This window comes from Equus quagga, chromosome 2, assembly GCF_021613505.1.
Source record: "Equus quagga isolate Etosha38 chromosome 2, UCLA_HA_Equagga_1.0, whole genome shotgun sequence".
In the NCBI taxonomy this organism is placed as follows: Eukaryota; Metazoa; Chordata; class Mammalia; order Perissodactyla; family Equidae; genus Equus; species Equus quagga.
Window position 1 is genome coordinate 85,856,550 of NC_060268.1, and position 72,089 is coordinate 85,928,638.

The window sequence follows — 72,089 nt, forward strand, 5'->3', positions numbered from 1 at the left end:
TACTACTGGGTATTTATCCAAAGAACTTGACATCAATGATCCAAAGAGATTTATGCACCCCTATGTTCATTGCAGCATTATTCACAATAGCCAAGATGTGGAAGCAACCCAAGTGCCCTTCTACAGATGAATGGACAAAGAAGATGTGGAATATATATACAATGGAATACTACTCAGCCATAAAAAGACAAAATCATCCCATTTGAAACGACATGGATGGACCTTGAAGGCATGATGTTAAGTGAATAAGCCAGACAGAGAAAGACAAATACTGCATGATTTCACTCATATGTGGAAGAAAACAAATATATGGATAAAGAGAACAGATTTTGGTTACCAGAGGGGAAAAGGGTTGGTGGGAGGGCAAAAGGGATAAAAGGACACATATATATGGTGATGGTTAAAAATTAGACTGCTGGGGCTGAGCACAATGAAGTGTATTCAGGAATTGATAAATAATAATGTACACCCCAAATTACACAATGTTATAAACCATTATGATCTCAATAAAATTACTTATAAAAATGACCTACAACAGTGTCCCCAAACAGGAATTTATTTAGCTAAATTGTAACACAACAATGTAATGGAATATGTCCTTAAAAAATAGTGATATAAGGGGCCGGCCTGGTGGCACAGCAGTTAAGTGCCCATGTTCCGATTCTGTGGCCCAGGGTTCGCCGGTTCGGATCCTGGGTCCGGACCTATGCACTGCTTGGCAAGCCATGCTGTGGTAGGCATCCCACATATAAAGTAGAGGAAGATAGGCATAGATGTTAGCTCAGGGCCAGTCTTCCTCAGCAAAAAGTGGAGGATTGGCGGCAGATGTTAGCTCAGGGCTAATCTTCACCCCGCCCCCAAAAAGTGATATAGAAGATTATGCAATAATGTAAAAAGATGTTCAAAATACACACTGCTGGGTAGAAAGGGGTTAGGGTACATCATACCCAGGTTTGGGTGAATATAAAATGATGAGATACAAGGAGAGAAGCAGGGACTAGAAGGAGAAATAATGCTAAATTACCTTGATGTGTTGGGATTATGAGTGAGTTATGAATTTATTTGTTGCTTTACATTTTATTGTTTTCTAAACTTCTAAATAGACATGGTTCTTTTTAAAGAAGAGAACAAAATTATGTAAAAATTAAATTAGAGCCTACCATGTACATGTGCATGAGAAAATAAACTCGTGGTTTTATTCACAGCATTTCTAATACCTAGAATAACCCAGCAAAGTAGATGTCATCCTTCTAGCCTTATATGTGAGAAAAAGAGCCCCAGAGGAGCTTTGTGACTTGTCTCAGAACATGTGGATGGCGAGTCCTGAAGCTGCCAACCCCATACTCTCTCCCTCACACCCCTGTTGGGAGTTTCTGTGTGTGCTTCCAATGGTTTTCCCCTCTCTTCCCTTTTCATCACACTGATGACCTCATGTTCTTCTTCCCTCCCTCTGTAGCAGCCTCATTTACTCTCTCACTCAGCAAATACTCATTGAACACATGCTAATCTATGTATGCAAGAGATGGAGTTATGTGAGTGATGTAGAGATAAACTAGACATACACCCAAGCCTCAATGGGTCCACAACCCACTTTACAGCACAGAGGGATGGTTAAAACCGGCTCTACATTGCCAAGTGCTCAGGGATGGACCAAAGGCTTTGGGAACAGGGGAAGGGGCTGGGTTTGTGTTATGAAGTAGGACTCAGATGGCTCAGTTTATTAGAATGGTGCCTAAAAATAAAAAGGAACACATGCTGGGTCCTCTTAGGCTGGGATAGAGACAATGGGGTATCTATGTATCAACCTCAGAGACAGTTTTTTAGTAACTTTGGCACGGTTCAATTTTTTGCATAATTAACATCTTGATACTGTTGGGCACTACTATTGTTTTGTTGTGTGGTCCTCCTGCCAATTTTTGCCTTTTTTGGGAGGAAGGGCTGTTTTCACCAAATTAAAGGGAATTAAATATGTGGATAGAAATGACCCCCGGAAGGGAATTTGTGAATTCTTACTTTTAGAAATAAGTACTTTTTATTATAAAGTTAGTAGAAACAAAAAAAAGTGAATCCTTTTAATTTTAAACTGTCAAAATCATTTCCTGTACTCTAAAACACAAAATTAACCCTTTAAAATCTTATGAGATAGAATACAGTCGATTTTAGACTTAATTAAAAGTATGCAGTCATATTCCCTTTTGATAATGCTACAATTTGCATTTCCCCACAATAGCTACTCCTTTCTGGTTTTTAATTTTCTGACCTGGCTAATTTAATGAATCCCTAAAACGTCCACTCTATTTTCCACAGTTTGAGTTGACTTAAAATGTTTGGCAAATGCTCCTTTTTTGTCGCTGGTTTTCCTGTGAAACCAACCTTGAAGAAAATATAGATCTTGCTATGAAAGTGGCTGATATGGGCTCAGCACCTTTATACAATCACTCAATCATTTTGCTTTAATACCCTATGTAGAGTATTATTAAAAGATATTAATAAATTTGGGGGTTGCTGATGTATTTTCTGGTTGATACGAAAAATAACACTGTTAAGGAATTGTTAATGTTCAATCAATACGTATTGATCAAGGTCTCAGTTATGTCAAACTTTCAGCTTAAGAAGTCAATCCTGGTAGCAAAAGTTGAGGAAAATCCAATTTATTTAGAGCTACCAGCATTTTGTTATTGTTTCAGTATAATATATTCTAGGAGACTGGCATAACCACATGACAAGCAGTGTTTTGTGCTTTAAAATTTTCTGATTTATATTTTTCTTATTTTCATCCTTTTCCTTTGATTTCTAGAAAAATCTGCAAGTGTGCTTTCCCTGGAATCTTGAAGTGTGTTGAACTAAACTATCTTCCTAATGATAGAAAATGGCCTTTTTCTTTCATTTAGTGTTCAAAGTATATAAACAGTTTCCTGAATTGTTAACCTTCAAAATGTTACACTTGACAGAAGCCAAAAGAATGCGTTTTGGAAATAATATCAGAGTAACCGGGTGTTTTCATTTGAAATACATGATTCTGCTGCAACAATGGTTCTGGTGAGACAGGACAGCATGACAATAGAGAATGCAAGCATTGAAGTCATACCTGGGTTCAAATCCCACTTCTGCCACCATGGGCTTTGTGCTTTGGGACAAATCTCTTAACCTCTCTATGACTCAGGTTTATCATCAGTAAAATAGAGAGTTCAATACTTTTGGCTGTGACTATGAAGATTAAATGACATGCTGTATATCATGCTTGTAGCTGGGCACGTTGTCAACAGCTTTAATCAAAATCAGCAAGTACTGCTTTATAAAGGCAAGGGAGTCCTCATTCTGCTGCTCCATCTTGTTTTATCCTGCTTTTGTCCCCTACCAGTTGTATTGTTTAGGGGCATGTCACTTCATCTTATTGATCTTTAACTTTTTTATTGGAAAGATGCAGTTACTTAAAACCTGACCTGCCTATCTCAATATCTGTGTTTGACAGATTTGACACAATTCTGTCAAATCTCGGTGAAACATGACTTTCTAGAAAGAGAGCACTTAGCACTTATCAAGAGGCTAGGAGCTAAGGCAGACATGCAGGTGTGCGGCCGAGATCCTGCTCAGGCTGCCCTGCTGTGAGGAGTGCGGTTACCTGACAGCTGATGTCTTGCTGTTCTCAGGGTGGTCCCCGGCCAGTTATGGAGCAAGGCAGGGGTGTAGCCAAGGGCAGACCCTTCTTTGGTGGCCCCCAGCCAATGAGTGAGCAAGCAGTAGGACGAGGGGCTGGCCATTTCCACCCCACAAGGAACCCCTAGAGTGGGCATTCCTTGCTTGGAGATGCCCCGAAGGGGGTGCTGGCAGAGACAGCAGATCTGCAATGTGCTGTGACAGCACCTGCTGCCCAGTCCTTCTGCCCTTTTCCTTTCCTAGCTGTCTTTCTACAATCAACCTTTCTCACACCTGACTCTGTCTACCTGTCTGTGCCTGGAGAGCCCCACCTGAGACAGGAACCAAGGGTGAAAACTTAAGAGAATCCAAAACAATCATCAGGATTGCGCGGGTTGCTGAGAATCAGATCAGGCAAGGAGGTAAAGCGAGACTGAAACGGAGTGGCTCAGCACCAAGGACCAGCAAAGGCCGTGTATGAGGGGTGAGGGAGAGGGGTGGGGGAAGAAAGCCTCAGAGGGGTTCCCCAGAGTGGTGCTTGCAGGGAGCATCAAATCACCCAACTAATGAAAAAGTGATCTGAAAGGCCAAAGTGTCATCTAAACGTAAGCAATTTTTCATCTGCATGGCAATGCATTGTCTTGCATCCCGGAGCCTCAGGGCATCTTCTTAACAAGGTTTCGGGGTGTTAGGCACTGTTTGCAGTCTTCCTTCTATTGACAAAGTTGATATCATTTAAAAACAAGCAGTCCTAGAAATTTTGATCTCTGCTTCCCCAAATCTCATGGGCAAACGCTGCCAGAGGTGTGGGGCTTAGGTTGGGCCCACTTCCAATCCTCAGAGCTTTTAGGGAGTTTTCCAACATCTGGTAAGATTGCTCACAGCCCTGTAAGCAGCATCTTGTGCCAGAACTGGGATCCACATGTGGTGTATTCTGGATGGAAGCGGGGGTGGGACACAACCCCACTGTTAGCCCCTCATGTGGACACAGAACTTTTGTCCTCATAAACTGAATGATTCATGCCCAGCCTGTCGTTCCAAACTTTACACCTAAGGGTTAATGCGACAGCCATAAAATTCAGAATATATGGAAGGAACACAGGGTCTTTGAGGCACGTGGAGTTCAGGGTCTTTCTCTGGGCTGCCAGCCCCAGATTCTTACCTTAAGGAAAAAACACGCTTACTTCAAGTGTTTCAATGATCTGAGTTTATGCAACAGAAGATAAGAATATAGAATTGTCAGAATTCGCCCTCAATAATTTCATCTCTGTGTATTAGACTGTTACGAGAAAGTTAGTTGAAAAATAAACAGATACGTCATTAATTGTAGAGCAAGAACAGAACAGATTTACGACTCTCTCATTCAGCAGGGGCATTTGGTAAAAGGTGTAGAGAGAAAAATGCACTGCTATGGTCATTATTTTGAGCTGTTAGGCTGGAGGCATTCTCTTTTAGCTATATAACTATCTTGGCTTCACTGTATCTGTAAGATACACATTTGCACTTTTGCTTTTAGCCAGGTGACTCCTACATGACCAATTTTTATAGAACCTCTCAGTTTAAACGTGTAGCAGGACAAATTAGCTATAAACATGTGCCACACCCGTGCTGCTGTGTTTTCCACTATAAAGATTCACCTCAACGCTTTCCATTAAGGACCTAAAACATGCAGAAATGCTCAAGTCATTGGGATAAAGAAAATCTGTATTTTCAATCTCGGGAAATGTGAAAAACATGATGAAAATGTTACAAAATCTTGTTTGCTAGTAAGGAACATAAGGTTGTCAAATTTGCTTCTCTTACCATATTCGGTATGTTAAATTTAGAAGTAGCATTACATTTAAAGATGTTGTTTATTAGAGTGTAGATTTTCCAGTTGAATTTACTCTTTGTTAGATTTCATGTCTGTTACAACTGGAGCTTTAGTCATATTCTGAGAATCAAAGTGAATTGTAGATATGCCCCAGACATCGTAGCTCCCTGTTGGTAAATGACTCTGAATTCTGACCTCTTCTCATCAGGGTTAAGTAAATGGATCACACACACCTTATGAGTAACAGAAGTTTAAAAAGAACAAAGAATAAACTCAATTTTTGCCACCTTTGCCTAATCAGCTCAATTTCTTAGCTACCACTATCAAACATTCTTCTTTGATGCATGTTTATAACTTTTGTCAATTTCTGTTGCACAGGGTTTTATTTGTTAGAGGCAAGGCACAGAGGCTGATTTCTGCAAGGGGGTCAGCTAGTTGTAGTGCTAGTTTTATCGCTCCCTGTGGCCTGGGCCCATCCCGGAACCTCGCTGTCAATCTCCTTATGCTTGGATGGAGGGGGCGAAACTAGATTGGCTGAAAAAGCCTCTCTTGCTCTAACATTTTATAATTCTCTACTCTTCCCCACGCTTGTTATTTCTGAATTTTGTACATTTACAAACACAGATAAAAGTTTTACATAAAACAGAAACCGGTGGTGTCTGAAGTAAGCCAGAAAAGGAATCTGAAACTATATTATATGAAATCCGTGCCACCAGGGGCCAGCTGCATTCCCGGGCAGACCCCTTTAGGAGTGTCTAACACTCGCTAACCTTTGAAAGTAACTCTCACAGCATCAGATCCTGAGAGGTCCCACATGTTTCATAATCCCTTCCAAGGTGGGACAAGTGGCATCTCTCTTGCGTTACTCTGTGCCTTGAATCCAAGAGATTTGCAGCAGTATGAATTTTTTGACAGCAAAATTATTCTCTCTTCCTAATGGCCTTTTTACTTGGCTTTGCTTTGTACTTATAAGCAGAGATGTACTTGGATTAGCTGGGTCATTTGGGAAAGAATGTCTGACAGATGTGCACTGTGTGATTCAGATATTGTTATTGCTGAAGACATACAATTTTTTCATCTTCTGTGAGTTTGACAGTTGAATCCAAACACATTTTCATTGATTGCAGTGTTTGTTATATTTCCAGATATTTTAAGAGTCCCCATGATTACTGGTTCATGGAGAACGTGTTTCTTTTTTCTTCAGTAAGCCCTTTTAGGCCAAAGCTGCTCTTCCCCAGGGAGTTTCTATAGAGTTGGAGCGATGTTGTGTGCTCAACTGTTCTTTTCTTGCTCATTCTTGAAGACAACTGCTAGAAAAGGCAGCCAATAGATGTTTACAGGCTAAGAAAGAACTGGAATTTTCTAGTTCCTCAAGTGAAATATTAGATACTCTCCAAAGACCCCAATTCATTTTGCTTTTGAGATCAAGAAGAACATTTTTCTGTTCCTCTTCTACGTAGGAATTACATTGATCTAGTACCATATGTAATTTTCCAGTTGCATGGGGTCATATGATTTATATAAATGGCATAAACATGTATTATGGAAATAGCACAAGTCCCAAAGATGGCCATTTACTATCTTTGGGATGTGGGGTGGTAACTGACCTCTCTGAGACTCAACCCCTTTATCTGTGAACTCAGCCACTATCACCGCTCCCCGACCCCCCCCCATAGAAATGAAATGAAGGAAGGCACATGAATTCTGTAGCACAGCACCTGGCAAATGGTACGTTCAACAAATTAAATGATTATTTTGGCACGGGGAAACATCTAGTTGACTATATTGTCTGAATCATCTTAACTATTTTACATAATATTTTATAATCTAACTTAGAAATGTTTGTAAGTGGGGAATAAAAGTTTGACAAAATATACTGCTCTGGAAATTTTCCTCTTTATTCTGGGAACTATACACTTTTATGACTAACTGATGAGTGAACTTGGTAGAGGTCACTGGAAATGCCCTTTTTCCCCATCCTTGGTGTTAAGAAAAGTTTTAAACTGCTTCCTTCTTTTTCTAAGCACCTTCAAGGCAAGTAGTGAACTTAAATTAACTCATTAATACTTGCAAAGTGCTTTGTAAAGTCTTATTACTAACATAATTATGGCTTACCACATTGACACTAAACTGAGATAAACATAGCATCTAATCCAGTAGCAGGAATAAGAAAGAGCCTGCTTCTACAGATGCCTCTGGGGGAATTCTTACTTACTGAATAAAAAGGGATCTTTGTTTAAGAAGAACAAACTCAATGTACACTCTTAGGGGTATATTAGCAGAATGAGTGACTCTAGTTTTTCCAAAACACAAGTGACATACGTTCATCTTTATAGAATTGGCAAATTTTAGAAAAGCTAAGTTGAAATCTTTATGGATAAGCTCTTTCAGGTTCACAGAATTTCAGCCAACTATAAAAGCTTAAAGGATTGTGCAATAACCACGCCCCTGAAAACATTTCTAGAATATAGTCTATCTGTCAAATGTCAGTTGGTGATAAAGTGTTTAACGTGGACAGAGAATTTAAGTCACTGGTTTGGCCACTTGTCAACGAAGGATCAAAGATGCTATAGGCTGGGTCTCAGGTGAAGCTGGGGTACGACAAAGGCAGCTTTCATGGTGTACCAAGCAAAGATTCTTTTTAAGAGAGCAAATATGAGAATAAAGCCATTTTTAAGTAACCCTGGTCCCTGACAGAAATTGAGAACCTAGGGCAGGAGGTGGCCAACGTCCAGTGGTGTGCTGTTAAATGCAAAACAACTGGCTCTCAACTAGGGTGGCGAGGTGACTTCCACTCTGCCAATTTCTGTAAATAATCCACCATGGCTGACTTTAAGCTATCAATGTGAAATCACCAAACACATAGGTGGGCAGAAATACTAAGAATTGGGTCTTACAAGCTGGTATGAGTGGGCTCCAGCCTACCATTGACTCAGGAATGTTGGCCCACCTATGCCTTACCTCCTTGTTGGCCTATTATAAAATGGAAACTCTTGTGATTAATAATTTCTTTTAAAACTTTTATTTTCTTTTTAAGCAGGGACATAGGAATAAATTTGGTTGAAGTAGAGAGATCAGGGGTGGCACGTTGTATAACCTGGAGGCTGTCATTCATTTCTAATGTCTATGTGAAGGGTGCCCCCTGGAGCTGTGCAAGATAGAGCCTGCACAGCCATATGTGGTGGCCCCGCTCAGCTCCATCTGCTTAACTTCACTCCCCCCACCACACACTCAGCGACTCACGACGCATTACATCATATCTACTGCTCTGTGCGAGGCAGTTATTCCAGCTCATTCCCCTCCTCCGGTCTAAACCTGACCTGCTTCTCTTTGGACTCCAGTATTCCTGGTTCTCCTCACAGGCTGTGTGAGCAGGGCTGGAGGGGAATCAAGGAGTGGCAACGGGGGCATTCTGATAGCTGAGGTCAAAAGCTACGTGCAAAGATGTTTCGGAACACAGCCTACGAGGGAGGGTGGAGGAATCTTAGGGTGCCCACAGGCCTGTCACCAACCCAGGAACACTTAGGCACAGTGTCCGTTATCCGGGGGAGGAAAAAGAATAAATCAGGTTCCTCTACACGGAGCTAAACTACCCTTAAAAGACCTCGCTAGGCAGTTGGCTTCCCCAGCTGAGTCATGGCTTCCTGAGCAGCCAGGAGGCCTAATAAGCACTATGTGGGTGGCTCTGCATGGGGCAGTAACCCAGTGCTAATCCGAACTCCATGGATGTGAGCTTTTCAAAAAGAACAACAAGCCTGGTTGATTGATGGTGTTATTTTGGCCTTTCTTGGGGAGAAACTCACTTTGGGAGTATAGGGAAACAGGCTCTCCTCATGCTGCTCTGTGCCTGCAAACCCAGGAGGCTTCCCGAGGGCAGAAGGTCACGTGCCCAGCCGTCTAGAATGCATGGAGGAGAAGCACCATCTGGCACACTGGATTCAGGGGGCCTGGAAGCAAGCAGGGCCGGGCTCTGCCGAGGGCACAGACCTAAGGCTGGACTCTGTCTGTGTGCACAATACTCATGAGCCCTCCCCCCTCCTCCACATACACACTTACATGTGCTCATCACTTCTTCCAAGGGTGGGAGGCCAAAAGTAAATAAAAATGGAGGTGTTGGCATACAACATCATGGCTCCCAGGAGCCTTCCTGCCAAAAAGGATCTATAAAGCGGTCATTATAATCTTGCTATGAGATTATGCATACTTCAAACAGAATGTCAATCGATAAAGATTTGTAGAATATGTGTGCAATATATATTATATAGAAGCTATTGGTTGCAAGTAGCAGGATACCCACTTCAAGGCAGGTTAGGAGAAGGAGTGAAGGTGTGATGGGGTTTGTGGGGAAAGAGGTTACTGGAAGGTCATTCGGCCATTTCATAGAAAGCAAGAGCAGAGAGGATGCTGGCCCACGGACTCGAGCCAGGACTGGAGCTCAGGCGGCCTTGCACGGTTGTGTACTTTTTGCCCACAGTACCAGGTCATGCTTCTCTAGCTGCACACGAGTCCTCTGCACATAGATCCACAGGACAGAAAAGGGTGGCCAGGAGTTCCTGAATGTTTCCATGTTTCAGTCCAGGCACAAAAGAGGTCTCTCTTTCCATCCCAGTCTACAAAATTCCCCCCAAAATAACAGGAGTTTCCCAGTTTGGTCAGGTGCCACCCCTGATCAAACAACTGTGGGAAAGCCACAGAGTCTGGGGAAGGATTCCAATGCACTCTGCTTAGGTCTCTACAGCCTGAAAAAGTGACTTATATTTTGCCTCCTGTTGGAATCCCTCTTTATCCACAAAAACACACACTAGAGTACAAAGGTCAGGGGTTTGAGTCAGGCAAATCTGAACAGAGACGTCGCTTTCCCGCTTCTTAGTTGTTTAACTCTGGACAAAGAATTCAACCTCTCCAAAATTCAGTATTGTCATTATCACCACAAGAAATTCACGTTCTCCGGAACAGTGGTTCTCAAAGTGAGTCTGGTACCATCAGCATCAGGCTCACCTGAGAACTTGTGAGAAATGTAAATTCTCTGACTCTACCCAGGTCAACTGCATCAGAAACTCTGGGGGTAGGGCCCAGTGATCTGTGTTTTCGTGAACCTTCCAGAGGATGCATGCTATGATTTGAGATCCCATGCTGTGGGGCCCTGGAGGGAGCCTCCAAGGACCGTCAACAGTGGACGGCAGACTCCTGGCTGAGGGCCCATTGGACCTGCTACCCCCAACTACCACCTTCTCCCACACAGTCTGTACAAGGAGACTATGGGCAGGAAACCTCTGGAATCCAAAGTTTTGGGGATCCTGGGTGTCTGGTATAGTTTTCATGGGGTGAAGTGGGATCTCTCCATCCCATCAAGTGAGGATTGAAGACTGGAGGTGTTTGAAAGAACAGGGAACTAGGTATTGCTTGGCTGGGTGCTTACTTAGCTGCAGAAAATTGCAGACCCCACCCTGATGCTAGCACTGAGGAAGTTCTCAGGAGAAACTCTCTCCCCTCCCAGAGCTGCTGGACCCTGAAGAGCAAGGAGAAGCTGATGGGAATAGCAGACCATATGTCCTCCTCACTGAAAGAAGGGCAACACGGGGGCCAGCCGGGTGGCGCATTGGTTAAGTTCGCACATTCTGTTTCTCGGTGGCCCAGGGTTCACTGGTTCGGATCCCAGGTGCTGACATGGCACCGTTTGGCAAGCCATGCTGTGGTAGGCGTCCCACGTATAAAGTAGAGGAAGATGGGCATGGATGTTAGCTCAGGGCCAGTCTTCCTCAGCAAAAAGAGGAGGATTAGCAGTAGTTAGCTCAGGACTAATCTTCCTCAAAAACAACAACAAAAAAGAAGGGCAAGCCAGATAGGGTGGGAGATGGCAGCTTTCAACAGGACAGGATGAAACATACATACTGCACTGACACTGTCCCATTAACTAGAGGTAAACGGAAGTTCAATGGTCTGACCCATAAGGCATTGAGACTTTTGAAAATGGAAATGCAGAAGAGCAGAGTTGAAAGCAATTGCTGGAAAAAATATATGAGTGTTTGAGATGCTGTTTGGACAATATATAAACATCGTGGATGGCCACTTATTGAGTACCTATATGAGCCAGATTCGATGTTAACGAACTAAAAAAAATAAATGACGACACAATTTTTATGATAATCTTATGAGGAGGTGATTATCATTCCCACTACAGAGAAAGACAATGAGACTCGGGGGACTTAGCTAAGTTGACAAAAGCCACATAGCCAGGGACCAGATGCACTGCTATCTGACACTGAAGTCGCATTGTAATGACGGCTTCTTCAGAGTGGATATTTTAATAATATGCTAATCCTTAAATTGAGGGTATTAATCATTTCCCTCTGGGATGGAGTCCTGAGCTTTCCAGATGACAGATCTGGACTAGGGAGACCGTGTCTGCGCTTCAGTAGTCCACAGGGATGGCTCCTCACACAGGGGTGCCGGCCAGGGAGAGTCACAGACTTGCTGCTTCAGAGGCAGAAGGCTGCTTTGCTGAGCTGGCATTTACGTGGCCCTGTTTTGGTACTTAAAATGCAAGGCGAAGATGAAGTCCAAGTGGTAACTTTTGCTGCTCAGGCAAAGCTCTAGACAATGCCTAGGAAGGGGCTTTGTAAGTCATGAAAGGCCAACGGGTCACGGACTCCATTCAAAACGGCTGCAAAGATGGGGAGCTGTGCTTTCCCGCATCCTCCAGGCCTGCAAGTAAAATCAGAGCCATTCATTGCCTGTGTCTCTCCCTTACACACACACACACACACACACACACACGTTTAGGAACATGAATCACAGATTTCCAAATAACAAGTACGAACTATTTTTTATAACACCCACCGCATAGCCCTGTGCCTTCCAGCCTCCCTTCCAGCTGCCTATCAAGTGGATTCTGACCAGCCGAGTAGAGAGGCGGGGCGGTGGAGCTATTAAGTCAGTCCCCAGGAGGTTCAACACTTGCAGCAATTTGTAGTGAAATTACCAGCTGAAATTGGTTTAGATCCTGGCCAGAGCCCTCTCTGTAGGGTGTGGCGTGAGAGCCCAGCAATTTGCTGCGGCTGCAAGCCTTGTAGTCAATTACTGGGCTGAGGATCAGGTCGGTGAAAACTGAAGGGGCCAGAGAATGTACCAGAAAGGCTTACAGCTGCAAGATGCTGTGCTCGGGGTCACCCTAGCTCCTTTTTCAGCCTCTAAAAATACATTGCTGTTAATTCCAATAAAACTATGAGATGCACAGGCTGACTGGCTTGCAAAATAGTCCCGACAGCTTCTTGGTTGGGGTAGCGGCGGGAAGTCAAATTTAAACACAGACTTCGCCATTGAAGAGTCAGGTTTCCTTTCTAAGCATCCGCCTCTCTGTGTCCAGAAGGCTTATGTTGCCCAAAGGGACTGTGTTTGAGGCTCAATAGAGCTCTGGATAGTCCCCCATCTTTAAGTCACTCACAAAATATGAATTAGTGCTCACACTTCATACCTGTAATTATGTATTTACTGTATATAAAGTGCTATCAAAGGTACTATCACATTTAATATTTACAGCTAAACTGGGTGTGGCACTTGTTAGCCTCACTTGACAAAGAGCGGAGGAGAGCATTCCAGCATTTGTACCAGCACAGTGATGGATGGCATAAAAATCAGTGTTGAGGGATTTGTCCAATATGTTTATCATTATCCCATAGAAAATATTTCAGGTATGATCTTTTAAGAATTGATGTTCAGAAAAAAACCTACAGAAAAACATCTTTCCTTAGGAGTCAGAGTCCCTGTCTGTGATTAAGTGATCATGCAGCTTATCATATTTCCCTTTTCCCCCAGGCTGCCGGGAAAATCAGAGCAACAAGTAACAGGCTGTTACTCCAACTTTATTAGCCCTGATGCTTAGCATATTTGCTTTCTCCTTTCTTTGAGTTGCCTTTTTTTCCCTCTATTTAACTGGTTTATATAGAGAGATCTCAGATTCTTTGGGAACTGGAGTTCAGCTGTGAGTAAATACATGAATATAATAATAATAAACAAATGTAAGTGGCAGAACCTGGCCTCCAAGGCAGACCTCCTGATTCCAGAAGAAGCACGTTTTCTACATCACCACACTGCCCATTCTTGCAGTTCTGGTGTGATCCTGCCAGAGGATGCCCCAGACTAGGCATGTTTGGGTTCCTGAGAGATGAGATGGCAGAGGACTTGGGCCACCGTGGCCTCAACACTGTGCCCTCCGCTGCCTGGACAGCAGGGAGCTCAGGCCTTATCAGAGCTGAACCGTCTGGAAGTTGCTGGCCACATGCCACTGATTTGCTTTCTCAGGAGCAACCCAGCAGTCTTTCTTTAAGGGGGAAATTTAATTACAAGAAATTTACAAACATATTTGGAAAGAAAGGTAGGCAGTCATTTTCCAATTAGAGAGAAGCTGGTTTTAATCACCTTCCTGGCAGCACATCCCCTCGGGAGGCAGACTTGTGCACGTGAAGACTGGAGCAGGGAATTCGAAAAGGAGCTTCGGTTTGGAGGACCCTCCCCGTGGTACTGGCTTCCACGTTAAATCCTAAATTCAAGGGTTCTTGTAGGTATTTTCAGATCTCCGACTCTTCCTTCCATGAGTGTGATGTTGCTTCAAGGCTGCTGGAGCTGCAGAGCATCAGGACAGCTGATTGTTTGGTCTGTGGTCACCCTGGGCCAGAACAACAGGCATGCGCAAGAATCTTCTGCTGGAAAATTCCATACTCCTCAGGCCCGCTTTCCAGAAAAGAAGCCTGTGTGTGTGTATGTTTGAGAGTGTGTTTTCCTGTGTGAGTGAGAATGTGTGTGAATGAGCACATATATGTGTGATCGTGAATGTGTGTGAAGGTGGGTGACTGAGTACTCATACGTGTGTGCATGCAGGAGGAAATGTGTGTGCGTGAGTGTGTATTGGAGTGAATCAACTTGTGTGTGCATGAGTGAGCATGTGATTGTATGAGTGTGTGAGCATGCATGTGCGTGTGTTTGTGTATATGTGTGTCAGTGTGTGTGTGAATTGCATGAGTGTGAATGTGTGCATGCGTGAGTGTATTTGAGTGTATATGTGAGTGTGCGTGTGCATGTGTGTTTGCTGGAATCTCTTTAGTTGCATTAGTGGGAGACATAGGGAAGGAGAAGGAATCCAGAATGGTCAGCTTGCTCGACCTTGCGCTGAAGACGTCAAGTAACGAGAGCGTGGAGCAAAAACTATTGACCTCAATGAAAATGCCTCCCCATCTCACTCACACACCTAACTATCCTTAAATAAATAAGGGAAGGCAGACAGACACAACTTCCTGGAAAATAAGATAATAGAATAATCTTGCCATTAAGTTTCCTACACAGGCTCCATGACTAGACAGGCATGTGGAATAGCCCGCAGCCAGGTTTCCAAGTTCTTGAGCACTGAGCTTGTTCTGAATTTCACAGATGGAGTTCTGGAGTTGGAGTGATCGCAGGAAGCAGCAAGCGCCATGACATCATTTTCGCTGTTAAAGAGTAAGGTCCCTGAGAGGGGTCTTGTTTCCCTCATATTCTGAGGACAAAGAATGTGTTAAGGGCATAGCTGGGGCCAAGATCTGGAGTTCTTGGTATAATTTAGAAGATGATTTATCCTGGGTTCCTCAGAGACATCTGCCATCTCATGTCTTGTCCTGTCTTCATGCTAATCCCTTCCTTGCCATCTCTTCACGTGCTATCAAGCTCATGGCTGGATTATTTATGCGGTGTTATGACTGTTTTCCTTTTCCACTTCATTCTATAAATCACTGCCCCTTAATCAACCTTAAAATCACCTTAAGAGTGTTGAGAGCTATTCGGTGGCTCCCCAATACCTAGGAAATAAAATCCAAGATATTTAGTTTGCATGCAAGATCCGTTAGTCTGATATCTATCTTCCTTATTTCCTAAGAACCTTGCCCTTTATCAAAACTGGTTTATTAATTGCATTGGTAATGTACTCTATGTCTCCACTCTTATTCAACAAACACGTTTTGAGGACTTTCCATGTCCCAGTCAGTGTTCTAGACACCATAATAATGACATACACTTAATGAGCACCTACCCTGTGCTAGGTACTCTTCCAAATTCCCTATATGAAAGAATTAATATACAGGGCGTCTTCATGTACAACTTCAGGGAGCACCACGCCTAGATGACAATATGGTGGCAACTTTGGAATTTGCAACACGTCAGCTCTACATACAATCTTCACAACAACCTTAAAAGAGAAGTGGCTGGGTTAAACTCATTTTATAGTTGAAGGAACTAAGCCACATTGATATTAAAAGATAGACCCATTATAGGGTAAGCTTCAGTCTGGGTGCTGAAACCTGATGGATGGGTTCAGAATCCTTATGCTGACCTCTACTCCATCATCCCTCCAAATAGACATTATTTCATTAAATACTCACAACAATGAGGCAGTTGCCAGCATCACCGTTTTATGGGTAAAAGAAATGCAAGTCTCGGAAAAGTTAAATGATTTGCCAGATATATAGTCAGTAAGTTTTTAGCCAGGATTTGAATCTAGGTTATGTCAGTTTTTCTAAAGCCAAGAGGGAATTATTCTAATTTTAATTAATGTTTATTCTGGCAGGAACACTAAGTTTGGTCCCCAGAGGACAGGGGCTATGACCTCGCCACAGTCCAACACTGATGTCCTTTCTCTCTGAAACTTAGTTTCCTCATTATAAATATAAAGGGATTTGACCATCCCAGTACTTCTCAATCTTCGATGCCCAATAGAGGAAGCTGGAGAGTTTTAAAAAATACACCTGTCTAGGATTTACACTAAATATGGATTCAATTGATCTGTGGATGGCCTCAGGCATTCATGTTTTTCTGTAGTTCCCCAGGAGATTTTAAGGTGCAGCCAAGGTTGAGAAAACTGGATGTTCCATAATCACCACCTTAGGAGGTTTGCTTCTCCCACTTCAATGTCTTTTCTTTTCTGGTCAAGTCGATGCATGTCCTTCTACTTGAATGGCATGGCTCTTGGGCACTCTGTTGGGTGGGATAGCCTAGGTTGTGCTGCAATAACAAATGACCCTGAAATTTATCCAAGTTGTATTTCTCACTCGTTGTGGCTCAGCTGATGCTCCAGTCCATATCGCTTTCACTCCTGCGCTGACACAACAGCATCTATCTGGAAGATCACCAACAGATGGAAAAGAAAAGATGACAACCATGGGCTGGCCCTTAAAGTCCTTACTTCAAAGTGACACTCATGACTCATTGACACTCATGAGTCATTGACAGTCATGACACTCATTGGCTGAGCAAGTCACAAGACCAAGCCTGAGGTCACAGTGGCTGGAAGGGATATCTACCCTCAGAGAGAGCAAAGGTATTTTGGGGTGATAATGCAGTCTACCACAGTCGTTCCTCTTCAACCCCAGCCCACTATCCTCATGAAAACCTTCCTGCCCCTCCACTGGCGTTGCTCACTCCCTACTTCGAATCTCTACAGCTCTTGCTGGAACCTCTCTTTCATCATACATTGATATGTATACTGGTTTCATGCCCTGCACAACATAATAAACTTTTTAATGCAGGGACTATGTTTGCTCATCTTTGAGTTCCTTGTGCAGTGAAGGTATTTATGGGGGCACACAGTGAGTCTAAATAAATACTTTACAAATTGAATTGGCCATTATAAAATGGGATTCACTTAGGCTTTTATATGCCTGAATAGAAGTCTGTTTGATAAAACTGCATTGCTGAATTTATTTCTGTTCATTGAGTATTTATTGAATACTTACAATTGCAGAGAAGGCATCGGGTGTAATCAATAGAAGTCTTTGATTTTGGAGTCAGACTTGGGATCGAATCCCAACTCAGTCATTTACCAGCTCTTAAGCAAGTTATTTAACTCTCTGAGCCACATTTTCCTAATTATAAAATAGATTTTAACAACCTCGTAAGGCTGTTGCAATGATTAAAGGATGTAATGGATTTAAAGTATATACCTGAGATATTGTAGACATTCCAAGGGATAAAGTATTATTACTATTATTATTTGTGGTGAGGAAGATTGGCCCTGAGCTAACGTCTGTGGCAATCCTCCTCTATTTTGTACGTGGGATGCCGCCACAGCATGGCTTGATGAGCAGTGTGTAGGTCTGCACCTGGGATCTGTGAACCCTGGGCCGCTGAAGCAGAGCACGTGAACTTAACCACTATGCTGCTGGGCTTGCCCTGATAAACTGTTATTTTAATTATCAATGTTTTTATACACAAAACTTAATTCTTTTTCCTATTTTTACTTGAATCATATTTCCTTCTCATTCTCCTTCTCTCAAAGCCATGGAAAGAGGAAATTATATTTAACCTCTCCTGTGACTGTCATTACTGTTTTCTGCAGGCTCGCCAAGAAGATGCATGATCCTGCACTTTTCTGCTTTTAATATTTTTTCATATGCAACTGCTAGAGTTGACGCAGAGAATAAACCACCCAGCCTTAATCAATTTGCCTCCTCTATTACTTCTGTGGCTGCATTAGCCCATCGAAATTCTAGACTGGAACTAATGTGTTGTTATTGAATGAGCGTGAGTTTTGGAGTCTGAATAATTCAAATTCTGGCTCTGTTTACTATCCTATGTAATCGTCACCAAATTAGTTAACTCTAAGCATAAATTTCTTGTTCACTAAAAGCTTATAATATATAACACCTTGCAGAATTTGTAGATGGATTGAAATACGATAGAAGGCAGAGCCTTTACTGTAGTTCCTGCTAGACAGTCTAGTACTCACTGAACATGAGCCACTGACTTCCCATCATCATTGTATTGATCAGGGGGACAGGTTGCCATTCCCACTGTAATAGTCTTCTTTGGGGTGAAGGCTTTGGACAATGACGCTATCCTTAGGGAAATAAACAAGGTAAAAGTTAGGCTAGCAAATGGGTCTGGCACTCAAGTCTGTGTCAAACCTTCTGCGTCAGCTCTAATACACATTGCCACAAACTATATCCCCAAACCTCTACTGGGGAGCATTTCTGAGCCCTAGCCCAGGGATCTAAAGACGGAAAATTTGTCCTTCAATGTCTATGATCATGCAGTCTCTTTCCATACTTTCCGTGCTTCTGTCTTGGTAACTTCCCACAGCTGTCAATGGCGGAGGATTGAAGAGTGCCATTAGTCTTGACTCTGGTCCAATGTACAAACAATGGATTTAAATCCCAAGCACTCAGTTTCCATGACTGAAGTCACCTTGCGTGTGATATTTACGTAAACACGAGCATCAACAGTCTTCTATTGCTCCAAGTAGTAAGTTCCCTTTCAAATCTGCATCCTCAGAGACTATGCATTTCATGCTGGTTCCCTTTATGCTTGACATAAACCAGATTAGATCCTACTTTCAGCCTAAAAGAAGAAGCTTTTTTTTTGAACAAAAAAAGCTTTTTCTTTGCTTTTTTTTTGTTTTTGTTTTTTTCAGTTCATATCTTAGGTTTACCATGGGAGATTTGGTTTAAAAATGTTCTCATCGGAGATTTTTTTTTTTTGGTGAGGAAGATTGGTCCTGAGCTGATATGCGTTTCTAATCTTCCTCTTTTTGCTTGAGGAAGATTGACACCAAGCCAACATCTTTGCCAATCTTCATCCACTTTTCATGTGGGATGCTGCCACAGCATGGCTTGACGAGCCTTGTGAAGGTCCACACCCAGGATCCGAACCTGTTAAGCCTGGGCCACTGAAGCAGAGCACACGAACTTAACCACTATGCCACCGGCCGGCCCCTCATTGGAGATTCTTGATTGGCTGGAAGGCCCTGGGCTCTGCCTCTAAGAAATGACCAAATCACTAGAGTGGAATAATAGCAATACCAGTACTGGTTAATACAGTTGAACATCAAGCTCATTGTTTTGCATTTGTCATCTCATTGCTGCTAATGATTCTCAACCCAGACCACATACCAGAGGCACTAAAGGAGTTTTTTTTTTTTTTTTAATAAACTACAGATATTCCCAGGCCACAGCCCACATCTCAGAACAAAGTGTAGTAATCCAGGCATCTGTATTTTAAAAAAATATCTCATTGGTGATTCAAATGCATAGAAGCATAGCACAAATTGAGAAACTCCAGGGCAATAACTACCAGTGATGACTAGAGTAGTGGAAGTCACTTTCCAAGGTCACTTAGTAAGTGGTACAACCACACACTGGAACTCAGTGCATTCTCATCTCAGGGCTTGAAAACGTAACCTCTATCTTCGACAAAAGCAGACCCAAGAGTGCAGAGGCATCCTCTGGGATGCAGAGGGGCCCCTGCCTGGATGATTTGGATTTGGTGAGACTAAGCAAAGGCCCAGGATTCCATATTTTAAGAAGCCCACCCCAACCCTGGGTGATTCTGATGCGAGGGATCTGAGGACTGTGTCTTGAGAAAACTGCTCTGCTTCCTCTAATTTAAAGAAAGAAGGCAGTGCCCTTTCTCCTGCATGGCTGGCCTATTTCTCAGCTTATCCAGCCAAATAGGCCATTTCCATTAATATAGCATAAGTTCTCATTTTTTTCTTTCTCAATTTTTCCTGTCCTCGTGGATGAGGATGTTTTTGTGGGCAGATAACCAAATTATAGATCTGTTAATTCTAGAGTCTAGAATTTGAGGATTTAACCCTTTTTCGTGAACTTCTCAGTTCCATACTACATCCAATCTCTTTTCTTTTCCTTCCCACATCCCTTCTCCAATATGCATATCTAGTCCAACCCATTGGATGTAGCCAAGTAGACAGGACATGGTGAACATAAGAAGGAAACCTCCAGTTCTCTTTGTCTTCCAGTAAATGGAATTCTCTCCCAGCCAGTTCAAACCCTCAAATCTGTTCCCCAGGGAGAAAATTTCTGTTCTCAATTGTCCTTGCCTCAGTCTACATGATCCTATGTAATCCACTCCCTGTATCCCTCCCAATATCATCTTCTAGCACCCCGCCCCCCATTTGCTAAGATGGCTACTTTATGTATATATTGCAATACACCTAAAGAGTTCTCAGTCAATTTATTAAGACCTTTCCATGCATCGAGTGATCATCACTCCTTAAGTGAGAGATGGTAGAGGGTGGTGGAAGGTCTTGGGTTTTCAGGCATATGATGGCTCTTAAGAAGAGAGCTGTCAAGTGGACCTGCCTAGGGGAGAGTCCTAGCTTTGCCATGCAGTAGCCATAGCAAGTTAGACAAGTTACTTAGCCTTTTAGGGGTCTCAATTCTGTCATCCATAAAATGAAGACAATGGTAGGACGATTACAAGCATTAAATGACAGCATATGGAAATGTTAGCTGTTATAATTACATTCAAAGCCAGACAGAATTGGATTAGAACTCCCCCTCTGCCGAGTGCTTGAGTTAACCTCAGGAAGTCTCAGATTCCTCATCTATAAAATAAAAGCAAAATATGTCTACCTCTTGGGACATGATGTGGAGAGAGTACAAATGCTGATGTTTAGAAAATTCCCAGAACGTTTCCTGGCATATAGAAAATGCTTCATAAAAGCTAGTCAAGGAACATGTATTGCTGACAAATCCAGGTCATGTTGCCTCATAGAACCCCCGATGCCCAAGGTACTGAGTGCTACGGAGAATGGGATAGGGCACAAGGAGGGCCTGTAGCGTCTTCATCTAAGGGACTGACTACGGAGGTCCCAGGAAAGCTTTGCACACACTGGAGCCACATTACAGGAAGGCTTTTCTTTTAAAATCAGAAAACTGCCTACAACATCTCTCAGGAAAATGACCATTAACTGTGCTTGTCTCCCACTCACACTCCTATCAAGCTTACAAGTGCATGGTGACATGTGTCACTTCCACCCTAGACCATTCTTTCTAGATGAGTCTATTGACTGTGGTCTCAGAATCCTTCTTAACATGGTACTTCGTGACACATTACTGTCTAATTGGTGTTTGCATGCACGCTGAAACCCATTCGCTCTCTCTGCAAGAAGAGATCCCTGAGCTGAGCATGAACTTCAATCAATCGCACATCTCAGAGCTGTGACTCTTGGCCTCTTGGCTTCACATTTGTCATATCTGCAGTAATTTTACCACATTACTGTTAATTTCAAATCAGCCAAAAGGGCTCAGCAGGTCCAAATGAACCAGAGGTATATTTTCCCCTTTTATCTTCTTCAAATTGTTTTCTAAGAACAGCAACAGCAAAAGAAAAACCCAGGAAGCCCTGGAGCCTTCATCCCCAGTTATTTTATTGCCTGGATGTAATTTGAGGAGATGCACTAAACATGTCCAAAGCGAACAGATTGAAATGAGTGTTTCAATCCCCCAGGCATGAAACAAACTCTCCAGGAAAGTCATCTTTAAAATATTTGGAATTGGTCACGTTGTTTTAAACCCTCAAGTGAAATCGATGGTTCTCGTCCTTGTCCTTGGATACAAAACTGCCCACTGAGGTACAGTGGGAAGAAAGTCCCTCTTTTCTGTTTCCACCACTCACAACAGAAGCCCCATGGCAGAGATCTCTGCTTCCTGCTTGTGCCATCTGTGGCCATGGGGGTCCCGTGTCTTCAAGCCACTCTTCTGACTGGTCAGGGCTGATCCCGAAGACGCAGTTCCTGACCACTGAGGATCCCTATGCCAAGCCAGCAAATGTCTCCTCTGCCCTTGAGAAGGGAGTCTGAATGTTTTCTATGATTAATTTCCCAGCCACATTCCAGTGTGTCATCTCATGCTGCTGCCTCCTGCTGCCCTTGAAGTTTCAACTGGACCTGGGATTCCTTTTCACTTCCTGTTCTGGGCCATTGTCCGGCGCTAATTACCCACCAGCTGTGGCCCAGCTGCTACATTCCACATCAAAGGTGGCGTCATGCACCTGGCGTGTGAGCTGATTTCCCTTCTGCCTCTTACCATGGTGCATTAAGCCTTCTGGGTCTTTGTTGGGAAAGCAACTCTATAAATGTCAAATATTATTAACTGTCCAAGTGAGAGGTGGGAAAACGAAAGGGCTTGGGAAGACTGAAGAATTGAATAAAATCTTTTAAAAACTTTTTTTCTTTTCCTTTACCCCCACCTTTTCCTTCCCTTTCTAGATGCCAATTTAATTTGGATTTTCAGTCTAGCAATCAAAGCATTGCAATGACCATCCCTATTAAGACGTAAGTTGACTCAATTCTGGAAACACTAATGCTTTTAAAAGAAAAACAGGATGATGATGATGATGATGATGATTGCTCACATTAGCATGATTTTAGCACATAAAATAGAAATGTAGGCAAATGTGGCTTGTTTTCCTTAAGAAGCTTTCAGTCTAATAAAATGAAAAACAACATCCACAATACATGTGGTGTCAATGTGACCAGAACAGTTCTGTTTTTCTCTGAAGTGGCCAAGTATGCCGGTGCATGGCTAGCCCATCTTGATAGATACAGGAGCTGTTTTTACAATAACCTTTGAACTCTCTCTTTGCGTTTGGTCTCATCTCTTCTCATACATCCTCTCATTTGCAAGTGCCCTCCCTTAAATGCAAGTCGTATGTCTTTTTCCTATTATTTTTGTTAAAATCCTTAGAGAAGATTGAAGAAAGAACAAAGACAACTCACTCAAGTGTAAGGAAAATCTTCCTGAATTCATCCTGTCAATAGCTAAAAATTCCTTTTTTTACAGCTGTTTTAACTTATCTACCATTTCTTTGAATAGCCTGGACAGATAGAAATGTCCCAAGAGTAGAAATCTTTCAAGACCATATTGATATAATGACTCATTCTTAAAGAAATAAGATTTTTGACTTTTTGGAAGAGATTTTGTCAGTGGGCATAACTTCCACCATCTATTTTCGTTCATTAATAGCCAATATGTCAAACTTAGAAGAATTTATTTATTTTCCTGGCATTTTGCCTTCCTTGGAGTGTAAATATTCAATAACCAAACCCAAGGCAGCAATAACAAGTGAAAGCTTACAAAATGCAAGATGGCACGTGAGCCCTGGGTTATTTAGGTTATTTAGCTGAGTATTATAACCCATTAGAGCTCTTTTCTCTAATTAATCTCAGCTAAACTCCTGGGGAGATCAGGTTGGATTCCAAGCCTCCTGGATTAATCTTGGCAGAGCCAGGCTTCTCCCAAAGGGAACATTGGCTGGTAAACTTAGAGTTATTTACCTCATACAAAGTTCTAAACATACTTTCAAAATCCATTTCAATAAATGACATACTCTGAGTCACTGTCTAGGTATGATTTATACTTGAATAAAGGCTTAAACCACCTACATGGGATTACCATGTTGTATAAATTTACTATTGCTGATGTAATAAATTACCACAATGTTAGTGGCTTAAGAAAATATGAATTGATTATCTTATCGTTCTGGAGGTAGAGGTTCAAAATGGGTCTCACTGAGCCCAATTTAAGGGGTCATCAGGGCTGTGCTCCTTCTGGGGTCTCTAGAGGAGAAGTTGTTTCCTTGCCTTATCCAACTTTAAGAAACTTTTTGCATTCCTTGGCTCATGGCCTCATTCCTCTGTGGTCAAAGGCAGCCATGTTGGACTGTGTCCTTTTTTCATGCTGCCATCACTCTAGTTCTTTCTTCTGATTCCCTCTTCCACTCTTAAGGACCCTTGTGACTACCTTGAGCCTACCTGGATAATACAGGATAATCTCTCTATAATAAGGCCAGCTAATTAGCAGTTTTATTACATTTGTAACATTAAATCCTCTTTGTCGTGTAAGGGAACATATTCGCAGGCTCCAGGCACTGGGATGTGGACAGCTGTCAGGGGCCAATATTTTCTGCCTACCATACATATTAACAGGCACTTGAGGTTTTAAGTCAACCACTTGGGGGAAAAAAGTCAATTCATAAGTGAAATTTAGCAAAGACTGAGCATTAGGGCTTAAAGTGGATTAAAACACGGAATAAAATAGGTGTTTTGAGTGCTCTGTAAAGTCTCAGATCCCAGTGGGGGAGCCGTTCTGTTGAACATTTATAAACAAGCACCTCTTTGGTACCAGATACTGTTGCATCTGTGTGTAATTTAAAAATAAATAAGAAAGTCCCTGACTGCCCTCAGGGAGCTTGCCATCGGGAGGGAGAGGCAAGCATGTCAACAACAGATGAAAGGTAGAAGATGGTGACTGCTGTGGTCCAGAGCAAGGATTACTTCTTCCTGGTGATGGCATTTAGAAAGGCTCCTCACAATGCTGGCATGAATAGGGCTGAATGAATGAATGAATGAATGAAGAAATGAACTGAGAGCCATTCATGTTGAGGGAATTCTAAGAGCAAAGATTATTAGGCAGGAGAGGATTCAGATTTTTTGGGGTCTGAAACTTATGCAATCTTGGGGACACTTCTTAAGAAGAGGAATATAAAATCATGAATGCAGAATTAGACCAAAAAGTAAATATTTATTTAGGAAGACAAAATTTTACAAAGAATTGGCAAATACCGTAGGCATTATGAAATCTAAAACTGTAAGGCAATATAGTATTAATTAGCTGACTAATAAACCTAATACCTTTCCTTTTATTTTTGCTACATATTTTTTCATCACTTTTTCATATGACAATGATTTTACTATGTTACTTTTTTATTGAGCTATAATTGACATATAACATCATAGTAGTTTCAGGTTTACAACATAATGATTCAATATTTGTATACATACATCACCAAATGGTCACCATGATAAGTCTAGTTAACATCCATCAATATACATAATTACAAATTTTTTTTCTTGTGATGAGAACTTTTAAGATTTACTCTCTTAGCAACTTTCACATATGCAATACAGTATTATTAACCATAGTTGCCATGCTGTACATTACCTCCCCATGACTTATTGATATTATAACAGAACGTTTGTACCTTTTGACTCCCTTTACTCATTTCTTCCTCCACTCTCCTCCCCCTCTGGCACCACCAATCAATTCTATGTATCTATGAGCTTGTTTTTTGTTTTTGTTTTTTTAAATTACACCTATAAGTGAGATCACTTGGTGTTTGTCTTTCTCTGTCTAACTTATTTCACTTAGCTTAATGCCCTCAGGTCCACCCATGCTGTCACAAATAGCAAGACTCCATTCTTTTTTATGGCTGAATAATATTCCATTGTATAGGTATACCACAATTTCTTTATCCATTTACCCATTTATGGGCACTTATGGTGTTTCTGAATCTTGGCTATTGTAAATGGTGCTGCAATGAACATAGGAGTGCATATATCTCTTTGAATTAGTGTTTTTGTTTTCTTCAGATAAATACTCAGAAGTGGAATTGCTGGATCATATGGTAGATCTATTTTTTGAGGAACCTCCATAATGTTTTCCATTGTGGCTACAGCAATTTAAACTACCACCAACAACGCACAAGGGTTCCCTTTTCTCCACATCCTTGCCAATGTTTGTTATTTCTTATCTTTTTGATAATGGCCAGTCTAACAGGTGTGAGGTGATATCTCATTGTGATTTTGATTTGCATTTCCTTGATGATTAGTGATGCTGAGCATCTTTTCATGTACCTGTTGGCCATCTTTGGAAAAATGTCTATTCAGATCTTCTACTCATTTTTTAATTAGATCTTTTATTTTTTGCTATTGAGTTGTATGAGTTCTTTATATGTTTTGGATATTAACCCCTTGTCAGATATATGATTTGCAAATATTTTCTTTCATTCTGTAGGTTGCCTTTTCATTTTGTTGATGGTTTCCTTCACTGTGCAGAAGCTTTTTAATTTGATGTTGTCTCACTTGCTTAGTTTTGCTTTTGGTGTCAGATTCAAAAAGTTATTGCCAAGTTCTATGTCAAAAAGTTTACTGCCTGTGTTTTATTCTAGGAGTTTTATGGTTTCAGGTCTTATGTTCAAGTCTTTAATCCATTTTGAATTAATGTTTGTGTATGGTATAAAATAGTGATCAAGTTTCATTCTTTTGCATGTGGCTGTTGAGTTTTCCCAACACCATTTAGTGAAGAGACTGTCCTTTCCTAATTATATATTCTTGGCATTTGTGTCATAAATTAATTGCCCATATATGTGTGGGTTTATTTCTTGGCTTTCTAATCTGTTCCACTGATCTACGTGTCTGTTTTTATGCCAATACCACACTATTTTGACTTACTATAACTTTGTAATATAGTTTGAAATCAGGGGGCATGATGCTTCCAGCTTTGTTCTTATTTCTCGATAATGGTTTGACTAGTTGGGTTCTTTCATAGTTCTATACAAATTTTAGAATTGTTTGTTCTATTTCTGTGAAAAATGCCATTGGAATTTTGATAGGGATTACATTGAATATGTAGATTGCTTTGGGTAGTATGACATTTTAACAATTTTAATTCTTCTAATCTATGAGCATGGAGTATGTTTCCATTTATTTGTGTCCTCTTGAATTTACTTTATTAATATCTTATAGCTTTCAGTGTAAAGTCTTTCATCTCGTTGGCTTAATTTATTCCTAGGCATTTTATTCTTTTTGATGCAGTTGTAAATGGGATTGCTTTTTAAATTGCTCTTTCTGATAGTTCATTATTAGTGTACGGAAATGCAAGTGATTTTTGTATATTGATTTTGTGTCCTGCAACTTTACTGAATTTGTGTATTAGTTCTAACAGTTTTTTGGTGGAGTCTTTAGGGTTTTGCATATGGAATATCATGTCACCTGCAAATAGTGGCAGTTTTACTTCTTCCTTTCCAATTAGAATACCCTTAATTTCTTTTTCTTGCCTAATTGCTCTGGCTAGGACTTCCAAAACTATGTTGAATAAAAGTGGCAAGAGTGGGCATCCTTGTTTTTTTCATGTTCTTAGAGGAAAAGCTTTCAGCTTTTCACCGTTGAGTATATATTAGCTGTGGTCTTGTCATATAGGGCCTTTACTGTTGAGGTACATTCCCTCTATATACCCACTTTGTTGAGAGTTCTTATCACAAATGGATGTTAAATTTTGTCAAATGATTTTTCTGCATTTCTGCATTCATTGAGATAATCATATGACTTTTATCCTTCATTTTATTAATGTAGTGTGTCACAGTGATGGATTTGCATATGTTGAACTATCCTTGCATCCCTGGAATAAATCCCACTTGATCATGGTCTATAATCCTTTTAATGTATTGTTGAATTCAGCTTGCTAATATTTTATTGAGGATTTTTGCATATATGTTCATCAGAGATATTGGCCTATAATTTTCTTTTCTTGTGGTATCCTTGTCTGGTTTTGGTATCAGGGTAATGCTCACCTTGTAAAACGAGTTTGGAAGCATTCCCTCTTCTATTTTTTGGAAGAGTTTAAGAAGGATTTGGTATTAATTCTTCTTTGAATGTTTGGTAGAATTCAGCAGTGAAGCCTTCTCGTCCTAAACTATTGTTGTTGGGAGGTTTTTGATTACTGATTCAATCTCCTTACTAATAATTGGTCCATCAGATTTTCTGTTCCTTCTTGATTCAGTCTTGGTAGGTTGTATGTTTTAGGAATTTATCCATTTCTTCAAGGTTGTCAAATTTGTCATTGTATAATTTTTCATAGCAATCTTTTATGATCCTTTGTATTTCTGTGGTATCATTTGTGACATCTCCTTTTTCATTTCTGATTGTATTTATTTGGCTACTCTCTCTTTTTTTCTTGGCAAGTCTAGCTAAAGGTTTGTCAATTTTGTTTATCTTTTCAAAGAACTAGCTCTTAGTTTCATTGACCTTTTCTATTCTCTTTTTAGACTTATTTCATTTAATTCTGTTCTGATCTTTTTTATTTCTTCCTTTTACCCTAGGTTTTATTTATTCTTATTTTTCTATTTCTTTGAGGTGTAAAGTTAGGTTGTTTATTTAGGATTTTTCTTGTTTCTTGGGGTAGGCATTTATTGCTATGAACTTCCTGCTTAGAACTGCTTTTGCTGCATTCCATAAATTTTGGTATGTTGTATTTCCCTTTTGTTTAGTCTGAAGGATACCTCTCCCATACAAACTCAAGTCTGTAATCTGAAGCTATGTGGTTGGTTTTCTTGTCTGTTTTGGCCTCATCAGTTTACTGTCATCTTATTTACCAGCACTTAAAATAAGTAGATATTTTAGAATTGTGATATTCATTGGTTTGTATTTGTCATCCTTAGAAATGTCAGTGATGTACTTTTATATTGATAATATAAATTCATGTACAATGTGTGCCTGTATATATTTCAGGGTGTTAAAGGATTGTACCTTGTGTATAATTTTTTCTGTGTCATCATAATAGATATGTCCCTTTAAAAAGAAAAGCAACCACCTAACAATCCTCTCTAAAATCTTTTCCCTTTATTTTTGGCTGCATATTCTTTCATCACTTCTTCATGTCAATGATTTTGCATTACTTTAATAAATATACTTGAAAGAAAATTCATTTTTTCCTCTACATTTGTAACCTTTTTTTACATGTTGTTCGAATGAGAAAGTTTTTCACCAAGCATCTTCTGGCTCTGTGTATTTCACACTTGTTTCTCCTGCATGGCCCATATGCTGCCAGGTCCCAGAGTACATATTATCATAGCTTCTGGCACTTAACCTTTATGTCTTGATACTATATGGGTTGGTATAGGGAATGATGGGGAAAACTTGGGAACTGTTCTTAGGCTGAGATAGCTAGAAATAACTCATCTGTACACAATACAGACTGCAAACCCCAAATATGCTCCCCAGTAATTCAAAACTAGTGGCATTCTCAACTCAAATATCCCTTAGCCAGATCTCCCAAATGCCCATGTCCACTCCAATGACACCTAACACAAGTAGAAATGTAGTAGAGAAGAAACCAGAATGGAAAGATATCTGTTTCTGCAAAACAAATCACCACCCCCCGCCCCTTGGGGCCAGACCAGTGGCATAGTGGTTAAGTTCACACTCTGCTTTGGTGGCATGAGGTTTGCAAGTTTGGATCCTGGGCACGGACCTACACACCACTCATCAGGCTGTGCTGTGGTGGCATCCCATATACAAAGTAGAACAGGACTGGCACAGATGTTAGCTCAGGGACAATCTTCCTCACAAAACAACAACAAAAATACCAAATCACCCCCAAAGTTAGTGGCTTGAAACAAAAGTAATCACTTATTATGCCATGGTTTCTGTGCATCAGGAATTCAGACAAGGCACAGCAAGTATGGCTTATCTCTGCTCCATGATGTCATGGCCTCTGCTGGAAGACCTGAGAGCTGGGGAGCTAGAATTATCTGAAGGCTTGACTAGGGCTGGAGGATCGACTTCCATGTTGGCTCACTTACATGGGGGCGATTTGGTGCCAACAGGTTGATTTCTCTACACATGGGTCTCTAAACAGTGCTGCTTGAATATCCTTATAACTTGGAAGCTGGTTTTCCCCTGAGTGAGCAATCCAAGAGAACAAGATAGAAGTGGCAATGTTTTAAGTGACTTGCTTTCAGAAGTCACACACATTCACATGGTCACAAAAATAGACTCATTATAATGAAAAAGAGCACATAGGGCATAAATACTGAGAGATGAAGATCATTGATATTGTGGACTGAATGTTCGTGAATGTTTGGGCATTCCTATGTTGAATTTCTAATCTCCAATGGGATGACATTAGGAGGTAGGGCCTTTAGCGGATGAGTAGGTTTAGATGAGGTCATGAGTGTCTGGCCCATGATAACTTGTGTGTGCCCACAATAACTTTTTTATAAGAGTCCTTTTAGGAAGAGGAAGAGAGACCAGAACTCTTTCTCTCTCCTAGGTGAGAGGGTGGCCATCTGCAAGCCAGGAAGAGGGCCTTCACCAGGAAACAAATCTGGCTGGCATCCTGGTCCTGGACTTCCCAGCCTCTAGAACTGTGCAAAATAAATGTTGCTTGAGCCACCCAGTCTATTGTATTCTGTCATAGCAGCCAGACCTGACTAAGACAGCTGGGAACCACCTCGGAAGCTTGCCAACCCAAAAGACGTGATAGTCTTGAACAACTAAAATTAAATTTTCTCATGTTGGTCTATTTAAACAATTATACAACCCTGTGACCACATTGTTATGTTTTCTTCCAGAGTTTTGGAAGGTGGAAATGAAAGAAAACTGAAGCATAAGTTCCATTTGTTTCTTTTCTGAAAGTTGAACTTTGTTCTGTTATTCAGATCAACTCCCACAAATGTCCTCACCCCTTCAACAGAGTTTCTCATGCATAGCAAATTCTATTTTTGTTTCTACTCTAAACTTAAGATTCAGGGAGGCTCAGGTTAGTAAAAATCATGAGGTTCCCTAGATTTGTTTATATCATTGAAGTCAATTTTAAAAGACTATCATGGGCAGCCTAAAAGGGGAAGAGAAGTCAGAAGATGGTGGCTAGAGGCTGAGGTAAAGTGAGTGGAAGTCCAAAAGGGGAGTCCCATCTTGTTGTCCAATTTGTGACTGTGAACCTCAGTTCTTATTTTGAACATTAACGCACATGCTGCTAATTTCCCTCCAGAATCCATTTCTCCTGAGCTTGCTTTTAGAATAGAAGCCTTCCCCTACAAATTATGCACCACTTTTAACAGGGCACTTGGCTTTCTGGGCTCATTTCACAGCCTCCCTTGCAGCTAGGTGTGCGACTAAAGTTCTTGTTAACAGAATATGAGCAGAAGTGACGTGTATAATTTGGTGTTATTTCCTTTAAGCATACTGCTAGTTATCCACTTCCTCTCTTTCTCCCTTCTCTTTGGTGAAGAAATGGAGAGAACCATCTCAGATTTTGATATGGAAGCCATGCATAGAAGATAAAAGAATTACCTCACCAGCTCTAAATCACTCACCTCTCGACCCTCTTGTGAGAGTGAGAGAAAAAATGACCTTCTTTTTTGTTTAATCTGTGGAAATTTGAAGTCTCTTTGTTATAGTTCCTTAGACTGACCCTTCAGATAGTAAAATAAGTTAAAGACTCTTCTCCCTTCAAGGAAACATTTTTTTTCTCTGACAAAAAATAAGTCATTGCCTAGACACATGATGGGAAATGACCCAAATCCCAAATTGGAATAGCTAGAAATTTCCTGTGTGTTTCCATGCTCTGGTAGGAGCTCAGGGGTCCTTATTTCTAGAAGTAACTTTTCTTTCAGCAGCATCCTCTGAATGTGAAGAGAATATAAGACTGATGACTTTGCCACTGTTGTCTGTTTTTTGCAAATATCTGATTGGGCGTTTTGCCTGTGCAATTCTCATGGTGGGGACTTTTGCTAATTTCTCCTGCTCACCTACGTTTTTTTTGGTATGGCTCATTTTGAACCCTGTAGTGGGAGGAAACCTGTCAGCGTGCGTGGGTGACAAGAATGAGGTGAGAACTGGATGATGGTCTGAGGTTACAGGAAATGGTTGTTTATGTAGCCCCACTGGTACTTGGGGATTGCAACATGAAGCATTAGCTTCAAATGTTCTGACTCACTATTCCTTTGAGAGAAGGACTTCAGAAAACACAGGTGTGCAGTCTACTGAGCTGGTGGTTTCCTTTACAGTTTATTTCTGTAGAAATAAACTTTGACATTCTACCCCAGGGGTTGCAAAGTTTTGCCTCTCAAAAAGACCCCTGGGGTGATGTGTATTTTAGAAACCCCAGACATGAACTTGTATTTAGGCGAGATTCACCTTTGATGACATCATTCATTCTTGGTTCTCCTTTTCCCTCTCTGGATGCTGCTTCCTGGTCTTTTCCTCTGGCTTCTTCTTTCCTCTGACTCCTGAATGTTGATTGCTCCTGGATCAGCCTTGGGTCTCCTCTTAACTATAAACTGGGATCCATGGCTTTAAATATTATCTAGGTTCCAATGACTTCCAAATTTTCACCCATAACCTCTCCCTCGAATCCCAGATTTATACATTCCAAGTGCTTACAAGGCGTTCTGCTCGTCTAATAGGCATCTTGAACGTAACATGACAAGGCAAAAAGACCTCTCAAATTTGCTTGGTGCTTTCCCAAACTTGCCCCAAATCCCGTATGTTGGTTAAAGAAATTTTAGTTAGGATAATGCTGTAAAAGCCCAATAATGGCTCGAACACAATAAACTATATTTTTCATTTATTTAGAGTTAAAAACAGGTGTTCCTGATCCACAGTGGCTCTTCTCCAGGAGGTGTTGCAGAGACCTGAGGCCTAAGTCTTGATCATTCTACCCTCTTGGAAGTATTGTTTCTGAGATCACCATGCCCATTCTACCCTCTTGGAAGTATTGTTTCTGAGATCACCATGCCTATCCATATTGAGGAGGCAGAAGAAAAAAGAGCAAGGAGGATCATGAATGGGAGATTTCTCTGGACCATTCTAGACATGACACACATCACTTTTAGTCATATTTTATGGCTGAATTTCACACCAAATTGCAAGAGAATCTAAAAACGAAGAGAAAACTACCTAGTTTCTGGCACGTTCCACCTTTTTGCCAGAAAATATCCATTTCCTCCTTGTCCTCTCACTCAAAGCACAGTTCAAAATCCAGGATCTCTAGCTGTTGTGCAAATATCTTGATCATGTCTGGAGGGGACCTGTCAACCACACTTCAGGTCACATGGCTTATCCAAGTCTGGAAGGTCTATGAACTCTCAGTTCTCTATAAATATATTGGTCTCTGCTTGCAAACAGCCAATTCTTGCCTGAGCTCATTTCTGTCTTGTAAAACTTTACTAAATGCAGCCAGTAGTCACCAACGCTTACTAACACACTAAATTTTTACAGTCAATTGCCCAGAGCTAAAGGGTCAGGAGGCCTTTTTAGCAAATGTTGCACAATGCATAGCATGAATCTCCATCTTTTATCTCTCTGCTCTCAGATTCCTCAATGCCTGCCCATTATGCCAATGTCATTTACATTTTTTTTTCTTCTGGCAACACTTCTTTCTGGAATAATATCTGTACTGTAGGAAACACATTAAAAATGCAAAACATTTTGAAAATACTTTTTCTTCATATCTCAATAATTTGTCCTTCTATACACCCAACACTTTCCCTGCTTCAAACTCTCTGATGAATTTCTGTTGGATTTAAAATAGAATCTAAATTCTCTATGATGGATCACAAGATTCTGTATCATCTGGTTATCACCTACATTTCTAGCATCCTCTGACACCACTCGTCCTATCCCCTATGCCACACTTACTCAGGACCATATTCTGTTTCTTGAACATGCCCAGCTCCTGTCTTTGTGTTAGCTGATTCCCTTGCCTGTAATCGCCTTCTTCCTTATCATCACTTGAACTTCAAAAAAGTCCTCTTTGTTATTTACATATGGAGGTTTACATGTAACCTCCTCAAACGGGCTTCCTCTGGCTTTATTCATCCTATTTTAATTTTCTGCATGGCACTTATTGCTATCTGATTTTCTTCTCTCTCTTTCTCCTTCTTTCCTTCTTTCTTTCCCTTCTTTTTTTCTCTCCTTTACTGGAACATAAGCTTCATGAGTTCAAAATATATTCAGTTTTATTCTGTGACTGTTATATTCATAGACAAGAACAATGCCTGAGCCATCGTAATTGTCTAATGAATATTTGTTGAGTGAATGAATGAATTCATCTTCTCAAGGAATTGCCAGTACTAAATTTTATGATGAGTCCTACAAGTCTATAACTGAAAGAGACTTTATTGATAACTGAATATGTCCAATCTCCCAATTTAATGGGTAAATAGAGTACAGAAGTTGCAAGACTTAGAATATTTGAAACATTATTCTTTCACCTGTATGTTCTGTGATTATATAAAGTGATTTATTCCAAATATCCAACTAGTTATTCTTGGAGACCAACAATTACGGTACTGTAATTCATTTGGAGTCACTGACCAAGTGACAATAGTCAGTGTGTGTCAGGCATTCTCTCTGCTCAAATTAGTCCATCAGTGGGGTCAGAGATAAATTTACGTATTGACATAGTAACTCTCAGAGGATTTCAACAAATGGGAGATAGAACATTTTTTGCTGTTTAACATTAAGCTTTGCAGCTAGTAAATCAGGAGTTGGCAAACTACAGCTCATGAACCAAACCTGGCCCACCATTCACTTTTGTAAATAAAGCTTTACAGGAACACAATAATCCCTATTCATTGACATATTGTCTATGGCTGCTTTGCACTACAAAGGCAGAAGTGAGTAGTTGCTCCAGAAACAGAATGTCTCTCAAAGCCTAAAATATTTACTATCTGGCCTTTTTAAACAAAGTGTGTTAACCCCTGTGGTAAATTATTCCCCCTGCAACCTCCAGGCCCCAATCCTCACCCCCACCCCCACAAATCTCCATCAATTCATTAAAACATGAAACTTTCTCATTGAGAAAATTTAAAAGTACAAGGTACCTATTATCCAAGTGTAGAACAATTATGCTTCCTTTTTAACCATTGTATCTAATGCAAAGTGTCCTTTTCTAGAAGGATTCTGACACATAGAAACGTTTTACAAGAAATAAAAAAAATAACGTTAAGCCAACTAGAGATTCAATTAGAGGTCATGGGGAGCAGTCTGTTGGTTGGCCCCGATATTCATACTTCATTATTTTTTCCTTTAGTTATTGAGCTATGTAGTTTTCAGTGGACAGGTAGCCATCCTTCTGAAACTGCATTTTCTCAGCCTCTTTTGAAGCTTGGGACATATCCTTATGTCCTGGCCAATAAGAGGTGTGAAGAGGGAAGGTGGGGAATTGCTGGGCCCTGCCTTTGCTTTTCTATCCCAACTTCCAGCTGACACGAATGAAGACTAAATGGTAGAATTTGGAGCTGCCAATTGAGATCATGAGATGGAAGCTATATATGGAAGTTTCCAGACAACTGGAGCAAACATGTGAGGTCCCTAGGGCTGTGGAGCCATCGTGTAAGGCTGGGACTGATGACACTTAAACCAGTAGGGTGACAAAAACATAAACAATTATTTAAGGCACTGTTATTTTCCAGTCTTTGATACAAGAGTTGAATACCTATGCTATTATGGGTAATAATTACAGTATTAAAATTTCTCATTCAATGATAAAACATCAAATAATGTGTAAGATGACTGTATCTCACTTAAGCATCTCCTTACATGCTTTATGAGAGGAAACCTGGATCCAGAGAGAGAAGTGCCTAAAATACCACATAATCTGGAGGAAACTAGAGACTGATTCCAAAGCAGGGTCTGGAGCAGATGTGTTGAACTCCTGGACAAAGACAGCAAGAAAATGAAGATACAGGCAATTTGGTGTCTTTAGGGTTTTGATTTTTTTGATCGCTAATCATTTAATAGTGACAACAAATACAAAACCCACACTATTTATTACGTATATATAGTTGTATAGGGCTCCATGAGAGGTACTTTACAGCTAATATCCTATTTAGCTTTTCCAACATCTCACTTTTAAAATATAGAAACTGAGGCTAACAACATTTGAGTTGCTGGGAGACTCATTCACTCAGCAGTGCGAGTGAGATTTGTATTCAGTCTTTTGTTTATTCCCAAGACTATAATTTTTGCAATCAATCATGCTGCTCCCACATAGTCGGTCTTCTTTTATGTCAACACTCTGTGAAGTGTTTTGAAATCACTTTCTTAGTTTTTCTGTATAAGAAAACGCAGTGTCAGTTACCTCAGTGTTCTGTAAGAAGCTTGAGGTTGGCTCCCCATACCCAACTCCTGAGTCTGCATGTGACACAGTCATTAAGCCCTGATTTCTTGTATTAGTATTAATTCAGAATTACTGATTCTGAAGGATAGGAACACTTTAATCCCACAGGAGGGTGGAAATTATAATTAATCGAAGGTATGAGGTAGATTTTGTTAGTCTGATCTGACAGATGGGTAAAGAAAGGAACAGAGAAGCTGGGAAACGTTCTCAAGTGTACAAAAGAAGGACTAATCAGAGCCCCTATTCAGATCAAAGTCAGTGTGCTCCTGGTGAAAAATTGCTAGTTGGGTGTCCCCCAGTGAACCACATCTTCTGCTATTCACTCTCTTGTATAGTTTCCTTCCACATTGACTCAGCTTCCTCATGAAACTAACTTTGGTATAAGACCAATATAAAGAAGCTGAGACTTGATAAGTGTTTGAGCATTCGGTCCTGTCCTTTTCGATTGCCAGTCTTGGGACACTCCTTCTCAGAAACCAACTGTCATGCAGACAGAGCCCAACTAGCCATGTGGAGAGGCCACATGGAGAAAATCCCAGGCCCAAGCTGAGCTCCCAGGGGACAGCCAGCACCAACTTGCAACCATGGACACGAGCCATCCTAGAAGCAGATCTTCTGGATAGAGTCAAACTGTCCCATGTGATGCCATGAGGAACAGAGACTGGAAGCCCTGGCCAAATCCCTGAACTGTCAACAAATAAACGGTTAGATCTCTAAATTTGGGGTGGTTTGTCCTCCAGCAATAGACAACCAAACATTTCTGATTACTCTTTCCAGTATTTCGCAATGCCCTGGGTCACAAGTACAACGGCCAAGGTTTTTCACCCCAAGATCCCATCAACACTTTACATTTATGGGTCTAGGAAAGCATTAGGCCTAATCAACACCTTGCCTTCTATGGGTTGTTTTATAGGAAAATACTGTAACTCACTGACGATAAGACGTCTTCTTTGTCTCTCTCTCCATCCAGATGGGAGGAAAAGGCACAGAGGCTCCAAAGTGGAAAGGAGCTGGAGGGGCCTGAGGTTGAATCCTCCCTGAAATCTGTGGCTTTGGCCAAGTGACCAAACCTGTCTGATCGTCTGTTTTAACATTTCTAAACCGCAAAAGATAATCACTCTCAGGCTGTAGGAAGGGTTAACACCAGTGGATGTGTGGTTCCAGCATCACACCTGTCCTGCAGAAGGGCCTTAATATATGCTAGCTGCTATTGTCACCTTAAGTTATAACCAATATCTTATATAGTTTATTGTCTGCAAAGATCTGCTCTCCTAGAATCGATCAGCTGTCTGAGGTCCACAGTTTGTGCCAGGGGACAGGTTTCTTGGAGTAAAGTCCTGGGTTTCTGTGACCCTAGACATTGTCACCAAGGCTCACAAACCCCATCCACTGATAACAAGAGGCAAAAGACGCAGCAGCTCTTCCAGAAACAGGAAGTAGAAGCCAGCCTTGCCACTGAAACCTTTTTAGGCTTCCCCATCCAGGCAATGACCTCCTGGAACTTCAGAGCTCGGAAATCTGAAAGCCAAATTGGAGACTTCTCTTCCACAGCATTTCCCCTCAATTAGTCCTGTCCTGTCAGTCCCATTCTGGCATAATTCAACTCTCAACATATGCAAATAACAGCCTCATTATTTTCCCTGAAGTGCTGCTGATAGATGGAAACTTTGAGAATGAAATCCTTGAACAGGTTTGCGATCAGAGAAGAGGATAAAAAATGTTGGAGAATGGGGCAGCATTTGTGGAAGGGGACAACCGAGGGTCTCAGAATGGAGCATGAAATCTTTGGTGACAGTGGTGGGATTTCGTAATTCTCTTTACAAAGTGCCTCTCTCTTTCAACTCTCCATATTTTGAGCAGTACTCTCTCTCTTTACCAGGAAGTTTAGGAAGGAGATGGGGCAAGGAAGTAAAAATAATCAATGCAACCCTCACAGCATGAAATACGAGGAAGTGATTGATATGTGACAGCGCTCACGTGTCAGCTTCCCCTCTGTGACATTAACTTGCAACCTGTGAAGGAAACCTTACTTAAGATGCTCACACATCAGAGCACAATAAAAAAAAAAAATGTATGTATGATACTTTCTGCAAAGAGGGGACTTTAGTTCAATTTCATGGCAGGCAAGAAGAAAGCAGGAAATCAAACATTAAACATTGAAATGTTGATGACAGCTTGAGAAAGGAAAAAAAATTACAGCGCATCTGGAGAGCTTACTCTAAGACCATTCCTGAGTCTCTCTGCTTCTCCCTCACTACTTTGTGACAGGTTTGGACCAAGGGGAGCTGTACCTTCATTAGGTCAAAGCTAACCACGTCCTGTTTGTTTGCAAAAGTGTTCATTGCTCTATGTCGGGTTTTGGAGTGAGCTAGATATCTTATTGGAAAGTCACTGAAGAAATTCTTAGAGTGTATCAGAGGTCCAGAGAGAGGAAGGGGGTGTGGTGACTGTTCTCCAGGGGCCTGGAGGAGATTTCCACTTCTTGTGGCAGAGTCGAGCAGTGTCAGTGACATATCTAGGATGAAAAATTAAAAAAGAATACCACTCGGTTCTGAATTCAAATAGGTTCCAGGGAGATGGATCCACTATAGCAAAGAATGTCCTTGAAGGGAGAAGTTATGTGGCAGTTTGTTGGGCTACGACCCCTTTCAACTTGGAAGACAACAGCTTGCAAACCGCTATTCTATCTGAAGTATAGAATTCTGAGGCTTTGCTGATTTGTCTTTGATCCATAGTTCTTTGCAGTGGATTTGAAAGTAAATTGAACTCGATTTAATAAATGTTTATTGACCACCTACTACGTGCCTGGCACTAGGATCAGCTCAAGGAATACAACAGTGAATATCATACAACCCCAAGAATAGAAGCGTGGTCAGTAACCCCAGGATGTGGTTCACCTGGGCTTAGGAACAAATTTGCAGCCACACTTCAAAGGCATGGAATTCTCTTGCCTGCATTGCCCCTCCTCTGGTCGACTCTGGCACCCTTCCTGATGCTGTCACTGCTGTCCTCAGGGGCAGCCCCATCAACACACTGCGGGCCTCGGGCCAATGTATCCCATGCACCGAGACCAAGTGGAAGAGCAACAAGAGAATGCCTCTCTTTGTGTTCAGAGACCATTCTAAGCAGGACAGTTTATGTGTCAATATTTTAAAGGGATTGATGCAACAGAAAGATCAAGTTTGACCTTTTGCGTTGTCCCCATCCCTTTACCACCATCTCCTTCCACTCCAGGTCCCAACAAAGATCCTTGAAGCCAGACTGAAGACAAATGAGACTGTCAGAAACCATGTTGTATTCAGAATCACACAGCTTCAGAGCCGATCCCGCCATGCCTGCTTCCTTCCTCCCTTTGAATACGTTCCCTTGCTGTTTCTCTATCCCAGTCCTTGCACGAATGTGTTCCTGGCAGATCCATCCGCCAGACTTTCAGATACGCTTAGACATGGGTAGGTTGCCTAGGTGGATCTAGGAAGTTTAAATTTGCTGATTAGCTTTAGCAAATTTTAGATTGCAAATACACAAAGATTTGAGGAATGTGTACTTTGAGTCCTACATAGAGTCCTGTGTAGCAGGACTCTTTCTAACATCTCCTTCTATATGACCCATGCCCACGTGTCTCATCTCATTTCTCAACACTTGTCTGTATTCATTCCACGTTCTGTCCAACCGATATGGAGCTCCCCGGGTGTGCCATGCACTATTTCACTTCTTTGCATTTGCACATGCTGTCCTTGATCCCAGTGCCCTCCCCCGCCCCCCTTCTCTATCTGATAAGCACTTGCTTATCCTTCAAGAGTCAGTGGGAATGATTCTCGGTCTCTCCATCTGAGACACGTTCGTCGTTGCTTCCATAGTGCCTTGTGCAGACCTTCATATATCACCGAGCCCATTAAGGGCTAAGTGTATTTTTACTTGTTTATTTCCCGCTTTAAATTCTGAGCTCCTCAAGGGCAAAATCTATCTTATTGTTTTATTCTCTATGCCTGGCACAGATTTTGACATGAGTAAGTGCTCGATCATTGTTGAATGGAAATCAAGACAGATGTTTACGTTTCCATCAAACAAAACAATAACTATAAATATCACCTGGAATTATCAACAATATTCGCTGAAAGAGATTGTCCCGCTCTCCACCGGGAGCTACACGAATGAACATGAATGCAGAATGTGTGTTTGGACTGCTGATTTTGACTCAGACAGAAGGCAATGTCCAGGATGTGGGGCTTTATCTTAACACCCTCAAGAGCATCAGGAAACCAAAGGCAAGAGATGACTGTAGTTATCTCCATTTCTTGGCCTTGTGCTCTTCGAAGCTCCTTGAGGACAGTGCAAAACCCTCTTAGCAAATTATAATAACATTGACAGCCACTTTATATAAGTAAACTCAGAATGGAAGCAGACATATCATATTGAGAGAATCACAAGAAACTTCACTGCAACCTCTTGAGAAATGACCGCAACTCTTGGACAAATGAACCACTAAAATGATAAGTCAAAACAAAACAAGACAAAACTAATAACCAAGCTTTAATAGCATTTTCCTGGGAACTGAGGTCCCACTGAAGCTGTAGCCTATAATAAAGTCAGCTTCGAATGGCTCTTGCGATTCTCCAGTCCTGCGGCGGGTGGTCTAAGGTTCTGGGAGGCTCATTTCTCCAAGACACAGTCTAGAGAGGATGGTGCTATCTTCAGTCTAGTTGATATGAGAAGCCAAATTCCTTAACCCGAAGTCACCAAGACATTGAGGCTCAGAGCACGAAGCAAAAGTTTGGCTGTGCCTTTTCACATAATTCTTCACAATCCCCTGTCTTCAAATTGTATCCTTTTTATTCCTCAACTCATGAGCGATGCAATTTTGCGCAAGTTCTTAAGAGGACTATTTATATCATGTGCCTTTTATAGGAAAAAAGGGAAAGCAGATGCTCATGCTGTTGCTGAGCTTTTCTAAAGAAAAGGAATAAGGCAGGGTTTTAATAAGTTTATGAATCACGATATTTGCTAATCATAAAACATATGGACTCTCATCTTCTGCAACAAATGACTTCTCGTGCTTATGTAAAGGAATAGTTACATGTAAAGAATTACTTTAAGACACAGTAGTAAATAAATTTGCATGAAACCATCACCCATCTTGACTAGTTATCAACTCATGACCAATCTAGCTTCACCTTTATCCCTACTCACTCTTCCCTTCATACACATATTATGTTGAAGCAAATCTAAGATGTATCATTTCATTCATAAATGTTTCGGTATGTGTAAGAGTTACTTTAAATATTATAAATTGAAACTCATTTTTTTTTAGTTCCCTAGATTTAAAAGCAATAATCTTTAAGTAAAAGAGAGAGAAAAGGATTGATCCAAATAAATTAACTGGTCTACTTCTTCCCAATAGTATAGAAGGCCTATTTCGATTTCAATTGACATTTCCATTCCATTTGATCTATCAATAGATATCAAAAGAGTTCTGTAATGAAAAATAACTTTTAGACATGCTGATAAATCCTGAATGAGTCTTGTTCATTCCTGTTTAATCTTTGCTTCTCTAACATCCTCCACTGGTTAATTCATTAATTCAGTCACTCATAAAGGAGATACTGAGAACCTATGATGCAGCAGCACTAATGCTAAGTTCTGGGAATGCAGGGGTTCATTAAGGCCTTTGCTCTCCAGGAGCATAGAGCCTTGTGGAGAAAATAGACAGAAAGCTAACTGCAATGGACTGTGAGGCCTGTGGTGCTATCAGGGACTGAGGACAACCCCTTGGGTCTCCTAAGTCCCATCCTCTTTCTCCTTTACCTCCTTGAGTTAATAAGGGTTTTCATGAGTTATTGCAAAGTCACATCTTAGGGTTATCTCCTTGGTGTTCCTGGCATAGCCTCCTGATTATCTAAAAGATAGTCAGATTTTCCGCAGGTTTCATGAGAAAAGAAAATCACTCATTCCCCCTGTTAGCAGCTCCAAAGTGTATATTGTTCCTAGGCCCCTATGAATTTTGCACAGCCTCATATGAATGCTCAACCTGTTTCTGACAGAAAATAATTTTTCTTTCTTCTTTCTTTTTTAGAAGTTATGTAGCTTAGTCTTAAGATAAGGCAAGCCTCCCAGGGTAAAACAAAAACAGCTCTGTTACCCCAAGGCAGTAGAAAACAGGCATTGCATTTCTATGGCCTAGTTTTTCCAATCTTCAAATTAGGGGCGTACAGGGTTTTTTTCTGATGTTGATTTAGGTTGTGGTCAAAGGGAAATTTTTTCTTCCAGAAGAAACATCTGGGGGTATTTTGGGAGAAAAGAAGAGAATCTTTTTGATTTTGGGAAGAAGAGAGGAGAATCTTTTTGGAGAGATCTTGAGTGGAGTCTACGAAGGGGGGAGATGAGGATGCACACGGAAGGGGACACCAGCTCCAGATACCACCCTCACCTGAGGTGACAAAGCTCTGAGAGGTGTTCTACTCCATGGAGCGCTGCTGGTTGTGCCCAGGGCCTGGGTGAGACCAGAGACTCTCGCTAACCAACAATCTAACTTCTTTAATTTTTTTTTAATTTAAAAAGCATGAAAAATACAAAAGACTAAAGAAAACAAAAACCAAATAAATAAAATAATTTAACATGTTCACTTCATATATGTATTTGTTTCAAAAATATATAACACACATGCAACATATGTGAAACAATTATGTAATATAGGTGAAACCCACAAGTGACATTACCTATTCCTCTACTGATAAGACCATAAAACCATAAAAACAACACTGCAATTGTCAACATCTTATCCATCAAAGGCATTCTTTGTTTCTGTTGCTGTTTTTAAAAATTTTATTTCTAGAATTCATTCTCATTCTTTCTTAGAACTGTTTCTTCTCTTCTGATGTTACCTATCTGGTCTAACATGTTGCCTACTTTTGCCATTAGCTCCTTTAAAATATTAATTGCTATTATTTTAAATTCCTAATCTGGTCATACCCACAGCTGTGTCATATCTGAATCTGGTTCTGATGACTGATTTCTCTCTTGAGACTGGTTTTTCTTGCCTTTTGCCATGTATTGTAATTTTTTTGTTGAAAGCTGGGCATATCACATGGGTTAATAGATGGAGAATCTTTCATGTGAGGATTTATATTAACCTAGCTAGGAGCTGGACTGTGTTTAATGTCTGTTATATCTTTAGGCACTGGAAGCTTCAAATTCCTCTAGTAATCTTGCTTTTGTCTCCCCTCTCAGTGTTGATGCTTCCCTGTGAGTTGCTCTTCAGATAAACGATGTGTATATTTCAGAGGTTATCCACATTATTCTGGAGGCTTGTTGGTGTCATGGTAGGATGTGGGGGAGGATGCTGTTCTCTAATGTTCTGATTAAGTCTCAGCGTTTGAAGTGCACAGCGGGCCTGTGTCTTGGAAAGGAGGCCTTCATAAGTGTTTCAGAACCTCTCCAGGGGTGCAACTTTATTCTCTTCAACTGCCCACTCCTTTCCCTGACTGCAGCAATCCCAGTCTATTTGCCTGGAGCCCTTTCTCTTGTTATCTGTGGCTGCCCATCCCCCCCACCCCCCCATTCTCTTAAATGAGATAGGAAGGCTGGAGGGCTGGAATAGGGTATGCTTCCCTTCCTCTAGCTAGGATGAGATGGCAGTATTTGCCCTTTGTCAAAGTCCTTCTCCCTGAAGATTAAACCTTTGCTAGGGAGAAAGTTCTGGGTGGGTTTTATCATGGCTTCTCTGTGAAAGTGGGAGTGGGATGGTGGGGAGGGTGTGTTCTCAGATCTTCCTTGTGAGTCTGGTGGGATTTCTGGAGGAAAAGCACCCGAAAGTGTGAGGGTACCCATATGACTGTCATCCCTAGTCCACACTTGGCCTTTAGCAATTTGTCAAACGTATGGTTAAGCATTCCTACTGGCTTATGGCATCTAGCAGCTTCTGTTCCAGGTAAGCCGATCTTACCTCTTGGATCTCTCTGAAGGCACCCTTGCTCCAGATTTTGGGATGGTTGGTTGCCCTGTGGCCTCAGTTATCTTACGGGTCCAAGAAAAGCCATTGCATTTTAGTTTGCTCAGGTTTTTCTTGTTATAAGAAGAGAATGATGACTTCCACACTTTTTACATGTCAGAGCTGAAACTGGAAGTAGATGTGTATTTTTTTTATCTTAATGTGTTTTGCCAAGTTATTTTGCAGAGTGCTTGAAAAAATTTGCACTCCCACCACCTAGGAGTGAAATTTCCTGTTTCCTCATTTTCCTCGCCTACTTGCCAGCAATTGCCAATATTTTTATTTTTTGCCAAACTGATGGATGAAAAGTGGTTTCTCGTGATTTTTTAATTACAAGAATCTGTGCATGTTTTCCTGTGAATTAACTGAACAGAGTTCCACATATGAATTTCCTGTTCAAAACTTTGACCATTTTTCAATAGTGTTTTTTCTCCTTTTTCTTTTCTTTTTTTTTTTCTTTTTTGAGAAAGATTAGCCCTGAGCTAAATGCTGCCAGTCCTCCTCTTTTTGCTGAGGATATTGGCCCTGAGCTAACATCCATGCTCATCTTCCTCTACTTTATATGTGGGATGCCACCTCAGCATGGCCTGACTAGCGGTGCCATGTCAGTGCCCAGGATCTCAACTGGTGAAACCCCGGGCTGCCGAAGCAGAGTGCACAAACTTAACCACTCGGCCAGGGGGCCAGCCCCAACTGATATTTTTTGAAGTATAGGAATGGGACTTATTTTCCTGGAGTTGTCTTTTTGTTGAGGAAGATTAGCCCTGAGCCAACTACTGCCAATCCTCCTCTTTTTGCTGAGAAAGACCGGCCCCGAGCCAACATCAATACCCATCCTCCTCCACTCCATACGTGGGACACCTACCACAGCATGGCTTTTGCCAAGCGGTGCCATGTCCACACCCGGGATCAAACTGGCGAACCCAAGGCTGCCGAGAAGCAGAACATATGCACTTAACCACTGCACCACCAGGCCGGCCCCTGCAGTTGTCGTTTTATTCAGCATGCAAGCTGAACTTCCCAACTAATTCTATTAGTTTGACTATAGATACTCTTGTACCTTCCCCGTGGACAATCATTTATCTGGGAACAACGCCACTTTTGTCTCTTTCTTTCTGGTCCTTATAACTGCTTTTCTTTTTTTCACTTAATTGGCTTGGGCCTCTACTGCAGTTTTGAGCAGTAGAGTGATTCTGACTTTGAACCTGACTCAAATGAATATGCTTCTAAAGTTTTATGATATATAAATACACATTGAGATTTCTTTTATGGTTAATTTAGTAAATGTTCCACATTTTCTGAAAAAAATTAGAATTATATGGATTATATTATATAGGACTATATGGATACACACACACCTATTGGCACTCTGTGCTGGACATTTCTCTAAGCATCCTGGTATGCGTTATTTAATTTTATCCTTACAACAAATTTACAGAATAGGCACTATTATTATACCCGTTTTGAAGCTGAGGAAACCAATGTGTGCCTGTGGTAAGACAGCTAGTAAATCAGGGAGCAAGAATTGAATCCAGTAAGATGTCTTACTCCCAGTCTTCTGTTCTCAACCATCATGTGATAGCTCCACCCCCAAATTCACAAATATTTACATCTGTTAGATGAAACTTATTGTGTTGACCTTAATATTTTGCATTCTTGCTGTGTTTTTGCCTGCCTTATTTAACATTTCTTCCAGAGGAGTATTAAATCTCTCACTATGATTTTGTATATGGCAATTTTGTTACGCAAGTCATTTTTTGCTTTTATAATTTGACAGGTTGTTTTGCAGTGTCGCATTCAGAATTGCTTTGTTTTGGTAGTGGATTACACATTTTCCAGCTTTGAGAATTGCTTTTGAGAAATTGTGTGTTATTCTGACTCTCCACTTGTTGTATGAGATCTGATTTTTCTCTCTGGAAACGTTTAGAATTATTTTGTTTTTCCCTAAAGTTCTAAAATGTTAAGATGAAGTCCCTTAGCACGTGTGTGTGTGTGTGTGTGCACACGCGTGCATGGGCACTCTCTCATTGTTCTGGGTATGTTGTGGGCTCTTTTAAATTGGAAATCCAGCATTTAAGTTCTGGGAAATTTTCTTTTGTTATTTCCTTCATAATTTCTTCCTTTCCATTTCATATGTTCTCTTTTTCTGAAAATACTATAGGTCAGATATTGGGTCTTCTAAAGTAAGCCTTTAATTTTTCTCCCACTCTTCAGCTATAGTTAAATGTTTGCCTTTTTCGTAGACTTCTTAGGAGTTTTCTCCACTTTATCTTCAAACATTCTACTAAATCTTATCTTTTTAATTTCCATGTATTTTTTCTTTTTTTCTTCTTTTTTAAAGATTGCCACTTGAGATAACATCTTTTGCCAATCTTCTTTTTTTGTTCCTTCTTCTCCCCAAATCCCCCCAGTACATAGTTGTATATTCTAGTTGCATGTCCTTCTAGTTGTGCTATGTGGGACGTTGCCTCAGCATGGCCTGATGAGTGGTACAATGTCCGTGCCCAGGATCCAAACCAGTGAAACCCTGGGCTGCAGAAGTGGAGTGTGTGAACTTAGCCACTTGGCCATGGGACTGGCCCTCTACTTTTTCTTGTTTGCTGAAAATTTCTTTAAATAATTATTTTCTTGATTCATGGAAGCAATATCTTCTCTTATCTCCCTGTCCTATATATATTGATCACTATATATATAATATGTAATATACATACACATATGTATATATACACACACATATATTATATGCAATATAATATATATTATATGATACACACACATATGTATATATACACATATATAATATATAAAATCCACACATATCTCTCTGTGTGGGTGCATGTGTGTTAATTTTTTTCTGCACTATGCATTACATTGTTTCCTCTGAGTTCTTTCTTTTTTTCTTTCCTTTGGCCTTTTAATTTATAGCAGGGATTTCCACAAATAACAAGTGACCTACTCTTCATTCCTAAATAAGGAGACCCTGAAATGTTGAGTGTAAGCTGTGTACGTGGTAGGATTTGTCAACTCCTCAACTTTACTGGAGGGAAATTGAACAGGGATCTAGAAGTTTCTTTCTGAGATGCCTGAATGTTAATATCTGTAGGGCTTTTCTCTGGGATGATTCTCTTCATCCAAATTAAGATCCTTTAGCATCTTCCCTTGGTGTTTTGAGTCTACACCGGCACTCAGGGAACAAGGGGAACTTCTCGTTCACTATATAGCTGTTCACCTGACCTGCCTTTTGGTGTTTTCAACAGCACTACGCCCCTGCCCTCACCTGCACCTGGCATCTGGGGGCCTAGAGCCTAGACATGTTCATCGTTCCCAGAGCGTAAGGTTTGTCTTTTGCTATGGTTGTGGGAATGAGAGGAGGAAGGAAGCGACCTGGATTTAGTCCTTCTTCTAGAGAGGCTCATGCAGTCCCTCTGTCTTAAGGTGCATTCCTCACTCTGCTTCCAGAGGTACGTGGTGTTTCTAATTCCTGAGCTTTCAGCGTTCTGTGGCATGACCCTTTGCTTCTTTTTGTCTGTCGTTTTTCAGCACTTTGACTCCTTGTTTGGAGTCATCTTCTCACTGTTCTCTTCATCCTTGAGGGTTAATATATTGTTCAAAAATCAGCTGAGCTGGCATTCTGCATAGAATAGAGATAGTCTCGTGGCTATATTCAGCATATTAAGCAGAGGTCTATTTGGTGCAGTTTTAAATCTACTTTTTGTTTTATTCTCCTGTTCCTCTTCACGTGTCCTCAGGTCTGGTGTACACGATTCATTTCTGTAGCTCTGCACATCTTTAACGTGCTTATTTCTGGGTGGCGTTCATACCGCCATAGGAAGTGAGCAGCCCCGTTGACCAGTCGGCTTTCTCTCACAGTACAGTCTCCTCCTGTGCTTTGCTGACTGCTTCCTCTGTTGACTTCTGAGGTAATCCAGGATGCGAACTGTTTTGTTTTTTTTTTTTTAATATTTTTGAGGAAAATTAACCCTGGGCTAACATCTGCTGCCAATCCTCCTCTTTTTGCTGAGGAAGACTGGCCCTGAGCTAACGTCCTTGCCCATCTTCCTCTCCTTTATATGTGGGACGCCTACTACAGGATGACTTGCCATGCGGTGCCACGTCTGCACCTGGGATCCAAACCAGTGAACCCGAGGCCACCGAAGAGGAACGTGCCCACTTAACCACTGTGCAACTGGGCCGGCCACTGAACTGCTTTTTTGTAAGCAGATTTTTGAGGGGGTTAGTTTCAAGCTGGCCTCCTTTTAATGCCTTTTTCTTTTTAAAGCAGTTTTTACCTTAGTTACTTGGCTAAGAGCTTTCTCTATGCTGTTGGAATTGCAATAGCCTGCAGGGGTCTCAACATCTACCCGAGGTTGGGCAGGTAACATTATTGCAGGACACACAGCTGTTTGGAGAATGGAGATTGTGTGCACGGGACAACTTTTTCCAGATTCTAAGTTTTATCCAGAGAGCTCATTTTTGGCTCACTGCCCCCTCTACTTCCCTCCAACACAAGATCTGGGGCTTTAACCCCCAGAAAGAGAACAAGGGTGATATAAGCCCCACCCCTAAGGCACATGTGTAGACTCATTGTCTCCTTGACTCACTGGGCTTCCATTCTCACTCCCTGCTTGGGTTTGAGCTTGGTCCTCCTGTGGCATCCGGATATTCTCTTTCTTGCTATTTTTTTCTCATATTTTAAGCAGTATTTATGCGGTTTGGAGAACAAGAGACAAGAGAGGGAGGGAACATCCAGAGCCCTCAATTATAGCAGTTCAGTTACTCTGTGTGTGTGTGTGTGTGTGTGTGTGTGTGTGTGTGAAATGCCCTTTACATGCATTGTGGCACCTTACTCCATGTCACTCCTAAGACCAAAGGAGCCCTGACACACCTCACAGATTTTGTAAATGGGAGGGAGGAAGGATTCCTACTTTGGGCTCAAAATGATCACACCCTGGGCCAGCCCAGTGGTGCAGCAGTTAAGTGAACGCGTTCCACTTTGGTGGCCTGGGGTTTGCCAGTTCAGATCCCGGTTGCAGACACGGCATTGCTTGGGATGCCATGCTGTGGTAGGCATCTCACATAAAAATAGAGGAAGATGGGTACAAATGTGGGCTCAGGCAAGTCTTCCTCAGCAAAAAGAGGAGGATTGGCAGCAGATGTTAGCTCAGGGCTAATCTTCCTCAAAAAAAAAAAAAAAAGATCACACCAGAGCACCCTTAGCACAGGAGAAGGTGGAAATGTCTAGCATTTATACTTGTAGGACCCATGGAAGTTCTCACAACAAAATACCTTCCTCACAGGCTACTCAAGATGTAAAATCCCACTAACAGTGAGTCTTTTTTTATTTTCAAAGGCCAGTGTTCTTAATCTGATGTCTCTCAAAAATTGGACTTGGCTAATAATAATTGGATAACTTAGGGGGTTCATGTAAGTCCTGAGATTTTATGCACAATTGTATGGACATGGTATTTTTTTCCCATGTGAAATAATCCATTATATCTATCTTTTGCTAATACACAAATAATCCTAGTGGTAAAATATGCCCTGGTTTATTTAGTATTTGTATGCTTTGGCTTTTCAAACATTATTTTTTTCTTTCTTTCTTTCTTTTGTCCTTTCTCTCTTTCTTTTTCTTTCTTTCCTTTTTTTTGCTGAGGAAGATTCACCCTGAGATAACATCCATTGCCAATCCCCTCTTTTTTCTTTTTTTGGCTTGAGGAACATTAGGCCTGAGCTAACATCTGTGCCAATCTTCCTCTGTTTTTTGTATGTGGGACACCTCCACAGCGTGATTGATGAGTGGAGTAGATCTGTGCCCAGGATCCGAACATGCTAACCCCAGCTGCCAAAACTGAGTGCACGGAACTTTAACCACTTGGCCACAGGGCTGGGCCCTCAAACATTTTCTTAAGAGGGTTAGAAGGCCCCCAAGGTCAGGAACAGGAACTGTCATCTCTTTATCCTGATCCTAACGTAGTATTTGGCACTTCTAAGTGGATTACAAGTATTTGTTGAGTGACTGCATGAGAGGAAAGGTGACAGAGGACCAGAGAATAGCATTGCTTTGAAAGGGGAACATAGGATTTCAAAGATAAATTATCTGTCGTTACAGTATGTCACTGGGCTGAAAAATATTAACCAAAGAAAAAAGAAAATTAATTTTTAAAAGCTCTATCTGGGGGCCAGCCCGGTGGCGCAGCAGTTAAATTTGTATGTTCCACTTCAGTGGCCCAGGGTTCGCCGGTTTGGATCCCGGGTGTGGACATGGCACCGCTTGGCAAGCCATGCTGTGGCAGGCGTCCCACATATAAAGTAGAGGAAGATGGGCACGTATGTTAGCTCAGGGCCAGTCTTCTTCAGCAAAAAGAGGAGGATGGGCAGCAGATGTTAGCCCAGGGCTAATCTCCCTCAAAAAATAAAAAAATAAATAATTAATTAATTTAAAAAAAAAGCTCTATCTGAAGTATTTTTTATCAATATTTCCAAAAGGACAACAATAACAAAACACCCATGCTGTCATCCCATAGACGTAATGGATATTAATATACGTGAGAAGATCTAAACTGTGTGCTATTGAGTGTCAAGTAAAGAAAAGAAGCCAAGGATATTCCACACATGGCCTTCCCTATTAACCCATTTAAAAATGATGGGGGAGAAAATTTGATCACAATTTCCAGATCAACTTCCCACCAGACCTCGAGGGAGCCCCCAATTTTATCCCATCTCCATTATGCGTCATGGAAATGCACACGACACCTTTGTCTCTCAAAATAAGAAGCAGGCTCCTCAGACAGATGATGCAACAGGCAGTGATGTGCTCATCAATTGCTTCCACAGCTTGCAGGAGAAGTCACTGGTACCTAAACAAGCAGCCCTGCTTTTCAAAAAGTCTCGCAATCTGGACTGGATCGATTACATCAACCCTTCCCCCATCTCCAGCAGATTTTCTAGTTAGAAGCGAAGGGACAATTAAACTAGTAAATTGCCAGTTGGAGGAAGTTGAAGCATGCTCTCAGAGGAGCTGCACAGTCGCAAGTTTAGCATCATTTCCTCCCTGCCAGTCTAGCGGAGGCGTGGCAAAAATAGATGAAGTGGCATGCACGGTGCTAAGTAGATTCGGTCCCTGATGCCTTTTCAAATATTTCTACCAGGTTTTCAGAGCAACCCTGCTGCCAATCATTGGGACTCACTGGGGAGGAACTCTAAGAGGGGAAATAAATCATTTGCTAATTCTCTAAGCTGGAGAGAGGTGGGGAAGAAATGCTTGTCAGGGAGGTCAAGGAAATATATTAATAAATAAATAAATTTCCTAACAAGTGAAATAGACCTTTTGAAAACTTCCAGACTAGCTTATCTGTGCAGATTTCCAGGGCTTCTTTTTTTTTTTTCTCCAGCTGAATATTCTACCATTTCTCCAACATCCTCATTTCCTATAGTAAATTAGTAAAACAGAAGTTCACCTGAAATGAAGTCAGCGTTCAGAGCAAAGAAACCCCAAAGCTTCTTGGATCTAGCTGTAGCTTTCGAAACACGCTCAGAACTACTCAGCAAAGTACAAGTCATTGTTCATCTTGCAAGCTCTGCACAGGGGCTCATGTCCCTCCAGCATCATAAATTATCTTTCCAGTAAGGGCGGCAGTCATGTATTGCAAGTCAAAGACAAAGGGCTGGCCACAGACCCATTCTGAAATAGGTTAAGCTCGTTTCTGGATCACAGTTTCTGTTTTCTGTTGAGCCTATGACTTTCCTCTCTGAGTTCCAGCCTCTGCGCTTTTCGGTTCTTAGCTGCTGGCCTGCTTCTCCTCCTCTCCATCTCCACCCCAATTTACCAAATCTGGGCTGCCTTGGGCCAGTACCACGTTCAGTACGATGTTGGGATGTAAATTTCTAGGGGTAGATATCTATATTCTTGTGAGTAAGATCTCCTCTACTATCTGGCTTTCAGTATCCACAATCAATCACTTACTAGCTCTGTGATCTTGGGGCAACTATGATGTTTCTGTGAAGCTCATTTTCTCACCTGTAAAATGGAGATTACAATAATTATAATTATTTTATTTTGAAAGTTAAGTGCACTAATGTGTGATATATGGCATGTTGTTCACACAATACCTGGGCAATATTCAGTAAATTGTCCTGTTATTACTATTGTTGTTGTTGAAAGAGAGTATTTAACACAAACAAAAGACTTCTTAATGGTAGACTCTCGTAAATCGTTAAGGGAGATGCTGGATGGGAAGAGTTTTCTGTCATGGATGAACTATTTTTTCCCTTTCTTTCTACCAATTTCTATCTATTCTCTCTCTCCTTATGCTTCTTCCTCTTCCTCTTCTTCATCATTATCTATCTATCTATATCTATCTTATCTATCTATCTATCTATCTATCACTATATAATGGGACATATAATTTGATGATGGATAAGATTTGAAATTGGGAATGCCTCAGAATTTCTAGGGTGTCTGATTGTCACAGTAATATGAACAATATTAACCTATATGAACCATGAGTGCGTGTTTATAACTTTTCCAATTTTAATGATTTTAGTCATTGAATCCATTTATTTATTCCATCATTCAATCAATAGTTAATGAAAGCCATCAATGGCCAGCCCCTGAGTTAGATGCTGGAGTCACAGAAAAAAATATCTCACAATCCTTGCCTTTAAAAAGTTTATGGTTCCACCATGAAGACAACAATTCAACAGACAAGTTCAATATGAGTCCAATATTGAATGAACTTGTTAATGCCTGTTAAACAAAATCTTTCTATGTAGAATCCTGATCCTGGTGGCCCCACAGCTCATCCTTGATGGGATTTTCTTATTAAGTGGCTCAGCATCCCCAGAGAAATGTTAGCCAAACATCTCTTGCTAGGTTGTAAGGCTATTTGCAGTAGAAGCACACACATCTGTCAGGAATATAATTCAAAGATCGCTAGTACTCACTTGATGTTCTTCAAAGGCTCATTTAAGAGTATAGTTTAAGAGCACATAGCCTATGATTTCTAAAGCATATTCTTGACTTGAGCCTGATCAATAGAGAACCAGGAGTATGGACTCTGTCCTTGTGGTTATTTACTGGCTCCTCCCCATTAATTTGGTTCTGGGTCTGTTATCATTGGCTGACCTTGAAGGTTGTGATAAAGATAAAATCCTAGAAAAAAATTCTAGAAAAACTGTTATTAGATCAATTAAAGGATAGATTGGTGTTGCACCTTGGGCCACACCCTCTTAGCTACAATTTCATCCTCTTCACGACTGATTGTGCCCCTCAGTGTCCGCACATCCATCTTGAAAAAAATAAGTATCCTCCCTTGATCCCTTGTCACTCTCCAGCCACTTAACTGCTTCTCTGCTCCTCTCCAGAGACAGCCTTCTGGAAAGAGTTGTCTTTGCTCAGTCTCAACGTCCTCACCCCAGTAACGCCTCCATCTACTCCAACCTGACTTTTAGTCCCACCACTGAATGGAAATACATCATTTAAATCATCACTTAACTCACTTATGTTACAGTTAGCACTTTTCTCTTTGATGCCCAAACAACGGACCTTTTCCTCTTTTTATCCTACTTTACGTCCAGTGGTTGACAACAAACTCACCTACTCTCATCTTCTTGAAACTCTGTTTCTGTTTCTTCCCCGCTCTTGGCCCTCCTGACAGCACTCTCCTCTCTTCTCTCCCTTCTTGGTTCACTTCGTTGGTGTCTGCATCTCCGCGTGGCCTCAAATATTGATTCCTGAAGCTTGGTCCGCGGTCTCTTCTATTGTTACGCTTTCCTCTATGTGTTCTCCTCTGTTCCCATGGAATTAAGTACTGTGTTTAGTGTTTTATAAAAGTATTTAAGGTATATCTGCAATTCAGAATTCTCTCTGAACTTTAGATACTTATCTGCCTTGCTCATCTCCACCTTGAAATGGCTCTCAAATACCTCAAGCTTAACCAGATTTAACAGAGTGCTTTGTTTCTCCTTTATCAGAAAAAGTATTTTAACATCTCGTCTTCCCCGTCTTGGCAAATGACTCTACCAATTGCCCTGTTACCCAAACCAGAAATCCATAGTCACTCTTGCTCTCTCCCTTTCTCTGTCTCTTATTCCTCCCTTATCAGGCATGTCTTCTTGATTCTACCTCCAGAATAGATGGCAGATCTGTTTACTCCCATTAATCTCCTGTGCCACCAGGGCGGTCTGGCCTCATCAGCTCCCACTCGAAATTCCACAACTGGACTCTCTGCTTCTACTCTGCCCGTTTCTAACACATCCTCCATAAAACAGAACTGATCTTCATAGAAGTGAATTGAATCATATTACTCTACTCCTTAAATACTTGAATGGATTTCTGTCCTTGTAGAATAACGTCCAAATTCTTTACCATGGCCTACAAGGCCATGAATGATTGATCTTCAGCATTTTCTTGATCCACCCTGGTCTTTCAATTCCCCTGGCTGGCCCAGTGCTTTCTTACCTTCAGCTTTTGCAGAAGCTCCTACCAATGCTTGAAATGTCCTCACCTTGACACTTTATGTCTTTTATTTTATTTTATTTTATTTTTTGGCTAGGAAGATTGGCCCTGAGCTAACATCCATTGCCAATCTTCCTCTTTTTGCTTGAGGAAGATTGTCCCCGAGCTAACATCTGTGCCAATCTTCCTCTCTTTTGTATGTGGGATGCTGCCACAGCATCACTTGATGAGTCCTGCATAGGTCCACACAGGTGATCTGAACCTGCGAACTCCGGGTCGCCAAAGTGGAGTGCACAAATTTAACCACTCCGTCACTGGGCCAGCCCTCACTTTATGTCTTTTATGTGTCAACTTGAATGTCACCTCTTCATAAAAGCACCCATCACCCCCATCTAAAGAATGCTCACATTATTCCTTATTCCACTCATTACTCATGTCTGCATAAGAGTTCTGCTTAACATTCAATGGATCCTTTTCATCTGTGAACTCCATCCTTTCTTCCTCTATCGAAAATTACCTTCTATTGTTTATGTGATTATTTCCTTTCTTCCACACTTCTGGTCTTCCTGAAATTTTATTAGACAGATATTATACTTCTTATAACCATTTTCGGTATCATTTAATTTTTCTCATGTTAACACAATGTTTATTTTTCCCTTTAATCTCTTTTGAGAGATTTCCTGGACTTTATGATTTTGATCAATGATTTGGTTTCCAGCAATTTCTATCCTATTATTTTGCTATTTTGTTATTTTCTTATAATTTTTTGTAGTCTTTTTCTTTTTTTTTTGGAAGCTTTTTTTTCCTTTGGTGAGGAAGATTGGCCCTGAGCTAACATCTGTTGCCAATCTTCCTCTTTTTCTTTTCTCCCCAAAGCCCCAATACATAGTTGTATGTCCTACTTGTAGGTCATTCTATTTCTTCTGTGTGGGATGCCACCACAGCATGGCTTGATGAGTGATTCATAGGTCTGTGCCCAGGATATGAACCAGCGAGCCCTGGGCTGCCAAAGCAGAGAATGTGAACTTAACCACTCGGCCACAGGGCCGGCCCCTTTTTGTAATCTTAATAGCTTTTCCTTATTTTTGTATTCAACCTTTCATTGCACTCTGTTCTTGCTTTATGGATTAAACAGCCTCTTAAACCCTTCTTTGGTTACTGATTAGATTTTTGTTATTGATGCTTAGTTCTTTTCCATATTTTTCCTATTCTTTTTATTTACTTAAAACTTTTTCTTGCAAGCTCTTGGCTTTCCTCAAATGCTTGGTGACTTTTGGCAATCTGAGTATACTAAGAATTAGCTTGATTAGTATGCTACATAGAGTGGGTTTTCCTCCCACATCATTTGAATCTGCCTTCTAAATGAGACTCTCCTCCGAATAGCATAAAAAACTGTGAACTTTGCAGAGTTCAATTGCACTTGTTGGAGAGGCAATTTTCCCTGTTTTGTACACAGGCAGGGAATAGGCAGGTGGCTCAGGAGCAAGCCAATTTCCCAAGTACTGAGGATCGACTCTCAGATGGGAATGTTTAAGGTCTCTCTCTCCTGGGTATCCAGATTTTGTTTTAACCTCTTCTGGATCCCTTTTAAGGTCTTCAGTTATCTCAAACTCTTCTCTGTTTCTCTGTCAGACCTCAATATTTATACTGAGTCCTCTCTTAGGTGATATTTCTAGTTGTTTAGAGAAGAGTTCATTGGATTCTATCTAGTGAGCAAATGCTGCAGCCAGCTGCTCTATATATGTCAAGATGGAGAGGAACTGCCTAAGCCAGCTGACCTTGAAACAGTCCTTTACCCTTGAACCTGGACGATTACCTCCCTCCAGCCCACTTCTGCTCTGTGTATTTGTTAGCCCCAGCTTGGTGTCCCTCAGACCTCTGTTGGGAAGAGTGGCTCCTCTCTCTGCAGCAGCCTTTGCCTGTGTGTATTTGAGCTCTGGACTTCTCTACTTTGGATGTCTTCCCCTTCAAACTCTTTTACTTTCTACCACTAAGAAACAGCTCAAAATTTCTTATCCACTGATGGTACCCATTTAAATTTTTAGCACAAATGTTTATTGTATATTTTAAAGCGTCTTAACTACTATTTATGTGGGAATTGGGGAAGGATGGGAAGTAAACATATGAGCTCAATTCTACCAACATTTATTGGAAATTCCCCTCCTGCTGCAGCTCTGTTTCCTTCAGACTTTGCTTCTGCCCTTGGGGTTCAAGATACTGGTTTCACAAGGCTCTCTTGCCATGTTTAATGCACCCTTATTAGTCACTAGGATGCATTGTGGCACAGTGTGAGAGCTAACTGAGCTAATTGAGACACAAATGAGAAGTGCCAAAAGGGTCAATTATGACTGCTCTGTGGGAAAAGAGATCAGTGTGACCAGCTGGGGTTATGGCTATGCTCAGAGGAACCAGCACAATAGTCTTCACAAAGGGGACAATTTGAGCTAACTCTTGAAAGAAAGAAGGCAGTCGCTCACAAAGAAGACTGAAGACAGAGGACAGGGTGTATCGAGGCACAAGGTGGGAAAGTGCAACACACTGGAATCTGTGAATAAGTCTATCTGGCTAGAGAGGAAGAAGCGTGTGGTCGATGGAGCAGGATGCAAAATCAGGAGCCAGATACTGAAAGGCTTTGTCTATTTTGTTAAAAAGTTTCCAATTTATCCTAAAGGCAGCGGTAACTCACTGAAGGATTTTAAACATAGAGATAACATGATTAATATAGGCTAACATTTAGTAAAGATGCACCAGGCAATATTCTAGATGCTTCACATGGACTAAGTCATTTAATCCTCATGACAATCTGATGAGGCAGATGCTGTTAGTATCCTCATTTTCCAGTGAAGAAACCGACCATGAACTCTAAGTTCATTGAGGACAGGTTCTCCATCTGTTTACAAATGGATCCTGAAGTTCTGGCACTGGGTCTACTGGGTCTGGCATAATAAACGTATGTTGAATGAACAAATGGATGTATGAATGAATTGAAGAGGTTATACTCCCAAGGAAAGGACAGAACCAGGATTTGAAAAGGGGTGGCCTGACCCTAGAACCATCTCGTTTAGCCACTATCCATATTTCTGCATAACAAAGGAAACATAATTTGGGGTGGAGTGAGAAGAGGTTGGAATCTGATCCATCTGGCAGGATCCTAACAACAGAATTGAAAGCATTATAGTGTTATTCAAAGTATATTATTCAATGTTAATTTGAGGGAAAGCACCATGAAAAAAAAAGTAAATACTATTTATTTACTTTGTTGTTGCTTTTTATTTTTTACTGTCTTCTTCCACTAGAATCTGTTTTCCATGATGTGGAAGATCTTGTCTACTTGCTTATTGTTTTATTTCCAGCCCCTCAAAGAGTGTCAGGCACAGAATAGTTGATCAATAAATATCTGTTGAATGAATGAATGAAAGAATTGTTATGTAAGTTTGAAAATACTGCATACTGGATCTCTCTTTTGGTGACTCATGATCCAGGTTAGCATATTCATGGTAACAAAGAAAACCATTTAATTTTTTTAAGCAAAATTTCATTTACCCTCACACCCTTTAATATTCAGAATTAGTGTTTTTCTAAGTATTTGTATATTGGAATTAGAAAGACTTTGCAGGTAGCTTCCCTTTGGGAAGATTCCTCTCAATCTATTGTTACAGCACGAAATTGGTTTATTATCACGTAAAATGTCTATATGGTACCCATTGTTAATAAAACAAAGAAACCATCTTTGACAGTAACGTAGTAGTTCAAATAGAGCAAGGAAAATGCAGCCCGTTTGGGTTAATTCTAGTGAGCGATATTTTCTGGCAAGGCTATGTGGGATCTATTTCCAAGAGCACCCAGTGTCATGTGCAAAAACAGAGGTAGACACTCAGAATCCCAGCACAAGTATGCATGGTGATATGGATTAACGTATAGGTACCTCTGATGCTCCTGGGCCTGCTTGCTTCACACATCCCTTGCCTTTCCCCTGCTCAGCCTTGAACCATGAGCGTTTGGAGGGAGGTGAATCTGTAGGCTGTGTCTCCCAAACCCCCATCACCTGGCTTCCAGATGGATTCAGCCGGTGAACTGCTCAGAGGAGGGTGAGAGACACCAGGGTGCTTTTCTCCCTCCTCTACTGTCTTAGATGATATCTCCAGTAGCAGTAATGTCTCTCCATTGCTCCATTTCCTGCTGTACAGGACCACTGTGGTGCCAGTTTCTTAAGAGTGACATCAGTGCCACAGATATTGGCACACCACGTCCTCCCTTCACTCCTCCTGCCTCAGGATGGTGACCTCCTGCTGTTGCTAATTCCCGAGTTGCTTCATTGCTCCCTAGTTGGCTTCTGAGCTCCTTTGCTGCCTCTGAAATAAATATCCACCACTAAATCTCCTCTGTTTGAATCCTTGTAGTTGCTTTTGTTTTCTTAGTCATGTTCTAGATGATGCAGTCAACAACAAAGAAATGAAAGAGTGCTGTTGGGATCATCTTTCTAATCTGCAAAATGAGTGGTTTAGCTGCAAGATGAACTTCCATCTTTGAAATCTGAAGGTTCTATAAATAGCTTTTCCTAAAGCGTGGTCCAAGGATCATCTGCTTCAGAGTTTCCTGAAAAGTTGATTAAAGATGCATATTCCTGGACTCATCTTTAGCCCGCTAACTCTGGGGGATGTGGCTTGGGAATCTGAAATTCCAACCAACTCTGTATGAGATTCTTATAAAAAATGAAGTTTGAGATCAAATGGTCTACCACCTTTAATCCTGGGAATGCTTTGCAGAAAAGTGACACAATGTGTGTATTCTGAAGAGTTTTCCATTTACTCTATTTCAAGAGATGCCATCTGTCAAATCAAGAAATTTAGATGATGTTGGAGAGGTTGCGGAGAAAAAGGAACCCTCATACACTGCTGGTGGGAAAGCAAACTGGTGCAGCCACTGTGGAAAACAGTATGGAGATTCCTCAAAAAATTAAAAATAGAACTACCATACGATCCAGCCATCCCACTACTGGGTATTTATCCAAAGAGCTTGAAGTCAGCAATCCCAAAAGTCCTATGCACCCCAATGTTTATTGCAGCACTGTTTACAATAGCCAAGACGTGGAAGCAACCTAAGTGTCCAGCAACAGATGAATGGATAAAGAAGATGCGGTACATATATACAATGGAATACTACTCAGCTGCAAAACAGAACAAAATCATTCCATTTGCAATAACATGGATGGACCTTGAGAGAATTATGTTAAGTGAAATAAGCCAGCGAGAGAAGGACAATCTGTGTATGACTCCACTCATATGAGGAATTTAAAATTATGGACTAAGAACAGTTTAGTGGATACCAGGGGAAAGGTGGGGTGGGGGATGGGCACAAAGGGTGAAATGGTGCACCTATAACATGACTGACAAACATTAATGTACAACTGAAATTTCACAAGATTGTAACCTATCATTAACTCAATTAAAAAAAAAGAAATTTAGATGAACTTGGTTCATTTTTAAAATGTCACATTTTATGGATCTTCTAGAAGTCAATTAAGTCTTAAGCAAAGGTAAATATGTTTCACATCCTCTTAAGGAATTTCACAATCCACAAAATAGAGGATATATGAAATCCAAAACTATGGGCAGACTAAAATTTCATACCTTTCTTGCTAGACTAGTGATTGCCAAATCTGATTTTATAATACCCCAAGGAAAAATAACTTATGTAAGGGGTATCAAGTATTTTGAATACATCTCCAATAAAAATAAGTTTTTAGACATTGCTTAAAATATGCATTGTCCAACACTTTCAAGAGAAACGAAACAGACAGTTTGGTCCAATTATAAAATACGGTAATAAGCTTTCCTTAGCTTAGGTTCTCCTAAAAGGCAAAGTTCAAGGCAAGCACTTGGGTGCAGGTAGTTTGTTTTGAGAAGTGAACTCAAAGAGGAAGAGGAGGGAACTAGGAAGAGGAAAAGCCAGTCCAAGAGTGTGCTGTCAAGCTGATGATGACAAAGGACAGCAGGGGCTGGATCCCAGTAGGAATGCTTTGATGAGACAGATAGAATAAATGCATTTCAAAATTGCCCTCCAGTTGGACACAAGAGGAGAGCATTTATGCACTAGCCCTTGACCTCCATTGATTAAGGCTTGCCCAATGGTATGTGGACTCCTTACTTCTAGGCATGTGCGTGGGTCAGAATGGCTGAGTGGGTCTCTGAACCCACTCCATGCAATGGTGGCCAGGTAACCCTGGGGCAAGCTGCTGAGAGTTTACACCTGCATATAGCTGTTGCTTATCAATGGCTCCTGCAAAAAGGTGGGCAACATATGCTATATGGGCCAAGAGGAGTCGGATACCTCCTTTTGTAGATATTTAATAGTTATCAGAAATGACTTCCTAGGCAAAAGTATGTGGGTTTTTTTCAAATGCATGAATTATAAATATTTTATCTCCAGAAATGGTTTTTGTATTTTTAGTCTGGATTATGTTTATGCCCCATCTCTTCTTCTCTTGGCCTGATGGGAAACATTTGTCCCTTTGTGGTTAACATGTAAAACTTGGAAAGCACCCATGAAATAAAAGCAGGTTAAAATAAATTCCCTCTGAGCTATGCCTTGAAATTGTTTATTTGGTAACTGGAGAGAGTCTTGCTGGAAACTGAGCAGATTATGAAGTTGCCACCAAAAGGATTTCTAAGCATAGGTTGCTTTTAAATCATTCTGATGGTAACATAAGCTACGGCATGCTGGAACCATTTGAAAAAGTGCAAGACAAGTCCCCTCATGCTTTCTTAGAATAAGCACAATGAGTCATTTTGTCTTCTCTGGATGGTCTCAAAGTCCTCCATATCAGTTTCCACCGCAGCTCACCCTCTGTGTTTCTCACTGCTCCTCACCATACTCCCTCCCTTTTCATGTTTTTTTTGAAACAGGAAAGGAAGGAAAGAACATCCTTTGCCTTTTCTATTGTTTCTGCTAGTGTCACTCCATATTTATTTGCCTATATCTAACGCTACATTCTTCCAGAAACTATTTAGGCTGTCAATGCTGGTTTATAATCTGAGTCTCGTTTATTGGTAAAAACATAGATTCTGAGATTTGTCAATCTTGAGTTTGAATCCTGGCTCCACTACTTATAAACTGTATGAATTTGAAATGTCCCTTAACTTATTTGGATCTTACCTTCCCTTCTGTGAAATGAGGCTAAGAATATCTCTCTTCTAGGGTTATTGTGAAATCTAAATGAGGTAATGGATGGAGAAAGGTTTAACATCATGTCTGACACATAATAAACATTTGATAAATGGGAATCATCATCATTACTTAGTGCTGTCCACAATTTGTGTTTTTCATCTGCATCCTTAGATATAATCTATGAGTTTAACAATAAATGTATGGACAAGATCACTGATAAAAAGAAACTGAAATCGATCTTGTCCCCTGACTTTAACCTGAAGCTCTTTGACCCACAGTGATGCGCGGAGAAATGCAGATAGAAACAAGAGTGAACAGGTATTGTTTACATCAAATCTAGACAGCAGAAACGGTTCTGAAAGAAGCCTTGAAGCAAAACCTCTAGACTTCTGAGCCAGTTAAGTAAAGGTAATGGCTAACTGATCTGCTTTGCATGAGAACTTCAAATGTGAATAGCTCTTTCTTGAATTTCTCAAAGTCAGACATAGCAATAGATTTTGCTGCTTTATCTGCATAAATGTAAAAGGAATGCAAGCTTCCTATGTGCACAATGAGGGAATGGTTATTGGCCCTATTTTGTGCTGTTTAATCCCACCCAAAGTGCAGTCAATGCCACACAGTACAGTAACATTTTACTCGAGTTGGTGCTGCACATGGGCAACATGAAAGCAAATAGAATAAGAAAATAAAGTTGCATTCTGAGATCTCAACTATGACTACACTGGAGCAATACGTCTGAATAAATCAAAAGCTTTTATACAAAAGGGAAGACAAAGAGATTGGGAACTTCTCAAACCTGAATATTATCTTGGTTGTGATATCAAGAAGGCAGGACTTGACTATGATTGGAGTGGGATGAGCAGAAACCTAGTCAATGGCCTTTGACTCTGTTTGGAGAGATATTATGAGAATAAAAAAGATGGTCAGCTAGAAACGTGGGAAAGGGAAGTCAGGGAGCCAGGATTTCACAGGGTTTATCTTGAGACTACACAGGAGAGAAAGTCATGAGTGATAAGCAAGAGTCCTGCCACCGTGAAGGTGTTTTCTTCTGAGAAGCAGTGCTGACCTGATCTTCTTGGGGACACAGCTGCATCGCAGAATTCTCAGCAGACAGCTTTATGAAATTGGCATTTAAGAATTGCTTGCTGCCAGGGTTATGGTTAAATTTGAGGTCTGATCATCTTGAGACAGAAAACAAAGACTTGAAGTTATTCATATTTTGTGTGGCAATCTTATCTGAACATGGACATTGCATTGTTAAAATCAAAATATAGGTATACATGCTGTTCCATCTGCTTGGAATGCACATCTCCAGACCTGCTCATGGTGGACCCATCTTACCCTTTCTATCAACCCAGGAAGCATTTCGTGACCAGCCTCTCTAAAGTCATGTCACCTCTCCACCACAGCCAGCCACACTTCCGCCCCATGACCTGGTCTCTTTCACTGCCCAGAGTGAATTTCTTTGTAGCAATTTCAAGATCTGAAATGACCTTATTCTTTATCTATTTTCGCTTGTGTATTGCATGTCTCTTTGCACAAAAATGTAAATTCTGTGTAAGTGAAGGCTCTGCCTCCTTTGTTTAAAGCTATGACCCCAGTATCCAGAACAGTGACTGGTGCATAGTAGATGATCGATTACAAATATTTGTTGAGTTAGTGAATCCGTGAATGAGTAAATAAAATATTGAACTGTATTTGTGGTTATATTTTTCTACTATTAAACTCAATACCAGGAAATTGGTTTTAGTAAATCATCGTCTTTCACATTCAGTTATTATTATTGGTTTTCAAAATATTTTTGTGTATAGATATTATCCTAAAAACAGTTGACATCAATCTTGAGAATCCATATCAATGCTTCTCCCTCTTTTAAAGGGTCTCAGCACATTATTCAAGCTTATGTACTCTTAAACAAAAAGAAATTATTTTATATATTACGTATTCCAAGGGGTCACATTGGAAGACCAAGGACTCTGGGTAAAAGAGTGGAATGAATTTGATGAGATTTCAGAAATCAGAAAGTACTAGGGCATTTTGGGGGTTGAAGTCAGGGGCCTCCTTCTTGCTCCGCCAATGTTATTCTGTGCCTTACTTACTTGATTGATTTGAAAGAGCTTGGAGCTGCTCAGGGTATGAACACGACTTCCTCCATCCGTAAAGCAGCCTGCCAGTCATTCATTCACAAAACATTTATCGAATATTTGCTTTGTGCCAGGTACTGCTAAAGAAAAAAAAAAGGAATAAAACTTGATCTGCCTCCTCAGGGATACACAATTTATCTTGTGAAGTTTTAGTTTCTGACCACGCACTAACCCTTCACCTTAGAGGCCCTTGACTCCCCGATTTTCCTTCACAACTTGCTCGCAGGGGTCTGTCTTTTTCTCTGTAATCCTGTTCTTTATGTTCTGTTTTGCTCTCTGCTGACAACCTGCTTATTCCTGATGAGGAATCTACTTGGTCTTGCACCCACCACTTCTCCACTGGGCCCCCTTTTTCTTCACTTCATCAGTTTCAGTGTGCAGCCACTTTCCTCCAGATTCCAACCCCACCTGGATTAATCTGGCTTGCTATCTGGCAGCTCAACCATTATACAACTTAATGCAATCTTTCCAGCTTCTCCCTAAGATGTGCCTGGGCAAGCCCGGTGTTTCCTGAACCTGGCTGGGGAGCCACATTAGTGGGCGACTTTCCTACTACTTTCTGATGCTGCTGCAGATGGCGATGACGTCAACATCCAGGCTTGTCATGCATTATCTCACCCATCTGCACACAAGCAAAAACGAGGTGAGCATTATTCTCCATACTTCAGAGATCAAAAAACTCCACTCTCAATAGTAAAACAGTTCGCCCTGTGTTACTGGGTAGAAAAGTGGCAGGGGTGAGTTTGTTTTTTCCCAAAGCCCAAGCTTTTCCAAAGAATATTTCTACTATGCTATATTGCTCCTCTTCCCAATTCCAGGGTCTTTTTGCCCGTAAAACCTAGAAACATTTCTTAAGCAAAGTTAGATCAGTGTAGCACCAGAGAACATGGCAAAAGTGAGTCACTCACTGTCTGTGAAAACTCTTCAAACTTAAATACCATTAATGAATTCCTCTCTGTCTTCTTAAATACCTAATTCACTTATTTAGCATCTCTGCCTAAATTACATCTTTGCTGATCATTACAGGAAAACGCATCCTATTATTTTGGCCATTTTACCCATTTAAACATTCTAATGCATTACTTAAACCAAACCAGTTTCTTATGCCTGCACTATCCAAAATGGTATCCTCTAGTTGCATGGGGCTCTTGAGCACTTGAAATGGGGCTAATCCAAATTGAGAGGTACTCTAAGTGCATCCCACTAGATTGTGAAAACTTTGTGTACAAAAGGAACATAAAATATCCTATCAATCATTTTTTGCATACACGAAGAAATATTAATATTTTGGATATATTGGTTTAAGAAAATGTATTGTTAAAATTCATTTCATCTTTTTTTTAATGTGACTAGTAGAAAACTATAATTTACATATGTGACTCACGTTATATTTCTGATGGACAGAGCTGGGCTTTGTAGTCAGAGTGATATAAGTTCAACCCATCAGCTTGGAAGTACATTGTTGTACCTAGAGTGTATAATATTCTGGTCTGTAAGATTAGCAAATGCCATCCATTTTTATTTCTGGAATGAGTACCTAGCATTGGGTCTTTATGGAATGATGTCCATTAAGAATGGTTCTGTGGCAGGGTCACTCCAGCTGCTCTGTCAGGTCGGTCTGATGGTCCAGCATTGGGACTCGCTTACAACAGTGCATTGTCTAAACCAGACTCGGGCTTTTTTATGTGCTCTGTATTTGTAGCAGCAATTATGGCTTCCAGGGTCAGGCACTTTCAGGCAGTTAATAATCAGTTTGACTATAAGTCCATCAGCTTTCTGGCCATTCATTAAATGCTAGGAAATGCCTTACCCCAAGGTCAATACTGCTCAGCTCAATCATACTTTATGATTGAGAGAAAGAATGCTTCCCTCTTCATTGTCAATAGTATTGATTGGCAGTTGTTTGGGTGGCCCTCATCATTTTTATTTGTCCCCCTTTGTTTTCAGCTGCCAAGGAGATGACATCATCTTTCCTCTCACAATATGGACATTATTGCAATGCTGAAAGCCCAGGACAAGGAGACCCACTGTCAAACATTGGACCTCACCTCTTCATTATTATTGCAAAGTGACTCACAGGGGAAAGGAAATTCAGAGGAGCAAGGAAGCCCATGCTGTAAACTCTACGAGTCACCAGCCTGATAAACTACCATCTTTACCACCAGCCACAATGCTCCCATTAAACTCAAATAGAAGAGTAGGTATGACTAATTCTTCCCTTTACCCACCAAAAATAAATCACAGCACTGAGCTGGAATGAGACACAGACTTTTCCAGGATGAAGAGTTGAGTTGGAGGCTGAAACATTGGAAACATTTTGAAAAAAAGCCAGGTGGCCCGAGCAGGGGACTGCTGAACAAGCTCCCCGGACCAGATCCTCCCATGAAAGCTGAGTTGTTAGAGACAGCTGCAGTGACTTGCAGGACATGGTGGCATTTATATAATTTTATTAGATGTTAAATATGCATTGTCTTTTTCGATAGGTGACTTGTTAATTCATTTACATAAATCTCTGTCCTTCAAAGCCCTTCACAAATTGTTCATGTTTAGGGATCATTCCACATCTTCCCAAGAGCCATGTATCTAAAATTTACAGCAGCGTGTGTACCAATATTTTGTTTGTATCTGATTCACCGAAGTTAAACTATGTGACTCAATGCAAGAAATGCTGGAGATGTAAGAGGTGACAGACAGAAGTTGGGTATTGGGGCCAGACACATGGCAGATTGAACTCTAATATCTCATTTTGTGCTTTGACTCATCTGTAAAGTGAGAGCATTAATATGTATTTTGGAGGATAAAATAGATGAAGGACCTATTGACAGTGCTAGTGCTTGGTGGCTATTGTCATAGTGATTGGGACTAGCCCACAGTGGAATGAAATGGCTGAAGCTTTTTATTACCATTGATCAGAAGTGATATATTTATGTGAACAGTATAGTGATTTACATTATATGAAGCACCAAACAACTGGCTGCTTTTATTATTACCATTATAAGTGTTCTTATCTCATCCTGACTTTTTGGAATGATGGGGTATGATTTAGCATCAGAGATCCAGGTTGGAAAATTCATTATTAGTACGCGGAAGATTTAATTGATGCAAAATTTCTTGGTGCTCTGTCAGATCAAACCTTGGCTCCACGATATACAATCCAATTGCCATGGGCAGACATTTGCCCTTTGGACAGGCTGGAGAGGACAGAGATGCAAAGGACACGTTCTGGACTGAGAACCCTTGGATCTAAATCCTGGTTCCATCACAACTATCAAGTGACTTGAAGCAAGTTATTTAACCTCCCATGCTGAGGCACGAATTCCTCACCTAGAAATAACAGTCTCAAAGAGATATTTGTACACCTGTGCTTATAGCAGCATTGCTTACAAGAGCTGAAAGGTGGAAGCAACCTAAGTGTCCATTGACAGATGAATGGATAAATAAAACATGGTCTTTGCACACAATAGAGTATTATTCAGCCAACAAAGAAGGAAATTCTGAGAAGGCTACAACATGATGAATCTTGAGGACATTATGTTGAGTGAAATAAGCCAGTCACAAAAAGACATATATTGTATGATTCTACTTACAGGAGGTACCTAGAGTAGTCAAATTCACAGAGACAGGAAGTAGGATGATGGTTCCCAGATTCTGAGGGGAGGGAAGGATGGAAAGTTGTTTAACAAGTACAGAGTTTCAGTCCTGCAAGAGGAACAGAGTTCTGGAGATAGATGGTGTTAATAATCGCGTAACAACGTGAATGTATTTACTGCCACTGAAACTTACACTTACAAATGGTTAAGATGGTAAATTTCAATACGCATATTTTACCACAATTTAAAAAACTAAAATAAAAAATCCCAGAGAAACAGGAAAAATTTCTTTACATTCTTTTGGTTGAGTGGATTAAATGAGATAATATCTTTCATGATGTAGCCAGAGCTGGGCACCAAAGTACAAGTCAATAAATTGCAGGTGTTAAAAAATATGTATAGAAACAAAAACACCGCCAACAACCAGCAATGGAATTTCTTTGAATTTACAACTGTTACCTCTGAGCTAAAATTGTTAAGGCTGAAAACAGGCCTAAGTAGTTCCCCCAAACCTTAAGGGAAACAGAAGTTAGAGGCAGGCCGTGGAGAGGTGCTTAGCAAGACAACACACCTAGTCTGAGCAAAGGTGAAAATTTCTCTGTTAGCGTTCAAGACTGAATGCAAAGCAGACCCAGCAGGAGGATACAAAGAGGGGAGGCAAGTTGAATTAGGACGCGCAGGGAAGGAAGGCCAGGGAGAAGCTGTGTGGAAGGGTTGGCCCTGTGGCGGGAGGGCACTGGGCGTGCCTGCAGCCCGCCCATAGTCCACTCCTCTGAACACTGTCCCTGACACTCAGCTAAGCAGTAACTTTCCCTCATTATAAATGCTTTTCACAGGTCTTCACTCACTTGGATGTGTCTTTTCCCTGAAGCTAACAAACTTGGCAAACTTGTTCTTCTTAACAAAACACTGTGCCACTAGGAAGATTTCTTTTTTTAATAAGAATATTTCCTAAGCCGCTGAGATGGCTCCAGTCCCTGTCAGGTTAGCAGGAGCTATCTCCCATCAGGACGTGCCCAAGGCCAGTTGGGGCTACCTCAGGTCAGGCAGCAGTGATTTTTCTCGAAGGGCTGTGTCAATTTGTTCTTTCAGCTCCCTCACAGTGTCCCTGCAAATCTGGCCACACTTCTTCCTTCTGATCTAAAATATTCCAGTTTTTAATTAGTTCCAGGCCAGTCGATGTGAGCGCCCCGTCTGCACAATGCATATGTGCCAATTCAAAGTCTGAAGCCGATGAACTAATATAGCCAACTGAAGACCTGTTGAAGGAGGCAGATGGAGCCACACTGCTGCTGGAAAGTTCGTCCGGAGTGCCTGCCAGCACCGGCAGCTGAACCACAGGCCTGTTATGAAAGGACGGCTGAATTCCACACTCTGCCTCTCCAGAAACCAAAGGACCGTTGAAGCGTGGGATGCGAACTCCTCCTAATCTGGGGGATGTGTCCTGTGATCAATAACATCCTTGGGCAAGCACATGTTAGCAGAGGTCATGGCCAAAATCCAGCAAGGGCCAGCAGAGTGCAGAAAAAAATTAATGCAGGTACAGCTCCTTTTCAATAGGCAGCCTCATTTGCCCCTGAAATGCAGAGCCAACCCTTTGCATATATGACTCAATTTCACCTTCCTTTTCTTCCTTAGGGGTTTTTGTGTCCCATATTGTCCCCTTGATAGTGTTCCTTTCCACTTCTTAACTATAAAGAGGAAAAAATACATATACATGTAGCATATATATGTGCGATATATACATATGTATGTTTGTATGTATATATATATATCTCTATTTATAAAATTTGAGTTTGAATTAATGCATTTAAATCCAGTGTGTTCCTTCATATTGCACTTACCCAATATAAGTGTTTAAATTACAATCCTAGAAATAAAATAATATTCATCTGGTAAAATTTCTCATGTGAGCAGGGATTATGTTTGTTAGGGTTCCATTCAGGTTTCATTAGACATGCAATAGATGCTAAATTTTCCCATTTTAACTGCCCTCTAAAAACGTACTTTTAATTATTTTATTTACTCATTTATTCATCGTGTATTTATTGAGTGTCTACTATCTATCAGGCTGAACCTGCTATTTATCAGTGAACAATAAGCAATCCACCGACAAAACTCCCTACTTCGTGGAACTTATATTGTTATGATATCATTTACCTTCTACTTATTTTCTTTCAAAAAAATGAAAATGGGGGCCGGCCTGGTGGCGCAACGCTTAAGTTCGCACGATCTGCTTCGGCGGCCTGGGGTCGCCGGTTCGGATCCCGGGTGTGGATATGGCACCGCATGGCAAGCCATGCTGTGGTAGGTGTTCCACATATAAAGTAGAGGAAGATGGGCACAGATGTTAGCTGAGGGCCAGTCTTCCTCAGCAAAAAGAGGAGGATTGGCAGCAGATGTTAGCTCAGGGCTGGTCTTCCTTACAGAAAAAAAAAGAAAGAAAATGAATTCACCCTGAATATTTAATTCTTCAAATGATTATTGCTAGCTCACTGTCATCTGGTCATGACTTCTCTTAGCTTTAAAGATCATATTTATAAACTCCGTGGGTTACCTTTGACCTTGACAGTTTTCTCCATATCATTCTCATTTCACAGGGGAAATGGCAGCGACACCACAACTGTGCCATCCCGCAACTCACGGACCTGTCCCACAAGGACTTCTTGGGGTTCATAATGGTTGGATCACACTTTTTAGGCTAGGGGGATACCCTTTCCCGACTGGGCATGCGTACAGGTTCTGGTTGAGAAAGCACAGTCATTTTCACTGAACTGAATAAAATAAGCAGTCGCAAGATGGCGTATTGCAAATCCCTCTTAGGGGAAAAGGAAAACAAAAACACCTTGTGTCCCGGTGACACTGGTGTTTAAACATCAAAGGCTCACGTCTGGTTGGCACTTCTGCTGTCACTGGCTCTTCGGCATCCTGTTGAATTGCCCCTGACTGCCGCCCGGGTCCAGGTTTAAGCGGGAAAGTACCATATGACATCCTGCAGGGTTTCTTACAGTAACTCTCTTCTCAGTAGTATGCCATGAGTCTTATTTCCCAGTGTGAGACCTAATCCCTTCTTTTACTCCTCCCTGCTTAGCTTCTCTTAATCCCTGGAGATCTGGTTTCTGAAGAAGAGAGTCATCACACGGGAGGAAGTGTTTAGCAAAGAGAATCAGGCAGGATGGAAATGTTTTGCTGGAATGAACCTGTACTGAAGCAGTAAGGAGAGAGAAAGAGAATGGGGAATGGAGTCTACCTTCTGAGTTGGCTTCACCTCAACGGGATCAGCCAGGCTTACCTATGACCTGTGGTGTTGACCAGGCCTGTCAGTTAAAACTAAACACATTTCACGGTGGCGGCCAGCCAAAAACATAAATTCTGCCAAAAACTAAACACTGCAGAGGTCTGCCTAGTTTCAAAACGTCTGTGCCAACGGCACAATACACAGCGTGCTGTGGGTGTGATTTTGCAGAAGCGCTGGAGGGGCTGTCTGCACTTGGGGGTCAGCTCCTGAGGCCACTAGCTCCCTAGATATGGGGAAAGCCTTCAGGATCTTCTTTACCTCCTATGAAATAATCAAGGCTGAGTGTAGAGGAATAGCTAATGAAAAGGGCCATTTAATATGGTAATATGCCCATTGAACAGCTTCAAGAAAGGAAGTTTCTAGAGAGCCCCAGGGGAACCCAGGGGGAAAATACTGTGGGGAAGTCTGTGTGGGTCACTCCTTCAAGATATTTATTAGGAGGTTACAAGTAACGGCAGAGTATAGTGTTGTAAGAAGGTTTAACTTAAGGAATGAGGACTGTTGTTTTGTTTGTCTATTTTAAAATGAGATGAGATCTAAGAATATCTCATATGGCATCAGATTTATGGATTCTGCGCCCCTGGATAGGAATGGCATGATGACATTTGGGAACCACATGGACATATTCAATAACTTTGGAATGTGGGAATCCATAAATAAAAGGGCACACATTGTCTAAGAATAAATACGCATGCATATTTTACTGCCTTTGTTTAACAAATATTTTTGAGAGATTTCTATGCGCTGGGTGCTGAGAATAAAACAATGAACTATTCTCTCCAAGCACTTAAAATTTTGTGCGAGGTTTAGACAAGCAAGCAGCCAGCTAGGAAGAATGCATGAGTGCTACGGGAGGGACAAGCACAGAGCACCATCAGGGCATAAAGCAGGGGCAACTTACTCAATCTTAGGGGTGTCAAAGAAATCAAAGGAATTTCTGGAACGATCTGGAGGACTATGAGAGTCAATTCAATGAAAGGAAAGAGAAGGAAAGTCTTCTAAGCACAGGAAATGGCACCTAGAAAATGAGATCATGGAAGGCCTGTTGGAAAAGAAGACATTTGAGCAGAGACCCGGAGGAAATGAGAGAGTCAGCCAGCCTTGTGGATTTCAGCAAGAAAGTTCCTGAGAATGGCGTGCACTTGTGTTCAAGGAGCAGTGAGGGAGGCAAACTGGTCCATCAACCACCGTCTTTTCTGATTTCCAGTCCCCACTGGGCCATGTTTGCCTCCATTAGCTCTTTGAAGCACTGCCCAGTGGGTCTTTCCACCTCTGTCCTCTCTATAGCACATGAACTTATTACAGTTGGATCCCTCTTCAATTCCAGGTCAGAATTTTAGTTTTTTTGCTCATCCTAGTGAACAGCCCTGAACCAAGGTTTTCTTGATGAGGCATTATGACGTAGTCCAACTTCAGCCTTTTCTCTCTCACAAAGGGTCCTGGCTCCCTTCTCCCCAACCTGTGCCCGTTTCCTGAATTATCAGCCTCTGTTTGT